We start from the raw sequence: 72,089 nt of genomic DNA, 5'->3' as shown, positions 1-72,089 counted from the left end.
AGATTCCACCGCAGTCTTACTGAATCAGAAACTCTGAGGTCAGGCCCAGAATTCTGTGTTTTAACAATCCCTCTGCTTGAGTATGATGCTCACTCAAATTTAAGAACCACTGCTAATGCTCTCTGGGTACAGCAATGAACTCAGCAAAGAATTTATTTCCCAGTTTCCTTTGTTGCTGGCAGTGGCCATGGGGCTAAATTTTGACAAGATGTAAGTAGAGGTGTTGGGACTTCTAGGAAGTCTCCTTAAAAGGAAGAGGACCTTCTTTGGACTTGTCCTTCAACTGCTGGCCAAGAATGCAGTTGTAATGGCCAGAGCTCTGGCAGCCATTTTAAATCACGAGAATGAAGGCTAATATATAAGCCTGAGTCCCTGAGAGTTTGTGAAGCTGTCATACATAGAGAAATACACTTCTGTCTTATGTAAGCCACTTTTATTTTGTTTTCTGTTATACACAACTGTATCCTAACTGATACACCATCCCAGTTGCGTTCCCAAGCTCAAAGGTTGAATCAACACGAGCCCTGATTTTTGCTGTTCTGAATCCCAAAATCTGGGCCCATGCCTGCCTCCTCCTCTGTTCCTGCACTCTCCTCCCAGGCCTATGACTCTGCCCTTACCTTCCTGCTGGACAGTAGGCTAAAGAGGTGGTTACTATACTTTCCGTCCATGCCCCCAGCTCTGAGTCTGTCACATTCTAGCCTCTCCAACTTTGTTTGTTTTCCCCAGGCCTCCCTCTCCTTCCCCTGGTCACTGCCTCACCATGGGTGGCCTGGCCCCAGGTTATGCCTCAAAGTGCCAAAAGAGAAGTGAAAGTCACATGGTGGGGAAGAGGATAGGATGAGGAAGGTTTCCAGAGCTAGATCTCAGTGGGGGCAGAATTTCAGCAAACAGAGAAAGGAGGGGAAGAGTATGCCAGGCAGCAAGAACAGCGTAGACAAGGCACAAACTTGGCTAATTTGGGGTCATGAGGTGGGAAACAGGTACAGACAAGTGCCCAGGGATCAGCATGTAAGACAAAGGATCTGCCCTTCAGGGCCAGACAGGTTTCTAAAAATAAACTTTATAGATGTGTAATGTAAAATAAAATATAATCATTTAATGGACTACTATCACACCATATGACACAATAGAACTTTACTGTAATTATGAAAGGTTCCTTCTTGTTCCTTTGTGGATGTCAGGCAACCACTGATCTGCCTTTTGTCATTATAGATTAGTTTTATCTTTTCTAGAATTTCCTATAAGTGGAATCTGCCGCATCCTCTTTCTACCCTACTGCGTGACAAGGTCCGGAGATGGGGACAGAGGCTTCAAAGAATGCATCGTCAAGAATGAGGACGTGGCATGTGTTTAGGGATAATTGGTTTCTTAGGAACGATCCTATTAACAGGAGGAATTTGGGTAGCACAAATTCTAGTAAGTGTAAACGCTGTACAAATGGATTTCCTCAAAATTGGCTCTGAGGAAAACATAGTAAATTCCCTGCGTATGGAATCAGCTCTAGTCACCCTGACGTGTCCAGAATGCGTAAACCCTTTATTTGAACAATTATTAAGAGAAATTCCTTTTGACGCGTCTCTTAAAGATGTTATGAATAAATTATAACAAGCTGAATTACTAGAACCAGTTTATACTCCTGTTCCCACGCAGTTAGTAGAAAAATTAGTAAAGGATAAGAAATTTACTCATAAGCCTGTGCCTACTATGGAAGGGCCTCCTTTTATGGCCTACTGGATAAATGGAAAACTCTAGTATCCACCTAGGGGGGCTAATAGTATGAAAAGATTACCTGATCTTCCTTTGCCTTATACAGGAGCTTATAATAAAGATAGTATACGTATAGTGAATAAAGATGGAATTCATATGCCTTATAGTAGTTTAAGTTTCATAGAAAGGCTGGCTAGGTCAGGACCTCCTTGGTGCTTAAAAAACAAAGGAACAGAAACTTAGCTTATGAAAGCAGCTTTGTAAAACTGATTTTTATAAATATTTTCCTCATTACTGCACCAAAGAAACTTTTGAACAGCTATGAGAAAGGTTCGGCTTGAACTTTAGATATAGCATAAATCAAATAACATTTAAAAGATTTCTTCAGGCAGAAAGAAGAACAATGTCTGCCCACAAGCCAATGCTTGCTGTTATGAATACATCTATCTATCACCTTTACTTAAATCAAACTGTATCTTACGTAATAGATATAAGAATTAAAAGTTTAGATTGTTCCATCAGGTAGTTCTGTTCTAATGATTGAGAGAAAAATGTACTAGTTAATCATGAACATTAATAATAATATACTCTATAAGATTTTCTGCTTCGCCTAACCACAGAAATTTAACTCCCTGCTACCTTAACTACAAAGTATAATCGAATGCCAAAATAAAAAGTATAAAAGTTGTACTCAAATCACAATAAAATGGAACAGTGTCACACCGCCTCTGAGTTGTGTAGTCGACTGTCTCCTGCGCCGACGCCTTGCCCACCTTCGGGGTCCCCTGGATCCTGTCGTGGCTGGATCATGGCAGGAATCATACAGAAAGTAGTCTTTCTTGTCTGTCTCCTTTCACTCACATAATATTTTTGGCATTCATCCATGAGCAGTATTCTATCGTACCTATTCCTTGGCTGAAGGCATACGGGTTGTTTCCAGTTTGGGGAGACTATGTATAAAGCTGCTGTGCATATTCACTTACAAGGTTTTTTGATAGACTTTTTTTTCATTAGGAGTGGGATTGCTGGGTCTTATAATAGCTTAATGTTTAACTTTATAAGAATCTTCCAAACTAAGTGATTGTAGCATTTTAGATCCCTACCAGCAATATGTGAGTGTTTTAGTTCCTTGATATCCTCATCAACATTTGGCATTGTCAGTCTTAAACTTAGCCATTCATGCATATATACTGGTCTATCATTGAAGCTTTAATTTACATTTCTCTGAAGACTAATGATATTGAGCATTTTTCACATGCTTTTTTTTGCCACACATATAGCTTCTTTATTTAAGCATCTGTAAATCATTTGCTGGTTTTGCAAATTGGATTATTTGCCTTCTTCCTACAGATTTTTTGAGGTGAAATTCAAATAATGTATATTTAATTGTTACCCGCTTTAGAGTGTACAATTCAGTAACATTTAGTACTTTTATAATATTGTGCAACCAGCACCCTCTTTAGTTTCAAGATATTTTCATCACTCCGAAATGAAACTCCATAACCATTAGGCAGTTGTTTCCCATCCTCCTTTCTCCTAGCATCTAGCAACACCAATCTGCTTTCTGTCTCTATGGATTTACCTATCCTAAATATTTAATGTAAATAGAATCATATAATACATAGTCTTTTGTGTCTGGCTTCTTTCTCTTAGCATAATGTTTCTGAGGTCCATCCATGTTGTAGCATGTGTCATATTTCCTTTTTATGAATGAGTAATATTTTTTGCATGCATAGACCACACCTTGTTTATCTATTGGACATTTGGCTGTTTTCCACCTTTGGTGACTGAGAATAGTGCTGATGTTCACATTTGCATCTGAATATTTGTTTAGATATCTGTTTTCAATTCTTTTGGGTAGATACCACCTAGGAGCGGGGAGCGGAAATGATGAGTCATATGGTAACTCTATGTTTAACTTTTTGAGGAACTGCCAAACTGTTTTTTAGAGTGACTGCTCCATTTTACATTCCCACCAGCAATATATGAGAGTTCTGATTTCTCCACATCTTCACCAATACTTGTTATTTTCTGTTGTTTTTTTTTTTAATTACTTTTATTATGGCTAACCTAGTTGGTGTGAAATGAACCTTACAAGAGTGCTTTATATATTCTAGATATAAGTCCTTTATTAGATATACATATTGTGAATTTTTTTTCAGTCTGTGTCTTTGATAATAAGCAGGTTTTTAAAATTTTAATGTATTTCATACTTACAAAGACTCTGCACTATTTTAGGAGAATGAGAGTACTTCATTCGGTTACATACCAGATTTGAAGTTCCCAGCTTTATGTAAGATGTATGTGTGTGCCTGAAAAAAGTAACATATAAATTAAATCTGAATGAGTTAACCCTCCGAAGGTGGGTATTTGCATGACTGTAATATCTAAGTGGGAAAGATCTGAGTGTGTGTGAGACATCTGTGTGAATATTGAGTCACATCTGTGTAAGGAGGGTGTGCAATGTGTGATTGCACATATAATGCATGAATGTGTGTGCCATCCACATGGGAGATCTTTGAGTTTGTATGATGTCTGCATGTACATGTGAGATCTGAGGGCACGTGTGATGTCTGTGTGACATTAGAGTCCTTCATCAGAGATTGAGAAGGAATCTGGACCAGCCAGGACCTTGTACTTACTGACTCCACAAGCATGAAGTTTTATATGAGCCCGCAAGTCTGGCAGCCCTGTTGCTCCTACATGGGTATAGCTTGTCTGAGAATAAAAACTATTGAAGAAGAAAGCAGAGGGATCCTCAAGATAGAGAAAGACAAAACCACAAAACCATGGGGATAGTTGAGCACAGGATCCAGCTCTACCAGAAACTTTACCTTGGACTTTTAGTTATGCAAACCAATCAGTACCCACTCCTTTATTTTTAGCAGGTTTGACCATACAGACACTTCTGATAGAACGTGAATGGGGGAAAAAAGTTCTTTCTGTTTGTTACCATCTCAACTAAATACAAAATATGAATGAGTGACCAGAGTCTCAGCACTACCATGTGGTGCTTCCCTGGGAAGGGCTTCTACTGAAGGGGAAGAAGTTTCTGGCAAAGCGGCTTTCCAGCTGGGGCAGTGGCAGTGCAGGTGAGGAAGGGAGTCAGTGGACCCCAACACTCCAGCTCAAGATGCTTCATCCTAGAGTTACAGGGAGGGATTTAGAGAGGTGAGCCAGGGAAATATGGTTTGGGGAGTATTTCTTGTGACTCTAAGCTGAAGGCCTGGGAGATGCATTTCGTTAACTGTGAGAGGCCTAGTAGAGTTGAGTTGATGGTTAGCTTATAGGGGGATCATCAGCCCTCAATTCCAAAGTTTCCAATAATGGAAACGAAAAAAAGGTCATGGTGAATGCTCTAGTGATTCAGCCCAGTGTCAGCCAACAGTGCTGAGGGGAACAGCTCCAGAGAATAGAATGTCAGCAAAAGGCTCAAGGTCCCAGATCTTGGCTGGATGCTGTCAGCAGGAGGAGGCTGCCATGGGGGCCTGTGTGGGGGCTGTCTTGACCTCACTGGGGCTTCTATTACACCCGGGCACCATAAGTACGTCGTTTCATTCTGTCCTTTTGACAGTGCCATGAGGTAGGCGGCATTAGCCCATTTATGGATGAGAAAACTGAGGGTCAGAGAGAAATGATCTCTAAGTTCTTATAGCTAAAAATGTTCACAATAATATGGAATATTATCATCATATGTAAAATGATAATAAATGTCATATATAGTAATAATATCATTTCTATATTTATAAAATGTATATTTTATATTTATTTATAAAGATCTCACGTACACAGGATAGTTTGTTGGGTACTAAAGCAGGCACTTTGCTAACTGCTTAGCATGCAGTGGCTCATCTGTCCCTTAGTCATCTCATGAGGTAGGTACTTTGTCACCCTGTGATGTAGTCCAGCTCTCTAACTGGGCCTGGTATGCGCTGAGTACTCAATCGATATTTGTTGAGTTAATGAATAGAGATGAAGAAAGTCAGCCAGCAAGGTGGCTAGAGTAGTTACAGGCCGCTTGATGTGGACAGATAATTTTAAAAGCCTAGGAGTAAAGGGATTAAGGTGCACAAATTGCTAGTTATAAAAATAATCACAGGGATGTAACATACATCATAGGGAATATAGTCAATAATATTGTAATAACCATGTGGTGTCAGAGGGGTACTAGACTTATCAGGGTGATCGCTTTGTAAGTTATATAAATGTCTAATCACTATGTTGTACACCTGAAACTAATATAATATTGTATGTCAACTGCAATTGAAAAATAAATTTTTTAAAACAAGAATAATTTTGTCATGGAGGGAAAAATAAGATTTTAAATATTCTTCAAATAAGCAGTATTCAATTATATATTTAAAACTTTCAAATTTCATCTTTAATTATTTTCCTGAAACTAGTTTAACCACATAAATATGAAGCAGGCTTTTTAGGTTTTCGTCTTTTAAAAAAATGTTGAATTCATTATACAAAATCAAGTTTTTCTTAAGGCCCATTATTAGAACCTAAAGAATTTTACTGTACATTGTAATTCTCAGAGGAAAATATGAAGAATGCAAAAGGTAATAAATCATTTTATAGACCCATTTGATTAATATATATAAAATATAGAAAACATATATCAATATGAGAATATAATAGGAATATATCAATATGAACATAAGAATGGTGTAGTCAAACTAATCAATTTCACTGAAGTGCATGGGAAATTGCTCTAACAGGACAGTGAACATTTAAGTGAATGTGTAATAAATCAGAGTTGTCTGAAGGCAAAATGAAAAAATAACCATTGTTTTCTATTAGACTTTATTGAGGAAAGAGTTCTGTCTAATGAGCGGTAAGAGACAAAACACAAAGACAATGAGACAAAGATCATTTTCTATATTTGTATGTTTAAACAATCTAAGTTGTAAACACTCTTAGTGAAGATATTCCTAAAAGCAATGTACTTTAAGTTTCAAAATTTATTTCAAGATATTTAATAGGATTGCATTTAATTCGTGCTCTTTTAAAACTAATAGGAAAAAGAAAATCTATTAACTTCTATTTGGCCAACTGCAAATTTCACTGTTTCCTAAGATTAAAGCAAAATTTACATGGTGAAAAAGAAAAAGCCCAAGAAACATTAACTGTCCACCTGGCCGTGTTAAAAAATGGATAGTGCCTGGTGTTGGTGAGGATGAGGAGAAATGGGCACTCTTCACTTACCTGGTGAGAATGTAAATTGGTACAAAATATCTGGGGGACACAATTTTAAAAGGCATACCATTTGACCAAATAAATTTACTTCTAGAAATTTAATGTGAGAAAATACTTATCAAAGGTGCAAAGACAGGTTGTATAGATTAGTACAAAGCGCCCAGAATTAGAGATTGGTTAAAAATGTCATGGTCCAAAACTTGGAGTAACACAAATGCTACACATCAAAGCATAAACCTGAGACACTTTGGATGAGCAGGTATTAGTAAGTGAGGTTGCTAACATCACAAAACAAGAGACAACCAGACACTGCATGCTTTCTGGTAGAAGTTCTCAACACCATCTATAAAATATTCTTGTCCTAATGCTGAATCTGAATTGGATCAAACCTCAAGGTTTAACTACCAGCTCGCAAGCAATGTAGGAGACAGAGGACCATGTTTATGACATCAGGAGGATGAATTCAGCAAATTCAATATATGGAGGATCCTCAGGACACACGATTTGGTTTCCTCAACAAATAAACTACAAGGGAAAAAAAGAAGGGAAGCCTCTAAAGAAACTTGGTGTGCATACTGACTTGAACCAACTGATAAAAGGAAACCAACTATAACAACAAAACAACTTTACAAGTCAATCAGTAAAGTTCCTATATTTATTAGATATTTGATATTAAGGAATTATGTGATATTAATGATATTGTGGTTATGTCTTTTTAAGAATCTTAAAATTTAGATCACCCTGTCTGATCTCGGAAGCTAAGCAGGGTCAGGCCTGGTTAGTATTTGGATGGGAGATCACCTAGGAAGACCAGGTGTTGTAGGCATTTAAAAAAAAAAAAAAAGGATCTTAAAATTTAGAAATGCATTCTGAAACATCCATAGATAAATAATATGAGGTCTGGGTGAAGCGATAATGCTTAAGCCGAATCATGGTTACCTGGAGGTTCATTATACTATTTCCTATATATTTAATTTATTTTTCACATGTAAAACAAAAAAGTCATGGTCCATTCATATAAAAACAGTTCATAATAAGTATAGCTAACAGAAAGTGGTTGGCAGCTGTGTGACTGGTAATAACTCACTCTGTCATCATGACAGCCTTACAAGTAGATGCTGTGGTCATTTCCATCTTATAGTTGTGGAAGTAGCAGTGGAGAGGAAAAGGAACTTGCTCAAAGTCACATGGCTGGTCAGGAGAGGAGAAGAAATTTGGATGCAGGCCGTCTGGTTCCCAAGTCTGTACTCTTTAGTTCATGGTACTGACCTAAGTTCATTAATATGAAACTATGTTGCAAAAAATTAAAAAGGGAGGTTAAAAAATGGCAAGAGTGGTTATCTCTCCATGGTGAGATAATGGCAAATATCTCTTAATTTTTTCTTTGTTTAATTTTTTACAACATGTAAATATTAATAATGGCAAAGGACAATCTGGCTCTTTTCTTTTCAGGGGGAAATAGAAAAAGGAGAAAATCCAGAGGATGAGAGAAAGGATTCAATGATGGAAACGTCAAAGTTCCCCTTGAGTAGTAACCGGGCCCCTGGCCTCTGCAGCCTCCCACGGCCAGACAAGCTGCTATTCTCCTCCACCTAGGAGAAAACCAAAGTCTTGTTTATTCATTCCTGATGGCCAGATATGTGAGGGTGAAGATGCAGCTGCAAAACAGCTTCCTTAGTTGGCCTCTTACTCATGAACTCCACAAAAAACACATTCCCCATCCCAAATCCCCATAGGGCTGCTAATCTTAGTGCTCAATTTTTAGGTGAAGGGATCTATCTCAGGTCATTTCTTCAATGAGGAGGCAGGATGCAGACCCTGTTTTTAACGACTGACAGTCAAGTCCCTGCATTTTTATTTCAACAATCGTATGAAGGAGAAGTCTGTATTTTCTGTCATACCCTGCTGAAAACTATAATCTTTACTATAAAACTATAGGAAAGATTCTTCTCCTTCCTTTAAAGAAAATATTGAAGGGAAATGTCTTTAGCTTGGGCATCATAATTCATATTCTAAGTGCAGCGGTTTGGCCCTTGAATATGGTCAATGATGCAGTGCAGGCAAGCTGAACACTTCCATATTATGCAAAGAGTTTGAAAACTGAAAATAGGCAAGGGATTATCGAGCGTAGCAACAGACTAACCAAAAACTGCATTGGAATGGAACTGACCACAGGCTTTAAATCCTGGTCTGCTTCTTTCTTGCTCATTACTCATACCTATGTAACAAAACATCTTCAAACTCAGTGCCCTATAACAAAATTTTATTATCATCTCTCAATTTTCTGTGGTTTGACTGGGCTCAGTTGGGCGGTTCTCATTTGGGATCTCAAATACAGTTGCAGGTGGGTGGTGGCTGGGGCTGCAGTCACTGCTGCGTTGTCTGGACTGGATGTCCACCATGGCTTACTTCCATGGCCTTAATCGTATGGATAAGGAGAATGGGAAATGAGACATCAGATTAAGACAGATTTCAAAAGAATCTTTGGAGAATGGAAGGTGGGTGGAAAAGTGGTATCTGATATAAGAAAACAAAGGAAATTACAAGCTAACCGTCTGCAGAGAGGAGAAACTGATGAAGAACCAGCCATTTTTCCGCAAAACCCTGGAAGCAGTGATATGCAGGAGCTAGCTCATACTGGATCACTAGAACCAATTTATAAAATTTTAGAAATATTGTCTCTGTGTGGTGTAAATACTATACAGGCATACCTTGGAGATATTGTGGCTTGGGTCCCAGACCACCGCAATAAAGTGAATATCACAATAAAGTGAGTCACACAAATTTTTTGGTGTCCCAGGGCATATAAAAGTTATGGTCACATTATCTTGTAGACTATTAAGAGTGCAAGAGCATTATGTCTAAAAAACAATGTATATGTTGTAATTTAAAAATACTTTATTGCTGAAAAATACTAACCATCATCCGAGCCTTCAATGAGTCACAGTTTTTGTTCTTTTTTGCTGGTGGAGGGTCTTGCCTCCATGTTGATGGCTACTGACTGGTCAGGGAGGGTGGTGATTAATGAAGGTTGAGGTAGCTGTGGTAACATCTTAAAATAAGATGACTATGAAGTTTGATGCGTTGATTGACTCTTCCTTACACAAATTCTTTCTCTGTAGCAGGTGATGCTATTTGATAGCATTTTACCCACAGTAGAACTTCTTTGAAAATTGGAGTTAGTCTTCTCAAACCCTGCTGTTGTTATATCAACCATGTTTATGTAATAGTCTAAATCCTTTAAACAATCTTCACCAGGAGTATATTCCATCTCAAGAAACCACTTTCCTCATCCATAGGAAATAACTCCTCATTTGTTAAAGTTTTATTATGAGATTGCAGCAATTCAGTTATATTTTCAGATTCTACTTCTAATTCTAGTTCTCTTGGCATTTCCACCACGTCTGCAGTTACTCCTTCCACTGGAGTCTTGAATCCCCCAAAGTCATTCATCAGAGTTGGAATCAATTTCTTTTAAACTCCTATTAGTGTTGATATTTCAACTTCTTCCCACGCATTATGAATGTTCTTAATGGCATCAAGAATGGTGAATCCTTTCTAGAATGTTTTCGATTTACTTTGCTCAGATCCATGAGAGGAATCACTATGTATGGTAGCTATAGTCTTATGAAATGTATTTTTTTCAATAATAAGACTTAAAAGTCAAAATTACTCCTCAATCCATGGACTGCGGAGTGGATGATGTGTTAGAAGGCATGAAAACATTGATCTTGTTGTACATACCCATCAGAGCTCTTGGTGACCAGGTGCATTGTCAGTGAGTAATAATATTTTGAAAGAAACCTTTCTGAGTAGTAGATCTCAACAATGAGCTTAATATATTCAGAAAACCATGTTTTAAATAGTCGTACTGTCATCCAGGCTTTGTTCCATTTACAGAGTACAAGCAGAACAGATTTAGCATAATTCTTAAGGGCTCTAAGATTTTTGAAATGATAAATGAGCACTGGCTTCAACTTAAAGTCACAAGCTATATTAACCCCTAACAAGAGAGTTAGCCTTTCATTTGGAGCTTTGAAGCCAGGCATTGACTTCTTCTCTCTAGCTATGAAAATCCTAGATAGCATCTTGTTCCAATATAAGGCTGTTCTGTCTACATTGAAAATATGTTGTTTAGTGTAGCCACCTTCATCTTAGCTAGATCTTCTGGATAACTTGCTGCAGCTTCTACATCAGCATTTACTGCTTCACCTTGCACTTTTATGTTATGGAGACGCCGACTTTCCTTAAACCTTATGAACCAAACTCTGCTAGCTTCCAACTTTTCTTCTGCAGCTTCTTCACCTCTCTCAGCCTTCACAAAATTGAAGAGAGTTAGGGCTTTGCTCTGGATTAGGTTTTGGCTTAAGAGGATGTTGTGGCTGGTGATCATCTATCTCGACCACTAAAACTTTCTCCACATCAGCAATGAGGCTGTTTCACTTTCTTATTATTTTTACGTTCACTGGAGTAGCACTTTTAATTTACTTCAAGAACTTTTCCTTTGCAGTCACAACTTGACTAACTGCTTTGTGCAAAAGGCCAAACTTCTGGCCTGTCTTGGCTTTCAACATGCTTTCCTCCCTAAGCAAATATTTAAGCTTTTGATTTAAAGTGAGAGATGTACGACTCTTCTTTTACTTGAACACCTAGAAGCCATCGTAAGGCCTAATTTCAATGTTGTTGTGTCTCAGGGAATAGGGAGGCTCAAGATGAGAGAGAAAATGGCTGGATGGTGAAGCAGTCAGAACACACACAATGTTTATCAACTAAATTTGCCATCTTATATGGGCATGGATCCTGGTGCCACAAAACAATATAATAGTAATATCAAAGGTCATTGATCACAGATGACCATAACAAATATAATAATAATGAAAAAGTTAGAATTTGTGAGAATTAATAAAATATGGCACAGAGACACAAAATGAGCAAATGGTGTTGGGAAAATGGCACAGATTGATTTGCTCTATGCAGCGTTGCCACCAACCTTCAATTTGTAAAAAAAGAAAAGCAATATCTTTAAAGCACAATAAAGTGAAGCACAGTAAAACGAGGTATGCCTGAATAATTCTGTGCTTGGAGGGGGTAATTCCGAGATCCTTAATTTTACAGACATTTCTTGAGTATCATACTCGTGCCAGGCAAGGTGCTGGGTATTGGGAAACAGTGATCAGCAGAATAGACAAAGGGCCTGCTTGCATGGGGCTTGTAGTCAATGAAGATATTTATAAAACAATCATCCAAATAAATACATAAATAGCAATAATTAGCAACCATAATAAGCTTAATGAAGGAAAAGTATGGGAAATAGGTTTCTTGGGGGAGGGTGGGAGTGATTTAAGGAAGACTTGAAAATGACGATTCAGCTGAGAGTAGTTTAAGTAGGAGTTAATGGAGGAGAGGACTGCAGGAGGGAGTGCATTTCTAGAGGTAGGCACGGTATGTGCCAGGGCCCTACAGTTCAGGAATGGAGGACCAAGCTGGTGAGAAAGAACAATGAGAAGTAAGGGAGAGAACTGGCCAATGATAGAAACCCAATTCACAGTGGCTTCAGAGAGTTGAGGGGAGGACTTTACTGGCTCCCGTAATTGAAAACTCCAGGGACCTACTGACTTCAAGCTTAAATTCAACTGGGCCCATCTATATCTTTCCCTCTCCCTGTCTCAGCATCTCTCTGCGGTTCCCCTCCTGGTATGCTGACAGGCGCTGCAGAAGAGCAAGCCTCTAAGGCACAGCTCTATACTCTGCGGGAGACTGTGTCTTGTATGCTTTGATTGGCTCCTTGGAGGGAATCAGCGAGCTGAAAAGGATGAGTTCCTCTGATTGGTCAGATACAATCACATGCCTACATATGTGCATTGTGGAGCCAAAGCCAGCAAACCGGGTAGGTGGGGTGGGTCCGGAGTTAGATCAGAGCGTAGAAGTGAAGTAAACCCAACAAAATTCCGCTGGGAGGGATTCAGTTTTGTCACGCGAATTTATCAGTGGGCTCGGAGGCCTATTTCTTTGCAGAGGTGTGTTCCTATATAGTTATTAGGCAAAGGAAATATCTTAAATGACTTCATTTCTTGACGTATCACCTAAACTATAATTCATGAATTGAGATGCTTGTATTCCTCAACTGTAAAATAAGGAAGCACAAGGTTGGACTTTGAGGACTAGCTGCTTCTAGCTAGCTGCACAACCACAGATGAATTACGTCATACCTCACTCTTGTGAAAAATCAAAAACAGAATCGGAGTTGCAGTGCAGTATAGGGGTTAGCCTAGTACAGACGTTGGTGCAGGCAGTCTGGATTGAAATTCTTGTCCACTTTGTCATTGGGCAAGTTATTTAACGTCGGTGTCTCAATTCTCACAACTATTAAAATGGAAATAACAATAATACCTGCCTCATACTCTTGTTACGCTTAACAGATGGTAAGCACTTAAGAGAACCTGGCCTGACACAGGGTAAGTGCTACATATGTGTTTGCTATTATTATGTTACAAATATAATAAAGAGTAAACATACTTAAATTATAAAGAATTCATGCAATAGATATCAAAAGCACAATTCCTTTATAATAAAAGAAGAAAGGGCAATAAAGCAAACAATAATAATAACTGAGCGTTTATTATATGCCAGGAACTGCTGAAAGCTCTGCAGGTGTTACCTCATTTAATCGGCACAACCACCCTATGAGATGGGTGGTACTATCATATCTATTTTTCAAGTGAGGAAATAGAGTCCCAGAGAGAAGTGACTGTGCCCAAGGTTACAGGCCACTGAAAACTTGAACCCAGACATTTGTAATTCCAAACATCATACTCAGTGCACACTCAAATTCCTTGAAACCTGCCTTTCGCTTTCACAGCTGTCGTGGGGTTAGCAGCATCGCGGGCAATGAGGCACGGCCCCGCCCATCTCCCCACCCCTTGCGCTAGCCTGTGCCCCTTCTCAGGCCAGACCAGAAAGCGCCTTTCCTTTCTCTCGGCGGGCCACGCCCACAGCCCGGAGCCAGGTGCCTCAGCCGTTCCAGCTCCTGGCCCCGCCCCCTGCCTCGCTTGCGGCCCCGCCCACAGGCCTCGCAGTCTCTGCAGACGTCCTACTTGCGCATGGAGTCGCCATTTTGCTCTTAAGAGACGTCGCCTGGAGACCCGGTCCTTTCTTCTTTCAACAGCCGAGGCTGCGACGGGGCCAGGGCTGGGGTCGGGGCCAGGTAGGCGGGCGGGGGCCAGCAACGAGTGGCGGCGTGGACCAGCGGGCTCCGCATTGGGGACGCAGGTGCAAGGGGCGGGGAGTCCCTCGGCGCCGGCTGGCGGACGGGTCGCGGTCTCAGGGCGGCGGCTAGGGAATGCAGCCCGGAGACCCTCGGCCTCGCCACCGCCGCTGCTTCCTCCCTCCCTCCTCTCCTGTCCGGGTCCGCGGGGCCTGGGCCTGGCGCGAGGCCTGGGGGCTACCCCTCTTCTGGCGCCGATGTTAAGCCCTGATTATGGGACCTACGGCTGGGCAGCTAAACAAGCCTCAAACTCTGTCATCACCGATTCCCAATCCGACAGGGCCTCTAATTTTAATTTGACTGGCCTTGCTAATCGCGGACATTTCTATACCACCCCCAAACGATGTTTTTATGCCACTCAAGAGTTCACCCAGCAGAGGTTGAGGGAAGACTTCGATGTAATTTTTAGATATTCTGCTTTAAAACGTTTTTCCCCAATATATTACATTAATGACAGATTTTCCTTCATTTTAATGTTGAAGCAGTTTGGGTGTTTAGCTTTTTGTAAGAAACAAAAGAAATGCGGTATGGGAATTTGGGACATGAGGAAGCGTGATTTCTAAAGTTAAAAAAATTTAGATGCACAAATAAAAATTAATCCCACATTATGAAACCCACTGAGTCATACATACCCTTGTCTGTATTCTTGCCCTGTCCTGGGCTGTACCATTATTACACAGTTTTGATTAGAGACTCTATGCTGCTCTTATTCACTAACAGCACTTTTACATAGTTCCGAATATTTACAGTTTTTAAAATATTGATTATATATTTAGAGTTTTACTTAACTACTCCATTATGGAACCTTTCCATGTATCCAGTGTTCCTCCTCTTAAATCGTGCAGTGAGTGACTATTATTGAGTGAGTATACAGCCTTTTCTTTCCTTGGAATAAATTCCCAAATGGGAAATACTGAATCAAAGTTATGTGTTCTCTCTCTGGCACTTGATAGAAACTGTTTTCCAAACAAGATATGTTTACAATCAGTGTTTTTCAAAATCCGGATATTTGACCAATTCCACTAACTAATGCAGAATTCAGTGGGGTGTCAAGCTATTTATCATGGTGTTGGGAAAGAGGCTGTGCAGCCTGCTGTTGCATACAACTGTCTGTATGAGAAATCAGACTGAAACTGGAATAATGTCTGCTGCTTAGAGACCCATGCAGCCTCCAATAAGTTTCTTCATCTCCAAGCTTCACTTCCCTCATGTTTAAAATGGGTCTCCTTCTAGTACCTGCTTTATTGAGTTGTCCTAAGAATTCAGAGCGTTCAGAAAATGGTGTTAGCCATAAGAAAACGTACTGATGGAGAGAAGAGCAAAGTGCCTGGGATCATAGAGGCATAGAAGATTAATTCCATTTAGGTTTTGCTGTTCTAATTCTCTTTAATGCTGACATTAAAAACAGCTTTTCTTTGAGGTACATCACTAATAAAAATAATAATTCTTTATTCTGTGATTCCTTTTAGTTTGGAAACTACTTTCAATTCTATTTATTAATCATTGCAACTCTGTGAGGTCAGGCTTTATTAATAGACATTTAACAAACATTTGCTGAGCTTCTACCATGTCCTAGGTGCTGTTCTAGGTATACAGTAGAGAATATAATAGTAGAAAGAAAACAAAACACCTCTGTTGTTTTGGACTTTAAGTTCTGGTTGGGGAAGCTGTTTCTACCAAATGTCTATCTCTTGTCAGGAAGGGAAAAGCTGAGGTCTGCAAGGCCAAGTGACCTGCCCAAGGCCTGGTAACTAGTAGCTATTGAAGGCTAACTCATCACATTCCTACTCTAGCCATATTTAGATAGAAGGTGTTTTACACAGTAAATACTTAAGAGGGAAAGCAAGACTTGAATTTAATACAAGCCTTCCTCATCTGAAATATGGATGGGTGGTTTTGAAATGATTACTAGCCTGTCCAAAGCAAGTGGTTTTTCAATGTGGTTTCATTTATGAAACTTAACAGTTGTTAAATCTCATTCAAAGAGGAGTACGATTTGCTTTTTTAAAGATGCTGAGATTCTCTGAAAAGAATCTTTTTATATATGTGTGTTATAAATAATTCTCACATTCTCAATAAATTTAGGAAAATGTAAAAGCAACTATAGTTTATGGGGAGAGAAATGGAAATGTTCTCTTATGTGTGTGTATGTATGTGTATATGTGTGTGTGATTCTTAAATTTATTTTTCATTTACAGGTGACAGTCATATTAGTTTCAGATGTACAACATAGTGATTGGACTTTTATATACCTTATGAATTAATCTATTACCCATCTGACTCCATACATAGTTATTCCAATATTATTGTCTATATTCCCTTTGATGTACTTTATATCCCTGTGACTATTTTAGTAACTGTCAATTTGTACATCTTAATCCATTTTACCTTTTTCACCCATGATTTCACTTATTTGTGGAATCTAAGAGTATTTGTCTTACTCTGATTTATTTCATTTAGCGTAAAACAAATGGCAAGATTTCAGTCTTTTTGCTGAATAATAGTTATTGTATATATGTACCACATCTTTATTCTTTCATCTTAGGTTGCTTCCATATCTTGGCTATTGTAATAATTCTGTAATAAACATTGTGCTGCATATACATTTCCTAATTAGTGTTTATTATTCTTTGGATAAAAATCCACAAATGGAATTGCTGGGTCCTATGGTAGGTCTGTTTTTAATTTTATGAGGAAACTCCATACTGTTTTCCATAGTGGCTGCACCAATTTACAGTCTCACCAACAGTGCCTGAGGGTACCAATTTGCAGTCCCACCAGCAGTGTATGAGGGCTTTTTTTTCTCTGCATCTTCTCCAACATTTGTTAATACTTGTCTTGTTGATAACAGCTATTCTAACAGGTGTGAGATGGTATCTCATTGTGGTTTCGATTTGCATTTCCGTAATAGCTAGCAATGTTGAACATCTTTTCATATGTTGGCCATTTGTATATCTTCTTGAGAGAACTGTCTGTTGAGATCCTCTGCCCATTTTTTGATTGGATCATTTTTTTTGTTGTTATTGAGTTGTATGAGTTCTTTGTATATTTTGGATATTAGGCCCTTATCAGAGGCATTTCTTGCAAATATATTTTTCCATTCAGATGGTCATCTCTTTACCTGTTGATAGTTTCTTTTGCTGTGCAGAGCTTTTTAGTTTGATATAGTCTCATTCATTTATTTTTGCTTTTATTTCCCTTGCCTTTGAGGTCAAACTCATAAAATCTTCTTTAAGTCCAAGGACCATGAGTTTAGTTCTTCTGTTTTCTTCTATGCACTTTATTGTTTCAGGTCTTATATTCAGGTCCTTAATCCATTTTGAGTTAATTTTGGTGTGTGGTGATAGACAACAGTCTAGTTTCATTCTTTTGCTGATTGCTTCTCAGTTTTCCCAGCACCATTTATTGAAGAGGCTTTCTTTTCTTTTTGGCTCTTTTGTCGCAAATTATTTGCCCACATAAACATGGGTTTCTTTCTGGACTGTCGATTCTTTCCACTGGTCTGTGTGTTTTTTTCTGCCAATACCATGCCATTTTGATTATTGTCACTTCATAGCATAATTTGAAGTTGGGCAGAGTTATGCCTCCAGCCTCGTTCTTTTTTCTGAGGATAGCTTTGGCAGTTAGGGGTCTTTTGTGCTTACATACAAATCTGATGATTTTTTGTTCTATTTCTTTACAAAATGATGATGGGATTTTGATGGGGTTTGCATGAAATCTGTATAATGCTTTAGATAGTAAGGTGATTTTAACTATGTTGATTCTTCCAATCCAAGAACACGGAATTACTTTCCATTTCTTTGTATATTCTTCTTCTTTGATTTCTTTTAATAGGGTCTTATAGTTTTCATTATATAGGTCCTTCACATGTTTCATTAAATTTATTCCTAGGAATTTATTTTATTCTTTTTGTTGCAATTGCAAAATAAATTATTTCTTCCATTTCTTTTTCTGACACTTCATTATTAGAGTATAGGAACACTGTGGATTTTTGAACATCATTTTATATCCAGAATCTTTACTGTATTTGCTTACTGTTTTTAGTAGTTCTTTAGAAGTCTTTAGGGTTTTCTATATAGAGAATCATGTCATCCACAAATAGTGACAGTTTGACTTCTTCATTTCCTATTTGGATGCCTTTTATATCTTTCTCTTGCCTGATTACACTAACGAGGACCTCCAACGTTATACTGAGCAAGAGTGGCGATAGTGGACAGCATTGCCTTGTTCCTGATCTTAGAGGGAAGGTTTTTAGTTTTTCAGCATTAGATATAATGTTGGCTGAGGGTTTGTCATATATGGCCTTTCTTATGTTAAGGCACTTTCCTTCTGTACCGATTTTGTTAAGTGTTTTGATCACAAACGGATGCTGTATCTTGTTGAAGGCTTTTCTCCATCTATTAATACAATCATATAATTCTTATTTTTTAATTTGTTTATGTGGTGTATCACATTAATCAATTTGCATATGTCGAACCATCCCTATGCCTCTGAGTTGAAGCCCACTTGATCATGGTGTATAATCTTTTTAATGTGTTGCTGTATTTGGTTTGCTAGTATCTTATTTAGGATATTTGCATCTGTGTTCATGAGAGATACTGGTCTGTAGTTTTCTTTTTGTGTGTTATCGTCACCATATTTTGGTATCAGGGTAATATACTGGCCTCAACAGGTGTTGGGAAGTATTGCCTCCTCTTCGATTTTTTGGAAGAGTTTGAGGAGAATAGTTATTAAATCTTTGAATATTTGGTAGAATTGACTGGTGAAGCCATCTGGTCCTGGACTTTTACTTTTTGGTGGATTTTTGATGATTGTTTCAATTTCTATGCTGCTGATAGGTCTATTTAGATTTTCTAGTTCTTGATTCAGTCTAGGATGATTGTATCTTTCTAAGTACTTGTCCATTATTTCTAGGTTATTAAATTTGGTGTCGTATACTTTTTTATAGTATTCTTGTATGATCCTTTGTATTTCTGTGGTGTCTGTCATAATTTGTCCTCTTTCATCCCTGATTTTATTTGTGTCTTTTCTCTTTTTTCTTTAGTGAGTCTAGCCAGGGGTTTGTCAATTTTATTAAACTTCTCAAAGAACCAGCTCTTTGTTACGTTTTTCTACTTATTGTTCGTTTTCAATTTCATTTAATTCTGCTCTAATTTTGATTTATTTTTTTTCCTTCCGCTGATTTTAGGCTTGACTTGTTCTTCCTTTTCTAGTTTTTTAAGATGAAGTATTAGGTTGTTTATTTGGGCTTGTTCTTGTTTTTTGAGATAGGCTTGTAATAATATGGACTTTCCTCTTATTACAGCTTTTGGTGTGTCCCGATAGTTTTGATATGTTGTACTATCATTATCAATCGTTTCTATATATCTCTGGATCTCTCTTTTTATTTCTTCTTTGACCTAGGTATTCTTCAGTAGCATATTGTTTAATTTCCATATATTTGTGGTTCTTCCTGCTTTCTTTTTATAGTCTATCTCTAGCTTTAAAGCATGATCTGAGAATATAGTTGGTATGATTTCAATCCTCATATTTGTTGAGGCTATCTCTGTGTACCAGTATGTGGTCAGTCCTTGAGAATGTTCTGTGTACACTAGAGAAGAATGTATAAGCAGCTGTTTTGGGATGAAAGACTCTGTAAATGTCAGTTATGTCCAGTTGGTCTAATGTGATTTTCTGTTTGGATGATCTGTCCATATCCCACAGTGGGATATTTTAGGTCTGCTACTATGATAGTGTTTTGGTCTGTGTCTCCCTTTAGTTCTGTTAGTAGTAGTTTATTCTTTTGATACAATTGTAAATTGGATTGTTTTCTTAATTTCTCTTTCTGATAGTTAATTATTGGTGTATAAAAATGCAACTGGTTTCTGAATACTAATTTTTTTATCCTGCTACTTTACTGAAGTCAATTATGAGTTCTAATAGTTTTTTGGGGTGGAATCTTTATGGTTTTCTCATATAGTGTCATGTCAACTGCAAATGACAGTTTTACTTCTTTATTTCCAGTATAAGAATGTATATTATGTTACCTTTTATTTCTTTTTCTTGTCTGATTGTCGTGGCTAGGATTTCCAATACTATGTTGAACAAAAGTGGTAAAAGTAGATATTGCTGTCTTGTTCCAGATCTTAAAAAAAAGGCTTTTAGCTTTTCACCGTTGAGTATGATTTTAGCTGTGGGTTTGTCATCTGTAGCCTTTACTATGTTGAGGTATGTTCCTTCTGTCCCCACTGTGCTGAGAGTTTTGGTCATAAATGGATATTAGATTTTGTCAAATTCTTTTTCTGCATCTTTTGATATGATCATATAGTTTTTATCCATTACTTTATGTGATGTATCAAGTTAATTGATTTGTAGATATTGAACCAAAGTTGCATCCTCGGAATAAATCCCACTTGATCATGGTGTATAATCTTTTTAATGTATTGCTGAATTTGGTTTGCTAATATTTTGTTGAAGATTTTTGCATCTATGTTCTTTGGGGGTATTGGTGTATAATTTTCTTTTTTTGTAATGTCTTTGTCTGGTTTTGGTATCAAGGTATTGCTGGCATTTTAAAATGAGTTTGGGAGTCTCCCTTCTCTTCAAATTTTGGAATAGTTTGAAAGGAATAGGTATTAATTCTTACCTGAATGTTTGGTAAAATTCACTTATGAAGATACCTAGTCCAGGGCTTTTGTTTGTTGGGAGTGTTTTGATTACTGATTCAATTTTATTAGTAGTTATTGGTCTGTTCAGATTTTCTTTTTCTTCCTGAACCAGTCTTCAAAGATTGTATAGCTCTAGGAATTTGTCCATTTCTTCTAGATTGTTCAATTTGTTGGGACATAATTTTTTGTAGTATTTTCTTATAATCCTTTGTATTTCTGTGGTGTTGGTTATCACTTCTCTCTCTTTTATTTCTTATTTATTTGGGATCTCTCTTTTTTCCTTGATGAGTCTGGCTAAAAGTTATCAATTTTGTTTATCCTTTCGAAGAAACAGCTGTTGATTTCATTGATCTTTTCTTGGTTTTTTAGACTCCATTTCATTTATTTTCACTCTGATCTTTATTATTTCTTTTCTTCTACTCACTTTGGTCTTTATTCTTTTCTAGTTCCTTTAGGTGTAAGGTTAGGTTGTTTATTTGGAATGTTTGTTTCATGAGGTAAGCCTATATTGCTATGAATTTTCCTCTTAGAACTGCTTTGGCTCTGTCCCATTTTTTGGCGGGGGGAGTTGTATTTTCCTTTTTATTTGTCTCAAGATATCTTTTGATTTCTTCCTTGATCTTATTAATCTATTTATTATTTAGTAGCATATTACTTAGCCTCCATGTGCTTGTGTGTTTTCCAGTTTTCTTATAATTGATTTCTAGTTTTGTACCATTGTGATCAGAGAAGATGCTTGATATGATTTCAGTCTTAAATTTATTGAGACTTGTTTTGTGACCTAATATGTGGTCTATCCTGGAAAATGTTCCCTGTGCTCTTGAAAAGAATGTATATTTTGCTGCTTTTCAGTAAAATCCTAAAAATATCAATTAAGTTCATCTAGTCTAATGTATTATTTAAGGCCACTGTTTTCTTGTTGATTTTCTATCTGGATGATCTATTCATTGATGTCAATGGAGTGTTAAAGTCTTATAGTATTTAGTCTTACTGTCTATCTTTCCCTTATGTGTGTCACTATTTGCCTTTTATATTTGGGTGCTCCTGTCTTGGATGTATAAATATTTATAAGAGATATTCCTTTGTTGGATTGATCCCTTTATCATTATGAAATGCCCTTGTCTCTTGTTATAGCCTTTTTTAAAAGTCTCTTTTGTCTGATATAAGTATTGCTACCAGGCTTTTTTGTTGTTTTCATTTGCACAAATGTCTTTTTCCATCCTTTTACTTTCAATCTGTGTGTCTCCATCTTGTTTATTTCTTTTTCTGGAGTTTTCTCCTCATCTCTTATTTGGTACACGTTTGTCTCCTCATTTCAGCTGACTCTCTGTGTTTGTTTCTATGTGTTAGATAGATCTGCTATGTTTCCCGGCCTTGACAGAGTGGCCTTATGTAGAAGGTGTCCTGTGGGGCCCAGTGGCACAATTTCCCTGGTTACCTGAGTTGGTGCTCCAGAGGTGTCCCCTGTGTGGGTTGTACATGCCTTCCTTTTGTAGTTGAGACTTGATTGCTGTTCACACATCAGTGGATGGGGTTAACCCTCAAGTTAACTGGCCGTGAGGGCTGACTGTGACTACAGCAGACAAGCTGTTGTGCAAGGGGCTGACCCCATGGGACAGGAGTCACTTTAGTGGTGCTCTGGTGTCAGCCAAATCTGCTCTTTGGGTGTATCATTTGTGGAGCTGGTTGTATGTTGCTCTGGTGTGGTATGAAGACAGCCAATGGATGATATATTGGTTCTGGAGCCTCTTGAGAGGGGCTCTGGTACAGCTAAGTTCAGCTGCTGCGCGTGCTGGGCTTGGGGCTTCTTGATAGGAGCTACAAAATGATCTGTGGTCGGTTGCCACTTGTGTTGGCTTAGAGGTACTTAGGAGAGTTTATGCTATGATTCGAGGCCAGCTGCCACTTGTGCTGGGCTTGTGGTTGCTTATTTGAAGCTACAGTCCAAGGCACGACTGGCTGCTGCTTATGCCAGACTTGGGGCCACTTCATGGAAATTACAACACAAGTGACCAGTCGCTGCTTTTGCTGGGCTTACAGCTGCTTAGCAAGAGCTACAAGGCATGCCAAGGCTGGCTGCTGCTTGTTTTGGGGATTTGTTGACCTTTCAGAGATTTGGGGAAAGTCTGCAATGTGAGCTGAGGCAGGCCACTTGAGTAGAGGAGCCACTGGAAGAAACTCTGGCCTTGCTCACAGTTGGATGGAGACCCAGGGAATCACCAGAGCAGGGTGCGTGGTGTTAGCCAGGTTAATGAAGAAACAGATTTGGTGCCCACCTGCTCCTGCTGGCTGGGTAGAAGGAAAATTCATAAAAGGAACAGTTGTGCCTGCCCACACTTCCATCCTCAGAGACAGTTGCCTTGATCCCTGCTTCTCCAGCCTTCATCCTGAAGTTAGTCAGTTTAGTTCCTCCACGTATGTCCCTGGTGCTTTTTGAGCTGCTGGCCCTGCTCTGGAGCTCAGAGCAAGTGGATTTGTGAGTGAGTTAATCTGTGCACGGTCCCTTTAAGAGAAGCACCTTGATCTCTAGTAGACCTTTGTCTTTCTCAGACACAATCCCTGCTGGTTTTCACAGTCAGATGTTATGGGGCTCCTTTTCTTGGCACTGATACCCTGGGTTGGGAAGCCTGGTGTGGGGCTGGGACCCCTCGCTCCTCAGGGAGGACCTCTGCATCGGAGATATCCCTCCTGATTCTTGATTACTACCTCTAAGATCTGATTATCACCTCTAAGATCTTAGATACTTTTGTTCTAAGTGTTTGTCGGATCTGCCTGGTCTACATTCCCACCCCCCAGTCCCGCAACCAGTCTAGATGTGGCTTGTCTTTTATATCCTTAGTTATAGGAATTCTGTTCAGCTAGTCTTCAGGTGTTCTCTATAATAGTTATTCTATAATTTAGTTGTAATTTTGATGTGGTCGTGGGAGTAGGCAAGCACAGAGTCTTGGGAAGTCTGAGAGTGTTCTCTTTATTCTTCATTTTTACATTAAAGCTTATGCTAATGAACCTTCTGCCAGCCCTATCCTGGTGCTTATCATGTTTCTGAGGATAATCTTTAAAGCTCACTTTTCTTGAAGCTTGGTAGAGAGCACAACCTGAATTTCCAACAGGAGAAAGAAGAACTAAAACTAGCTACAGTCCTTATGTTTGAACTTTTTGTGAAATGAATAGTCACAGAACATCACTATTGATAACCATTTCCAGTTGAACTCCCTGCCTGTGCCATTTTGAGGATAGGTTAAGTTTTGATTATAGAAACCTACTATCTGAAGATTGGAACTTCAGAGATCACAGCCAGAGTGATGAAGAGCATTTAAACCATGATAGATAAAGACAGGCTCAGATAAGGAAATAGCCTGGAGAAGAGAATACAGAGAAGAGAGCCATCTTGAGATAGGTTGAGAACTGTCCTATGGCAAAGCAATTTGATATTTCCTATAAATCTTCAAGGAAATGACAAGGACCAGTGGGGGAGGCTCCAGGGAGCGGAATCTTAGTGTGTTCTAAGGAAGAATTTGGAATGCATGGGTTCTCAGGATGTGGGCATCAGGCTCTTGTGGCTGTTTAAGCATCTGTGGAGTGGTTTTTTTGGCAGGAGTCCTGTAGTTGGGCTGAATTACCTCTAAGTTCTCTTCCTACCCCTCAGATACTTTTGTTCTAAGTGTTCGAAGTCCTCTTAAAAATGCTTATACTTCGTATTGGAATTTGGTGGTGGGGGGGGGATGTGAAAAGATTGCCGCCTCATACATATTACTGTACTTGTTCGGTAGATAACCAAACTACTGTAAGTTGATACATATGTAGCTTGTAATTACCAAGCATATCCTATATGTGCGGCACAATGTTAGGTGCTATACAGAAATTAGTTTTACAGTAACCCAATTTCACAGTTGTGTGAAAGAGGGAACTGAAGCCAGTAAAAGTTAGGTAACTTATGTATGCCAGGACTTGAAGTGAGTTAAGGGGAAGTGGGAGCCAAGATGCAAACGTGAGTTTAACTCCAAAGCCTATATTTATAACTACAGAATGAGTTTTGTTTTTATTTCCTTTTCCAAACCCGTACTCTGTTCTTAAATATAGACATATATTGTTTGATAGATGGTGTTAGAGCACACCTAAGATCTCTTCTAACTCTTGAGTATTGATGGTTAAATATGTTATTTCTTTAATTTATAATGGCCATTCTGGCCCACACTATGTTGTAAAGTAGGGGTCAACAAACTTTCTGTAGAGGGCCAGATAATAAATATTTTAAGCTTTGCAGCATATACTCAGCTCTACCATTGTATCAATAGATAGTTTGTAAACAATGCGTGTGGCTGTGTTCCATCACAGTTTTTTTAACAGAAATAACTTTTGAAGGGACCTGATTTGGCCTATGGGCCGTGGTTTGCTGATCCTGCTCCAAAGCTATTTTCCATGGTAGACACCAGTGGTCCTCCTTGGTCTCTTTAGGTCTTTGGTCAGTTGCACACACGTTTCTGTTTCTAATTTATAGGTTTTAGGTACATCCATTGTAGTGATCCATATTCCCCTTTGTGAATGCCTCTTAAGAGGTGCACTCTGTATGGATGGTGGGACCATAATTTTCACTATCCCCGTGACCCGGTGTTCTCTCCTTGCAGTAACTGCAGAGACACGCACACGGGCACAAGGAGGCCTGTTAAAGATAGTAACCTGCTAAATTTAGCATATTTGTGCCATGGAATACTGGCAGCAGTTAAAAAGGACACAATGGATCTCATTTTCTAACCTGGGTTGTCAAAATTTATTGTATAATGAAAAAGTAAATTAGAGATAGATTTGTACAATACCTTTTTGGTTAGAAATGTATTTTTTATACATATATTTTATGGGGTTCAAGTGTGTGAATGCATAAAAGGCCTGATGGTGTTCATACCAAACAAATAAGAACCGGCGAGGTAAGGGGAGGAGCCTGGGGATTGGGGCTGGTGACTGTAGCCTTAACTGTCATGGTTCTGTTTTTGTTTGTTTGTTTGTTTTTTTACAAGGAGAATGTGTTTAATTGCTTGTGTAATTGCAGTTTAAGAATAACAATGAAGATCTGCTTAGCTTCAGCCCTCTCATAATCTCCACAAGCCTTCCTAGAGCCTAAGTAAACATACAACTGCAGAAATGCAGTGGGTTTGCAGGGAAGGTGCCTCCCTTCCCCATGGCCTATTAGATTGCTGCCGTTGCATCCCCTCAGCCCAGAGAGTGGAAGATGGAAAGTTATATAGTCAATCTTGTGTTCCAGTTGAGGAAAAACAGATGACAAGATCAGTTTTAGACATGGCTCAGGGCATTTGAGAGACGGCTGCAAGGCTAGGGGGAGGTTTTATGATAACCAAATATTACAGGAAAAGCTGGGCATAGGCGGGTCACTTATTTATTGTTTAAGGATCAATCAGTCCATGTCCTTGCTAATGGCTCTGCCATTTTTCTGTGTGTTAATCCAGGAGGAATTTTGTTGTCAGAGAATAAAAGGAGGTTGTCCATAATTGACTTTAAGCAGCAAACAGTAAAACACTGAGCTCTTCAGCTCCGCCTTTCTTGTAAGTTTGTTATTTATTCCCAGTGGTCATAAAAACTAATTAAATCATATGATAACATATTTCCATACATTTGGAACCCTAAATCTAAGTGGACTTCTTATTTGTCCATGTATATTTAATATAAAAGATTCCATTATAATGAAAACTAATTTTTCAGCTAATGTTATTTGCTATTTTAAAAAGTCCATTTAGGTGTATTTAATATTATAGGGCAGTTTTTGATATGTTTTATATTCTTCCAGGCTCTGAGAATTGGAAAACCAAGAAGGTTTTGATGTTTTGTGTGGCGCCACCTGAATTAGAAACCAAGATGAACATAACCAAAGGAGGCCTGGTGTTGTTTTCAGCAAATTCTAATTCATCATGTATGGAGCTTTCAAAGAAAATTGCTGAGTGAGTTATAATTATACCATTAAAATCTGTATTCATTATGTGTTATTTTAAATTTGATAATCAGATTAGCACTGATTGTTCAACTTGAAATCAGCAAATGTTTTATAGTTAATATGCATATCGCCTGTATATATTTAGGGCTAGCTTTTTTGTAAACTATCTTAACACCCTACACATTCATTCAGCAGATGTTTATTGAGTTCCTCATGAGTGCCAGGGATTGTGTTAGGTGCTACATATGCATAGAATTATTTGAGCATAAAAAACAGTGAAGTGGATACTATATGGAAATAATTTATAGATTATAGTTCAGCATAATTTTAGTTATTTATTAAATAAATATTGAACCCTTACTATGTACTAGGCCTTGATCTAGTTATTAGGAATTAACAGTGAACAGCTAGGGAAGATCCTTCTTACATTTAGTAGGGGTCCAGACAAGAAGTAAGTCAGCAAAATAAACAAGATAATTTCAGATGGTGATAATGCTTTGAAAAAACTAGTGAATTGATGGGCGGGTGGGTTGTTCTGTTTTAGCTTGAATGCTCAGGTGCCTTTTAAACTGAAGGGATGAATGTGAATTAAGAAACCTGAATGAATCACTGAGTGAAGGTTTGGGGCCAGAGCCCTCCAGGCAGAGGGAACAGCAGGTTCAAAGTCCCTATGGTGTGCAGCGGGAGGTGTTGGTGTATCTCAAGAACATGGTTGGGGTGGTGAGAGTATAAGGAGATGGTCAGTGAGGCCTGCAGCAGAACTATGTAGACCTTCTTGGGTAGGCATAGGGTAGGGGGGAGCGGTTAGGTAATGGCGTGACAGTACAATTTAATATTAACTTTAAATTTTATAATAAGACTCTCTCTCATTTCATTTTGTTTTATTTCATTTTTATCAATTTATGAATCATCCTTAAACAGTAAAGATATAGAGTCTATTCAATTACATTTTCAGCTTTTCCCCCTCTCTCTTCTCTAGGCGGCTGGGGGTGGAGATGGGCAAAGTGCAGGTTTACCAGGAACCTAACAGAGGTGAGCTATCTGTGACATGCATAACATTGATCTTTTTGTGGAATATGACATTCTGGCTCAGTCCTTCATCTTCTCTATTGAAACAGTTAGTCTCAGTGTCCAGTTAGTTCCATTAGCAGAAAGCCAGGCAGGCAAGGTTGGTGAAAGTGATGTTTTACCACCACTAATACCAGCCAGATATAGAACCTTGAGGCAGATCACATCTGTGGGCTTGAATGCCAGCACTTAGACCTCATTTAATAAAAACTGCATAGATACGTGAACCAGCTGGTCGACTGAATGGAAGCATTAGCTCAGCTGTTGGTTGAATTTATGTCACCTTAGGCGGGATGAGTAAATCCTGTGAGGCCACAACATTAGTTAGTTGTTATTCTTTACCTTTATGTTAACTGCTATAGGTTAGACATCATGAAATCTTGTTTGGAAATATTTTTTGCTAATTGATTTATGTCATTGCATAAGCATCTCAAATTGTAAAAAACATATTATTTAACCTTTATAATTTTTGTAGTAATGGTGAAATTATTCTAGCAGGGGTGATAGGCAGCTTGCATGGGCTTGGGAGTCAGACAGCTTATCCTTAGCAAGTTATTTAACCTTTCTAAACTGCAAATAATTAGGGCTGGTTGAGCATTAAAAGCAATAATTTGTATGCCTAACACAGTTCTTGGCACATAGTAGGTAACACAATAAATATTAGTTCCCTTTCCTTTTCCACTGTCGGATTATGTTTAGTACTTAAGTATTATGGAACTTAAAAGGGACTTTGATGAAAAGGCACAAATTTGCTCTTCCCTATTTATTTCTGTATTACTGCCTCCTCTTTCCTGTCTTCCAAATTGCCCCTTGTGGCTTCAGTAGGAAAAAAATATAATTGAAGAAAATATGCAGGGAGACTTTGAAGAAGATTCTGCTACTAAAAGGAATTGGATGATGTCCTTTGTCTAGTCTGGAAGGGAGGGCTAAAGGAAGAGCTTGTGGTGGAAGACTTGGGAGGAGGTAGGTTCGCACTCCAGGTTCTTGAATGAGGGCAGAGGAAGTACTTAATGTGTGTTGGGAAGGAAAGAGGGAACTACCATTTGTGGATTCTTTCCTGTTATCAGATTCTGAAGAACTGAGTTCAAGGATGATGGTAGGTAGGATGTCCCAGAAGTAGCAGGGTCAATATTTGAATCTAGTTCTCTTACTCTAAAGCTCATTTTCTTTTCATGATGTCACATTGTTTTGTAAACACATACTCTGTTTTTTTCCAACATCTTAAATGAAAATGTTGAAACGTTTAAAATAGTTGAAAGAATAGTACAGTGAACACCCATGTGTATATCTACTACTTAGATTTGACAGTTAACATTTCGCTATATGATTATGTATGTTTACAATTAAGTTGTAGACATCAAGATACTTAACTACTGAATACTTGATCATGCATCTCCTAAGAATAATGACTTTATCTTACATGAATACACTACCAATGTCACATTTAAAGATGTTAATGATACCTCTAATCACCTAATGTCTAGTCTGTATTCACATTTTCTACTTGTCCTAAAGAGCCTTTTATAGCTGGGTTTTTTTTTTTCAAACCAGGATTCTTGGTTCAGGCAATGTATTTGTAATATCTCTTTAGTTTCTTCTAATGTAGAGCAATCCCTCATTTTTCTTTTTTCTTCTCATGACATTGACTCTTCGAAGAGGTTGTCTTATTCCATTCTGGATTTGTCTAATTGTTTCCTTGTGGCTGATCACAAATATTTTGAGAGTAGGGATATCAGACCTTATTTATCTTTGTTATAACATTTTGTTCTTAATAAGTTTTTAATTTTTGCTGTTTGAATGAGTATATAATTTCCTATAAAGATACTATGCTCAGAGTGGTACAGTGTTTACTGCTTACATACAGGAAGTGAGAAGGATAGATTTACTGGGTTCAAGTCGGAAGTGAAATTCTGTCCTAAAGATATCATGTAACTAACCATGTTTAAAAGTGTGATTAATGGCAGTATGTCTATTATCCTTTTGTAGCATCTAAAGCTTAATCTGTTTTGTAACAGGTCCACTTTCCATATTTTATAACATTGGAGAATGATGCAAATTATGTATTTTTAAAAATGTAAATTATATGTCTTCTTTACTTCTCCTTCTTTTTTCCTTTCCTACCAGAAACAAGAGTACAAATTCAAGAGTCTGTGAGGGGAAAAGATGTTTTCATCATTCAAACTGTTTCAAAGTGAGTACTTATCCACAGAAGTTTTATTGCTTTCTAGGTTTCAATTTGGGCATGAGTGTTTAGAATAATAAGATTTGGCTAGACAGGAAGAATTAAGGTAGTTTTATAATTGGTATAGCATACTCTGCTAATTTTTCTGACCTAACTGCTAATGTTTATGTGTTCCTTCAGTATTCTTAAAGAGTGGAAATAACCAATTATAGTAGTCCCCCCTTATCCATGGGAGTATGTTCCAAGACTCCCAGTGGATGCCTAAAACTGTGCATAATACTGAACACTATATATACTATGTTTTTCCTCTAGATACATACCTATAATAAGGTTTAATTTATAAATTAGGCACAGTAATGGATTAACAACAATAACTAATAAAATAGAACAATTATAATGATATGCTGTAATAAAAGTTATGTGAATGTAGTGTCTCTCTCTCTCTCTCTCTCTCTCTGTCTCTGATAACTGATCTGATAACAAGATGGCTTACTAAGTGACTAACGAACAGGTGTCATATATAACCTGGATATCCTGGACAAAGGATGATTAATGTCCCAGGTGGAATGGAGTAGGATGGTGAGAGATTTCATCACGCTACTCAGAATGGCGTGCAATTTAAAACTTAAAACTTTAAAACCTTAAAATAAGGTATTTGTAATCCTTTTATCTCCCCAGAAACAGTGTGACTCCATTTGGAGAAATGTACAGAGGTTGTGTGTATTACCCAAGGGGATAAGTAGGCATTGAAGACCAAATTTGGATTTAGAATTCAGGACTTCAGAAGGGTGACTTTTGTAGTTCCCATTTTCAAGTCCTTTTATTTCTCTCTTTTTATTTATTTTTATTTCAACACATCGATTTCTAACCCTGCCTTTTGTCAGTTTCCCATACCTCTAGCCAAAACCATATCCTTGATTTTCTCCACATGTCTTATTTTGCATTTTTCTGAACTTTGCAGTAGGCTTGTGTTAACTCAGTGATTCCTACTCTTGTCCTGGTTGCAGAAAGCCTGGACATCATAGTCTTCTTTCTGAAATACTGTGAAGTAGTTAACATTGAGATTTCGTATTGTCAGATACATCTTATACTTCATTTTAATACAGACTAGTGGTAGGCACTAAAAATATAAGAAAGTTTTTAAATAAAGAAAATACTGTCCATTAACTTTTCCTATAATTCAAATAAGTTTATTATTTGACTTTAGTGATGGAAAGCCTTATACCAGCTCATAGAAAAATGGTGCTCCTGGGAGCATAGTTTAGGAACTTCAGTGTAACTTAACACTCACTATTGGTTCCTCTACTCTTACCTTTTTACGTAGAACACTTTTCTGAAAGTCTACTTTAAATCTTCAGATTCAGAGTTATTAGAGATTAACAGATAACCTACTCATCCAATTGTTCTGTGTTTCTACATGCTCATTCATTTATTAACAGATATTTATTGAATATGCTAGTACAAGTGTGTGAGATGCATTAATGATTAAAACATAAAAATCCTTGTTCTTATGGAGTATATATTCTAAGACTTGCAAGTTACATACTAAATAAGTAGATTATCTCGTTTGTCAAAAGGTCAGATGAGTGCTATGGAAAAAAGAACCAAAATAGCATGGCAAGGAATTGGGAGTGATGGTGGTGAAAGCATGGAGAAGGGACAGGGTAGACCTCATTAGAAGTTGACATTTGACAAAAACTGAAAGGAGGTGAGGGAGTAAGCCAGATGACCAGCTGGGGAGGAGAGCATTCCAGGTGGTGTGAGCACCTAGAGTGAAGGCCCTTGGGTGGAAGTAAGCACTTAAAAATTATTGAGTGTGGCCAGACTGAGACGGGGGCTATGGAGTAGGAGTGGACAGCAGAGAAATGGTGGTGAGGGGCAGATCATGAAGGGGCTTTGGGAGCCATCATATGGCCATGGGCAAAATGGGAAATCATTGCTGGATCTTAAGCAGAGGGCTACATGATCTAACTTTCATTTTGATATCTAGATGGATGCTGTGTGGACAGTGGACTGCAGAGGGACTGTTGGAGGGCTGGGGAGGGAGACCTTTGGTAATAGGCTGTCACAGTCACCTGGTTGAGGGACAAGAGTGGCAAGGTCCTAGTGGTGTAGTGAGACACTGTCATTTTCTAGAAAGGAGAACAGTTAAGGATGCTGCTGAGATTTTTATTCTGAGGAAATTGGAAGACATTCAGGTGGAATCATCAAGTAGCAGTTGAATTTGTTAGACTGGAGTTGAGAAGCTTGGACTGAAACTATAAATTTGAGTCTTCAGCATTTATAGAGCTGTGAAATTGAATGAGAAGCCCAAGGGATGAGAGGAATTAGAAGGGGAAGAGGATAAATGAATGAGTGTTAGGGCAAGAAGTTGGGGAGAAGAGGAACCAGCAAAAGAAACCAAGTAGGGTAGGAGGAGAGGAGTTAGGGAATTCTAGAAGTCACGTGAGTCTAGTGTAGCAGGGGTGGAGGTGAGCAGCCATGTATTATGCTGCCAGGGGGTCAGCTGAGAGAAGTACTGGGATTGACCATGTGATTTAACCATGTGGAGGTCATTGATGACCTGGATTGAAATGTGTTCAGGAGAGAATGAATAGATGAATTGGAGATAGTGAGTGTAGACAACTCTCCTGAGATGTACTACACAGGGGAGCAAACAAATGGGGCAGTGGGAAAAGTGGTCATGAGTTGTTTTTAATGGAAGGAATAACAATGTTTATAGGCTGATGGGTATGAACCATGGGAGTATAGTTAGAAGTTGAAGGTGGAGGCAAGAGAGGGAGCATTGCTAGAGCAATATCTTCCAGTAAGCAAGAGGGCATAGGGATGAGTATAATTTGGAGGGATGATTTTAGAGTAACTTTGGTGTGGAAAATTCATCTCTTATAGGGTACTTATAGGGTACAGATGTATGTTGCAGTGGGAGCCTGTGACACCTCTTTTCTGAGTTCTTTTCTCAGCGAAAAAGGAAGTAGGAGCACGTTCTGAGAAGGAATATGGCCTGAGAAGAGAGGAATTTGTTGTTTCTTTTTTGTGCTTTGAGCCTTAAGTCTTGGTAGTGGCATGAGTAGCACATTGCTGACACTTTGTTTGAACAGGGAGATATTATCAAATGTTTTACATTCCTTGCTGAGATTTTTGTCTCTTGGGTTACAGGGACGTGAATACCACCATCATGGAGCTCCTGATTATGGTGTATGCGTGTAAGACCTCTTGTGCCAAAAGCATTATTGGTGTGATTCCCTACTTTCCTTACAGCAAACAGTGCAAGATGAGAAAAAGAGGCTCAATTGTTTCTAAATTGCTGGCTTCAATGATGTGCAAAGCTGGTAAGAATGGCAGATATTTTATAATTATTTGGGTGCCTGAGGATTTTATTTTACCTTAGAAATTGTAATGCATTGTTTTAACTAAATTAGAATGCATGCTGAACAGAGTAAAAATAGTGATATAGCTTTTGAAGATAACAAATTTATAATGATAAAATAGTGTAGAGAACTCACTCCTGTTCCCAACTCCCCCAAACACAAAAAGTAATGAGAACAACTTATTTTTTCCTAAATCCTTTGTTTAAAAAATTATATTGAAATGACAAGTTATAATCATATTATGTCATTTTTAGAGGGGGAAAAAGCATTTGGGGCCAACTATTCTAACACAGCAACTACTTTTATTTTAGCCTCTTCTCTTTCCCAAGACAGATTGGTATATCGCGTAAACCATATGTATTATTTTGTGTTGTGTATTTTCAGGTGCCTCCCCCTTGTTTCTAAATAATCAGAATTGTTATTGTGTATGTGCATGTGCATGTGTGTATATGATTATAGAAAGCACATATCAGAGCATTTGCACAGAGAGAAAGGAATAAAAAGTCCTCATCGCTGTATTTTAACACTGACACTTAACTATAGAATACATTTTCTACTGTAGCGTCTAAAGAAGGTAGAAATAAAACAAAATTTAATGAAGCCCAAACCCCAGCAACCTCAAAAGTATACCCCGTTGAAAAGTGGTAGTAGGCTAAAGGGAGCAGGCAGGCTCATGGAGCCTTCCAGAAAGGTTCTGCTCTTATCTTCTAGCCTTGATCGTAGGTGGGCCATTAGGCTTCCTTTCCTGTTCTTTCGGGAAAGTTTTCTTTAAAAAATTTTTCCAATTATATTTTCCTAATATCTTTATACCAAATATCATATCAAATATCCTTTAATGAGCCAATGGATGAAGGTTGTTCATTTTCTTCAATTCAAGTGATCGTATCAAATATCCTTTAATGAGCCAATGGATGAAGGTTCTTCATTTTCTTCAATTCAAGCCTTAACCGTTGGTCTTAATATTTTAAGACAGTATTTGTCTTAGTATGATTTTGCCATGCCTTTTAAGAAAACTTCAAGGAGATATAATTTGCTGTAATATAATTATCAGAGACGTTCCTTCGGTACTATTATCTTTGCTATTTTAAGACTTAAAATTGATGTGAAAATTATGCATCTCTGCATAGGAAAAATCACCCAGTCTTTCCCTTCTGAGTAGGGAAAACCCCAGTTCTCTACCTCCTGAATATTTCATTTACTACTCAACACAGAACACTTCACTTCTGACACTTCTGATCACAAATGTTTTCTCTGTAACATCAGCTGGATGTCCTACAATTTAAGTTCTGACACTCTATCTTAGATAGATATCTATCTGGAGATCGTATTGGATCCCATAGGTTAAGGGCTCAGTCCCACAAAACTGCCCACCCCCCTTTCAGATGCTAGTCACAAGTCCAGGTTATCACTTGTGCTTCTGATCATTTGTCTGTAAATCTGAGGTTCCCACTATCCTCTCCTTGGATTTGATTAATTTGTTAAAGCAGCCCATAGAACTTAGGAAAATGGTTTATTTACTGTTTTTCAGTTTATTATAAAAAGATATAATAAAGGATACACATGAACATCCAGATGGAAGAGCTATATAGAACAAGGTATGTGGGAAAAAGGGCCATTAGGCTTCATTGCCCTCTCAGGACACACAATTCTTCCAGCACCTCCACCTGTTCAACCTGGAAGCTCTCTAAAACTCGTGTTATTGGGATTTTATGGAGGCTTCCTCTACTAGGCATGATTGATCATTCCATTTCCAGGCCCTTTCCTCTCTCTGGAGAAGAGAGAAGGGGATGAAAATTCTAAGCTTCTATTTATGATTTGGTCTTACAAATAACTAGCCCCCATCCAGGAGCCATCCAGGAGCCCACCCAGAGTCACCTCATTAGAATGAAAGACGTTTCTAGTGCTCTTATCACTTAGGAAATTATAAGGGTTTTAGGAGCTCTCTGCCAGGAACCAGGGGCAGAGACCAATGTATGTATTTTCTATTATCTCACAATCTTATACTAAAATATCTGAGAAATAAAGATGCTAAGTTTTTTCCGATGAGAGCAACTTTTTAATAGTAATTATATATAGTATTCTATTTTACATAGTGCTTATTTCATACAATGCAACCGGTTGTTAAACTATTTATGTGTTTGTGTCTGCTTTACTTTGAAAGGTTTAACTCATCTTATTACTATGGATTTACACCAGAAGGAAATTCAGGGCTTCTTCAATATTCCTGTTGATAATTTAAGAGCATCTCCCTTCTTATTACAATATATTCAAGAAGAGGTGAGCTAGCTCAAAGTTCTTTATTTTAACATTCTGTTTAAGGTTGAAAGACATTTCCATTTCCTTGGGCTGTCCGTAAAGGATTAAAACTTGATATATTCTGCTTAAAGTACTATTTACTTTGTAAATGTAACTCAATGTATTTTATAATTCTTAATCTGAAATTTATTTATTTTGCTGAGCTCTTAATTGCTTTTCCTTCTTTTGGACCTCAGGTACCTAGAATTGGACTAGTCATGATCATGATAACTCACTCATTGGTTCATGCAGGGCCCTCTTTTATGTGTCCATCTCTCCAATCTTTTCTCTCTGTTCATCCATCTATAGTAGTCAGCATCCATGATCCTACTACCCAGCAAGTAAACTAGAATCATCATAGTAACTTATATCCACTCATGTGGTCCTTCTGTGTTCTATCCCTCTGCCTCCTCCCATCAGAGGGAAGCATCATCCTGAATCTTGTTTCTCCCAATTTCCTTTTTATATAGTTTTATCTCATTCATGTATACACACCACACACACACACACACACACACACACTCTATGTATATATTACTCAAAGACAAAAACAAACAAAATATATATATATTTAAACTTTATAAAAAAGTATCAAACTATAATCTTTTGGGAATTTTTTACTTGATGTTACATTAATAAAAGTCATTCATGTTGTTGTGTGTCACAGTTAATCCATTTTGACTACTGAGAAATATTCATTGGGGGACTGTTATCACAGTTTATTCATAAGATTTTTGCTGTCGTGATAGTACTCCTGTGAACATTCCAATACGTGCCTCCACTTAAGCAAAAGTGTATCTTACTTATAAACCTAGAGTGGAATTGTTAAATTGCATTGTATGTAAATGTTTAATTTTTCCAAAGTTGTTATCCCACTTACATTCCCACCAGCAATGAATCAGATATCTTGTGGATGCAGCCTTGCTTCAATACTTATATTATCAGAATTAAAAATTTTTGCCAATTGAATGGCTATGCTGTTGTATCTTGTTGTCACTTTGATGGGTATATCACTGATGCCTTAAGAAGTTGAACATTTCTTAAATGTTTCCTCTTCTGTGAAAAGATGCTTAATATCTTTTGTCTTCAGTGGTTTTGTTTCTTTGTGAGCTATAGGGATTCTTTTTTTATTCTTGATTCTAGCCATATTATTTAGTATTTGTTTCACATATATCTCTCAGTTTATAACTTTTCTTTTAATTTTCTTTAGGGAGTCTTGATAAGCAGACATATTAAACTTTTTTTCATTGAAGTGAAATTCACATAACATAAAATTCACCATTTTAACACAACTTAGTGGTATTCAATACATGGACAGTGTTGTATACCCATCACCTCTATCTAGTTTTGAAACTCATCACTCCAAACACCCTGTACCCATTAAGTTAATCACTACCTATCCCTCCCTTCCTCCATCTCCTGGCAGTCACTAATCCACTTTCTGTCTCTGGATTTGCCTATTCTGGATATTTCATATAAACAGAATCATATATTATGTGAACTGTTGTGTTTGGCTTCTTTTACTTAATACAATGCTTTTGAGGTTCATCAACATTATAGCATGTATCAGATCTTCCTGGGTCTGTACCAGGGTTTTTAAAGAAAATTATGAAGAAGAAGGCTACAAGTATATTTTTATTGTGTAGGTAGAGATCCCTTCCTATCCTATCAGTTTTTAAAATAGGAACTTCTAGAGTTATCCTGTTTCTGATCGCCCCCCTTCCGTGTTCTTCTTAGTGTCTTTGTATCAAGCTACTCTCATTATCATAAAAAATGAGATGTAGCAGGAAATGGAAAACTAGGGACAGGGGTAGAGGTAGAGCAAAGCAGTTTGGGATGTAGGGCAATTTGAGTCTTTGTGGTTCCACAGGTGGCCCTAACGATGTTTTCCCTTAATTGTTCAAGGGAAAGTTACTGTTGAGTTTGGAAGTCAGACTTCCTTGACGTGTAGTGTGTTTCCCCCTCCACTTGATAATGAATAATAGTTTTCTAAAAAATCAAAAATGAAAATTTGTGTTTGCAATGGTAGTGTAGGGAAATACATGTTCGTATATAATAATTATGACAGTACTGATAAAAGCACCAGCTTCCCTGGACCACCAACCTGGTCCTGGGCCCCTCTGCAGAGGTAACAGCTCCTTGTTACCAGCTTCCTTTCTGTCCTGTATCCTCTCAGATCTTCGACATATTATATGCATTGTTTTGCAACTTGTTCTTTCCTTTCCCAGGCTGGTATCTGGAGGTCTTTCCATGCTAAGATACATAGGTATACTTCTTTCTTTATAATTGCTACATAGTACATATTCCTTCGTTTAGAACAAAAATGTCCAAATAGAACTTTCTGTAATAGTGACTATGGAGTCCTTGAAATGTGACTAGTGTAAGTGAAGAACTGAATTTTCATTTTATTTAAGTTTAACTTGAATGTTTAAAGCACAAGTTGGAACGAACCAGTTTTTCAACCATTTCCCTTGAATTTAAATTGAAATATTTTATTTTCAATATATATTTATTTTAAGTAATGCTGCATTAAAAATTCTTGTATTTACCTCTCTGAGTACTTATATGAGTTTTTTTCTGAGATACATTAATAAGTGGAATTGCTTGATTGAGAAGTATCTATGCTTAAAAATTTTTAAATAGATATTGCAAAAATTGCAATTCTCTGAAAATTTAGTATTTAATAGATATCACAAAAATTGCAATAATCTGAAGGAGCTGTATTAATTTATATTCCCAGCAGGAGTACATACGATAGTACCTGTTTCCTAGCACTCTTAAAAAAATCAAGGTGCAAAACTATTTAATGGAAAAAACAATACTACATTTATTTGAATTTTTTACTTCCCTGATTTCTAGTGTAATTGAGCATCTTGTTATATAGGACTTTTGCGGGGGGCAAGGGGGACGACCAGAATTTCCCTCATCTAAAACAGTGTTTATTGTTTTGCTGTGGTTTGGAATTTCAGCACAATGTGTCTGGGGTAGATCTTTTTTCTATTCATATTGATAGATATCTACTCAGTAGGTCCCTTTTATTCTCTGTTATTTTTTTTTCCCCTGTAATTTGAGTATTTCATGCCTTCTATTTTTTTCATTCTTTCCTTTGGGAACTGTTATATGTTGACAATTTTGGATGTAATCTCTGTATTGTTTAACTTTTTTTTTTTTTCCCCAAGTTTTTGGTTTTTATAAACTGCATTGTGGGATAATTCCTTGGCCTTATCTCCCAGGTTTGTTCTTCAGCGGTGTCTGTAGCCAGCCAGCTACTGAGTTTCTTATTTGGACCATAATCACTTCTACCTCCTAGATTTCTTTTTGATTCTTTTTTTTATAGCAACTTATTCTTTATGTATATGATTTCCTGTTTTAACTTTTGAGGAGAAAACAGACCTGTTTTTATTGGAGTCCTTTCTTTTAAAGTCTTCTTTTCTTTGCTTTATTAATTGTTCCCTGGGTCATTTCTTCTCCTGCCTGGGTTTGTTGCTGTGTTAGATGATGTTTGATGAGGCAAGGAAGTACATAAAACAGTTTAGAAAGACTTCCAGCAAAAATAAGGAAAGTGTCTAAAATGAAACTATTTTTGCTACCTTGCTCATTGGCAGTTTTGGATAAATTAGGCTTTCCTGTAAGGATATCTGATCCATATGGTTATGTTGGATATATCTATAATAGAGCCATCTTCAAATTAATCAGTTTTTAGTTTGTTTACTAAGTATTTATTTGCAGTTCCCATGTACTAGGCATTGCATAAGGTGCTGTTAAGTGCTTATATTAAAATTCATTGCTGTAGCATAATTGTGAGAAAAAAGCAATGGGAGTATAATTGAATGAAATAGAATGATTTAATGAAGTGATTAAAATTTAAGAACATAAAATATTGAAAATCTTGCCAAAATGAAGTCAGAAACAACAAACTACTACTCAAGCTTAAAAATAATTCTGTCTTCTAAACTCTTAGAAGTTGATAATGGATGTATCTTCAATTATAATTACCACTAACAGATCACTTCAATCATTCAAATTCATTTATTCCAGAGAAGACTGATATTTTAGTTATTTTCTTAAGGGCTCTTAATATCTTTATAAAACAGCACTGGACTGATTGTCCTTTGACAAATTAATTTCCTCAGTATATGACTGAGATACATTAAATAGTCATATTTTTTGACTGCACTAATTTGAAATTTGACAATTACCGTGGATTCAGATTGGATGGTTATCATCCTTGCACTGTGAAATGACAACTTCCTCTTCATTGTAAAACTGTGTTTATACCACATTATTCATATTTGCTGGTGCATAGATATGACCTAATCACCAGTTAGCCCAACTTTTTTCTTAAGTCTGTGAGGCTCATACCTTGATATTTTTTCCTAGTTATTCCTTCGTTTTCCATAGGAGAAATTTACTTTGAACTTTTCTCTTTCTGGAAAACTTTTAAGTGACCAGATGGATGACATTTTTGAGTCTGTGGAAATGTTCCTTTTTATTGATTGTTTGGTGTTGGTGTGAATTAATAGCCTTGTGGAGACATGGCAGTAATCCCTGACCTCTCGTCTGTCACAGATCCCAGATTACAGGAATGCTGTAATTGTGGCCAAATCTCCAGCCTCAGCCAAGAGGTAGGTGGGAGCTCACGATCGAACGCTCCTTGGATTTATATCCTGGGATCATATCTCCAATCATATCCCTGATCATATTCTGGGTGTTCTGGATTCTTACTCATTGGTGTCCCTTATTTTTATTTTGTGGACTGATAGTTTAAAAGATTGTCTGCTGACTCCATTTATTAAGTGATGATTGATTTTCCTCTTGTGTTTTTCAACCCCAATCCGTGACCACCAGTCATATTTCATAACTGAAGCCTTCCAGGTCTGGAGAATCCCAACCTAGTGCTTTCTTGCACTCGCAGGTTGGTGGCTGCTTGTTGTTAATCTTCAAATCTGGCATTTAAAATATTAGCACTTTCCTTTGTAGTTGTTTACTGCCTTTTATTTAGAGAACTCAATAATTTATTAACAGAATTGTATCCAGCCCAGAGGCCACTTATTGGTATGGATTAAAATGTGGTACTTCACAGAGCCAAAACACCCTGAGGCATACAAATGGGGCAGTGCTGTGAGAGTCACATATAACTTGGAGTAACTGATGAGTCATACAGAAGTTAGAGTTGTTTTTGGGCTGAGAGGATGTCATATATCAGTGTTTTCTGGAGAAGTCACTCCATTGAAGAGGGAAGGACAAAAGCAAATGTAGGAGTAAATCCTTTTTCCTAAAAAAGCTCTTTTAAAATTATTTCTCAAAATCGAATACCTTTGCTCACTGGTTCATTATTGAGTCCTATGGAATGAAAGCATAGGTACCTCCATCCTGGGCCTATGGACCGTTAATTTTGAAAGATGAAGGAGAGCTTGCACATAGTAAGCCATTGATTTAGAACATTACAGATAAATAATTTTCCATTATCAATTTAAGAATGACATTGAGTATATTAAATCAATTAGGTTGCCACTTGTGGTAAAACTATGAAGTTGACATGTTCTTAGAGATGACCTCGTAGTCCAGCTAGGGCTGTGCCCACACACACTTCCTTCAGGAAGGAAGTCTCATCAGAATCTCACATTGTCCATTTGATTAAATCACAGAAACTGTCACTCATGTTGGAATATAAACATTTCAAACAACTTTTCCAAACATTTGTGCAAAGGCTGAACTAATTTTAATTTAGTAATTTTTTTTGATACACAGGCTTTTTAAAAATTTAAAGTGAAAATCATGCAACATACAATTAACCATTTTAGAGTATACTATTCTCTGGCATTTAATATACTCACAATGTGCAATCACCACCTCTTTTAGTTTCAAAACCTCTTCATCACTCATTATGTAATCACTCTTCATTCCCTTCTTCACCCAGCAGTTGGCAACCATTAATCTGCTTTCTCTGTGGATTTCTTATTCTGGATATTTCATATAAATGAAATCATACAGTATATGGCCTTTGTGTCTTGTTTCTTTCACTTAGCATAATGTTTTCGAGGGCCATTCATGTCGTAGCATGTGTTGGTATTTGACTTTTTTCGTAGCTGAATAATGTTACATTGTATGGATATGCTATACTTTATCTGTTCATCCATGGATAGACATTTGTATTATTTCTACCTTTTGGCTATTTTGAATAGTACTTATATAAACGTTTGCTTATAAGTTTCTGCACTGAAATATGTTTTTATTTTTTGTGGATATATGCCTTGGATTGAAATTGCTGGGTCATTTGGTAATTCTATGTTTATAGTTTTAAGGGGCCACCAAAACTGTTTTCCAGAGCAACTGTTTTACATTTTACAGTCTCATCAGCAATGTGTAAGGGTTCTAATTTCTCCACATCATTACCAACACTTATTTTCTAGTTTTTTGATTATAGCCATCTGGTGGGTGTGAAGTGATATCTCATGGTGGTTGTGATTTTGATTTCCCTAATGATTAATGATGTCGAGCATCTTTTTTTTTATTAAACGCCTACAGCACCTGGTATTTCTAGGTGGTCTCCCATCCAAGTACTAACCAGGCCTGACGCTGCTAAGCCTCCAAGATCAGACAAGATCGGGCACGTTCAGGGTGGCATGGCCGTAGATGTTGAGCATCTTTTTGTGTGCTTCTTGGCCAATAGTATGTCTTTGGAGAAAACGTCTACTCAGATCCTTTGCTCATTTTTAATTGGATTGTTTGTCTTTTTGTTGTTGAATTGTGGGAGTTCTTTATATATTCTGGATACTATGATTTGCAGATGAGCAAATCAGATTTGCAAATGAGCAGATCAGATATATAATTTATAAATATTTTACTCCCATCCTGTGGGTTTTCTTTTCCCTTTCTTCATGATGTCCTTCGATGTACAAAACTTTTTAATTTTTATAAAGTCCAATTTAACTTTTTTATTGTTGTTGCTTGTGCTTCTGGTGTTATATCTAAGGGTGCATTGTTAAATCCAAGGTCATTAAGTTTATCCCTATGTTTTCTCTTAATAGTTTAGTTTTAGCTCTTATGTTTAGGTTGTAGATCTACTTTGAGTTGATTTTTATATATGAAGTGAGGAAGGGATCCTCACTTCATTCTTCATTCTTTTCCATGTGATTATCTGGTTTAGTTGTCCAGCACCTTTTGTTGAAAAGACTATTTCCCCCTGTAATGGCTTTGTCACCCTTGTCAAAAAACAATTGGCCGTAGATGTTTGCATTTATTTCTGAACTCTCAGTTTTATGCTATTGTCAGTATGCCAACACTACCCTGTTTTGATTACTGTAGCTTTATAGTAACAATTAGATCAAAACAATCAGAAGTAGGTGAAAGTGGGAGTATAGACTCCTTACTTGTTCTCCACTGACACCAGGAGGGGAGTGGCCTTGCTACCACTAGGTTGGTGAACGTCCTAACTCCACTAGGCCTCCTCTGATACCACCTCATTGGGGAGGGGGAAATGTACCTCTTTACTGCTGAGTTGGGGTGGATGTCCAGGTTTCACTCTCCACTGACACCAGTGGATGGGGGTTCATTACCACTGAGTAGGGATGAAAGTCCCACCTCTGTGCTTGGCCTTCTCTTAATCCACCCATTGCAGATTCGGGCTACATCATTTTGCTTGGCAAGGAAGAAGTGTAGACCCTCAACTTGGTCTTTGCTCATGCTGGGGAGAGGTACAGCTGCAGTTTTTTCTGTGGTGTTTGGCTAGACTAGGGCAGTTATTGTCTTACAGTTTTCTGACTTGCAAGGCTACTCCTTTCTTGGTTTTTTGGATAGAGAGAGTGGGCTCTTTTGAGGCTTTGTGCCTGTTGGCATGTTTGGGTTGCCTGTTTCTCAGCTGCAAGTCTGGCATAATGCAAACAGAAAGCTTAGAGGACTCATCACCATGTCATTTTTCTAGTCCTGAGGTCCCTAACCAGTCGTCTTTTTCCTCTCCACCATCAGAGTCTTGTATTTGTTTCATATATATAATATCAAGGTTTTTAGGTGTACTTAGTGGGAGGAGTACGCCATATTAGCGGAAGCAGAAGCTGCAGCAATGTATTTCGATAATTTTTTTTTCTCACTGAATGCAGAAGAATGATGAATTTTCTTTTGACTCATCCATCTGGGCAGGCTTCTGGTAACTTCTATAATCCTCATTTTACATCTGACATCCTGTGTTGATGAGATAGATGAATGAGTGGTAAAATTTTTATCATTGTGGTAGTCTTTTGCTCAGTTTATTTGGCACTTATTAGTACTACAGTGATGTTTGTCATTTATCCATACAGATGTTTATTAAAAACCTATTGAGGTGAGTCTGATGAGGCCTAGAAAGATGCCCTCTCAGGGAGCTTATGTTGCATGTCATGTGTTTTATCTACTCTTGTGGACTGGATGTTTGTTTCCCTCCCAAAGTTCCTATGTTGAAATCCTAACCTTGCCCAATGTGCTGCTATTAGGAGGTGAGGCCTTTGGGAGGTAATTAGGTTATGAAGGTGGAGCCCTCATGTATGGGATTAGGGCCCTTATAAGAAGAGACTAGGTAGAGAGTTTGCTTGGGCTCTCTGCTCTCTGTCTTGTGAAGATACAACGAGAAGATGGCCATCTGCAAACCAGAAGAGCACTGGATCTGCCGATGCCTTGGTCATGGACTTCTATGCTCTATAATTGTGAGAAATAAATTTCTGTTATTTAAGCTACCCAGACCATGGTATGCTGCTATAGTAGCTGGAACTAAGACATCTGTATTATCCAGTTTGATATTCTCTACTTAGGAGGTCAGGGTTTATGTTTCACAGGTGAGTAAATATACCCAAGGAGATGAAGAAACTTATCTAAGGTGATTCAGCTGTATGTTGTTTACTGGGAGGTAGTGGCACAACTGCTTACTTCTTAGAGTATTTTCTATACCAGTGATTATCAGATTTGGGTGTTGGCCAAATATGATTGAAATTGATTTGCCTATTTACTTGATTGCCTTTACTTAGTATATATGAGTGCCAGTCCATGCCTGGGGCTGTGCCAGGCTTTGTGGATAAAATTTACTATAACAGTTTTCTAAGGTGGTAAACAGTGTAGACATTGCTATTCTCCTCTGGAGCTTACAGACTGCCTCATGTGCTGTTTGGCTAGTAGGTCATTAGGTAGATTAGAATGAAGTATCCAACCTTTTTCCCCCTCAGCTTCTGCTATTTTGTCCATGTAGGTTATACTGCATTAAAGAAATGTGTTAGGATGGAGATGGTTGCTACAAAAGGCTAAGTTATGGCTGGTAGTTTGTTCTTCGCATTAAAGATATTATGAGAGCTCTTGTGGTCAGTTGCATCAAACATGGTAAAGTAGACTTTGTGGCTGTCTGTGTCTCCCACAGCTATGTTGTAGTGATTTTTTTTTTTTTTAATTCTAATGTTAGAGTTTGAGATGGCACTTTCTGACTTAGTGACATGCCATTTTTGATCTGATTGTTTCTAGCTTCTTCCTCCAAGTTTTCCGTTTGGCACCTAGCCTTAGAAAACTGTTGTAGTTAATTTAAAAGACACCCTAGAGCAGCAGGAAGATAGTTAAACTAGGATTTAGTAAACATGGGCTTCCAGTTGGGGCTTAGCTAATCTTTGTGAGAACGTTGAGAACCACAGTCAGGGCAGTCTTTCCAAACCTCAGTTTCCTTACCAGTTTGAAATGAGGATAATACCTGCACTCCTTATCTTGTCTTACAGAGTTGTAATAAGCATTAAAGAACTTTAAAGAATTTTACAAATTAAAATACCTCTATGTAGAATGGTGGTTGTTAGTGCCTTTAGAATTCTAGTTATTGATGAGTAGGTCTAAATGTGGAGCTATGGTTTTATAGCGTTCTTTGACAATAAGTAGTTGTTTTGAATAAAAGGGGTCATCTGAGAATATAACATTGCTTTAATAAGAAACAGAACTGCTTTAATGAGCTGTTTGGAATTGTTTTCTTAGAATAACTGAGTGAGTAGGAAAAAAAATGTGAGATTCTGTGTTGTATTCTGACCCAGGATTGTAAATTAACCTTCATCATTGTACCACCTGTAGCAAGATTGAGTTGCTTTGGAATTCATCTGTGACTGTTCGTGTATAAGGCAATATGACCTAGAGGAACCATCCTGATTCTTTTTGGAATCAGGTGAGAATTCAAGTTACATAACTAGGTTGTATAGAGTATCCAGAAACATCAGTGTACACGTAATCATTTTATTTATCTTGAAAGTACAGTTGATCGTTGAACAATGCAGGAATTAGGGTCTCCGACCCTCTGCATTGAAAATCTGCATATAACTTTCAATTCCCCCCAAACTTAACTGCTAGTAGCCTACTGTTGACCAGAGGGCTTACAAACACTATAAACAGTCACTTAACACCTATTCTGTATGTTAAATGTATTATATACTGTATTCTTGCAATAAAGTAAGCTAGAGAAAAGAAAATGTTATTAAGATAATCCATAAGGATGAGAAAAATACATTTACAGTATTTATTGAAAAAAAAATCCATGCGTAAGTGGATCCATGCACTTGGAACCTGGGTTGTTCAGGAGTCAACAGTATTGCCTTTTGGAGAGATTAATAGTATTGAAACAGCATTTTTCTAGGAATTGGCAGACTTCTATGGATCCCAAGTGGAAAAGACTCCCAGATGGGTGACTAGGAGTTCAGTTCTTTTGACAGTTATCTTGACTACAAAGCCTGTTGTGAATTTGAAGGAGGAACTAATCTCTATGGTGCCAGTCTCCATGAGGTTAGGATGGGGCATAAGCTAGTGAAGACTCTGCCTTATATTTGTCTGAACATTTTTTCTCTGAAAATTTTTTGAAAGTTATTTTGAAATTTTTAAAAAGATGAATTTAAAGTTATACAAATACTACATCTTATATAGCCATATTATTATCTTAATAAACCCAAAAAGCATTTGACAAAATTCAATTTCTGTTCCTGGTAAAAACTTTATGCACACTAGGAATATAAGAGAACTTCCTCATCTGATAAAGGGCATCTGTGAAAAACTCATAGCTAACATTGCACTTAATGGTCAAAGACTCAAGCCTTTCTCTTAAGATCAGGAACAAGATGAGGATGTCTGCTCTCCCTACATTTATTCAACATTGTACTAGAGATTCTGGATAGCACAATTAAAAAAAAAAAAAAGAAATCCAGTGTGAAAAAGAAATAAAACAGTCCTAATTTGCAGGTGGCATGATTATTTATGTGGAAAAATCTGATGAAATTTATAAAATTGTTGTTAGGACTAGTAAAGCAGTTTATCAAGTTTGCACAATATAAGATCAATAAACAAAAATCAATTGTATTTCTATATAATAGCAATGAACAGTTGGAAATTAAAATGAAAAATAAAACCAAACGACATCAAATTAATGAAACAGGAATAAATCTAAGACATTCAAGACATATACACTGAAAAATACAAATACACTGAAAAACATAGCTGAGAGAAAGACCTCAATGAGTGGAGAAAGATACTGTATTCATGGATCAAAAGGCTCAATATTGTTAAGATATCATTTCTTCCCAAATTGGTCTATAGAATTGATACATCTCAATCAAAATGTCAGCAGGCTTCTTTGTAGCAATTGACAAAATTACTGATTCCTATAATGCATAGAACCTAGAATAGCCAAAACAACTTAGAAACAGAACAAAATTGGAGATCTAGCACTGTCTTAATTCAGGACTTCATTAAAGCTAAAGCAATCATGAGTATGCGGTATTGGGATAAAATAGGAAAACAGATCAGTGGAACAGAATAGAGTCCAAAAATAGACCCATACGTATCTGTAATAATGATTTTCAACAAAGGCGCGTAGGCCATTCAGTGAAGAAAGAATAGTCTTGGAGATGGGAAAAAATGATAGAAGCTTTGTTCATCCCGCTTGTGAGTAAATCAAAATTGTATTAGAAACACAGAGCAAATAGCGAGGAAAGTTGCTGGGGATCTACACGAACAGAAGCACTACAACTAGGGAGAGAAATAATTGATCACCCTGCATCAGTAGAAGGTAGGAGCGGGCAGAGGCACAAGGCTGCCTGGTCCCCAGTGACTGAGTGGGACAGAGGCAGTACAGACACCTCTTAAAGAGGCTGTGTCTGCAACTAGACCTTTGTAGTGACGGACCCGCTTGGTCTGAGCACCAGTGCCTGGTTGACTGCAGGGGTGGGGCACGAGTGACTTGCAGGGGGCCACTGAGTTGTTGGAGTGAGGGCCAGAGGTGAGACTTTCTCCTGGGCAGAAGTGCCAGTGGTATCCATTGTTTCTCTGTTGAGTTCTCCCCTTCCGAGTCTGCGGACTCAGTGCTGCCATAGCTGAGACTTCACCAAACTGGATAACAGAAGTCCCTCTGCCCAGAGGGTTCTCTGAAATTCTGCCTCTCCAGCTCGTGGCCCCACCCAAGCCACATCCAGGTGTGTCCTCTGCCCGTCTGGTGCTCCTTGCTAAGTAGTGCCAAGATTCACACTGGTGGCAGCTGACCTCGGTTTCCGATGTGGTTTCTTGAGGCAACTGTAAGTACAGCATCTGTGGATTGCTTACTGAATGTTAACAGGTGGCCCTGGAGGGGCACAGGGTGCGGCTAAACTTGGCCTGCAGCTGAATCCCTCTCAGTACCGTGCCACTGGATACCAACTACACAAAGCCAGGCTAATAAGACCGGGAGACTTAGGAGGTTTGCTTAGTACATAGAAACAGACACAGAAAGGCAGATAAAATGAGAAGATAAAGAAGCAGAAATCATATGAGAGAACAGAACAGAGATCCAAGAATAATGGAGTCAAGCAATCTAACAGATGCAGAGTTCAAAACACTGATTATAAAGATGCTCAGTGAATTAGGGGAAATGTAGATGAATTCAGCAAGAACTTTAACAAAGAGAAAACATAAAAATGGAGATGGAAATTGTAAAAGAGAACCAGTCAGAATTGAGGAACACATTACCTGATGATGAAGAATATATTAGAGGGAATCAACAGAGTAGATAAAGAAGAGTATCGAACCACTGCTAAAAGGAAGGGGATGGAAAAAGATATTGCCTTGATGGATCTAGAGGTTATTGTCCTGAATGAAATGGGTCGGATAGAGAGAGACAGATATCACATGATTTTACATACATGTGGAATCTAAAGAACAAAATAAGAAAAGCAGGAATAAACTCATAGATACAGAGAATATTTTGAGGGCTACTAGATGAGAGGCAGGTTGAGGGGATGACGAAAAAAGACAAAGGAATTAAGAAGTACAAATGGATAGTTGCAGAATAGACATGGAAATGTAAAGTGTAACATGGGGGAGATGGTTAATAATGTAATAAATATGTAAGGGAGAAGAGGGGCACTGGATTTAGTGGGGTGATCACTTTGTGAGTTATGTGGATCTCTGATCACTATGCTGTACAACTGAAACCGGTATATTATTGTATGCCAACTATAATTGAAAAAAAAAAAAACGAATTGTACAATGTAAATACAAGCAACTAATTATCTGTTATATTTCAATTAAGCCCCCAAAAAGAAAAAGCTTTAAAGAGTAGTCTTTTAAACAAATGGTATTGGACTAATTGGATATTCATGTGCAAAATAAAATGAATTTTGAGCCATATCTCATATCACATAAAAAATCAACTAAAAATGAATCATATACCTAAATGTAAAACCTAAAACTATAAAATGTCTAGGAAAAAAACAGGAGAAATTTTTTATGACCATGGTTTAGGCAAAGAGTTCTTAAACATGATACCAAAATCACAGTTCATAAGGGAAAAATTGCTAAATTGGACATTGTTGAAATTAAAAATTACTCTTCAGAATATGTTAAGAGAATGACAGAAGAAGATACAGACTGGAAGAAAATAGTTGTAAAGCATATATGATAAAGGACTTAGAATATATAAAGAACTCTCAAAACTTGATAAGAGAGCTAACAACCCAATTAAGAAATTGGCAAAAGATAAAGAGACCCTTTACCAAAGAATATATATGGATGGCAAACAAACAACATGAAAAAATGTTCAGCACCATTTGTCTTGAGCGAAATCCAAATTGAAACCACATTGGAGTTATCACTAGACACCATTAGAATGGATACTATTAAAATGACCACACCAAGTGTTGGTGAGAACGTGGAGGAACTGGAACTCTAATGAGAATATAAGGTGGTATAACCATTTTGGAAAACAGTTTGGTTGTTTTTTAAAGGGTTAAATATATGCCTATCGTATGAGTCAGCCATTCTACTCTTAGGTATTTACCCAAGAGAAAAGAAAGTGTGAGTTCATACAGAGATTTGTACATCAATGTTCATAGCAGTTTTGTAGTATCTTAAAACTGGAAACAGTTCAAGAGCCCATCAATAACTAAACGGGCAAACTGTGAGGGACTCATAAAATAGACTGTTACTCAGCAACGTAAAGGGATGGCCTGTTGATGTACAGTATAATGTGGGTGGATCTCCAAAGCATTATGCTCAGTGAACAAAATGAGACAAAAGAAGACTACATACTCTAATTCCACTTACAAAATTCTAAAAGGTAGAACTATGGTGACAGAAAGCAGATCACTGGTTGCCAGATGCTGAAAGGAGAAATTACAGAGGGGCACAAGGAACCGTTTGATGATGATACATACTTTCATCGTTTCGGTTGTGCTAATGTTTAGATGGATATATACATACATCAGAGCTAATGAAATTGTATAGTTTAAATATATACAGTTTATTCTGTCTCAATTATACCTTAATAAAACTTAAAAAAATTGATAATACTTTGATGGGTATTTAATACACTTTGTCTTATGTGGTTGGTTCTCACTATTAAGTAGAGAATTAGCAACTGCAAGTGAGGAAACTGATACTTAAAGGGGGTTAACTAACTTATGCAGGCTCACCCAGCTGGCCGAGTGCAAAACGGCCAGCTGCTGCCTACCATTGGTACTTACTGCCAGATGGGATCACCACATCTCTCATCCTGGGTTCTAAGACTAAGATTATTTTATTGTTTTTTTTTTTTCATTAAACCTTTGGGAAACTACATTTTATTTATGTTCTTTTAATGTTTCTCCTGTAGATATTGGCAGAAAACAGGTGCTGTGTGATTTTTTAACTGTGTCTCATGTTCTCCCTCAGGGCACAGTCTTTTGCTGAGCGTCTGCGACTGGGAATTGCAGTGATTCATGGAGAAGCTCAGGATGCTGAGTCTGACTTGGTGGATGGACGGCATTCTCCACCCATGGTCAGGAGTGTAGCTGCCATCCACCCTAGCCTGGAGATCCCCAGTAAGTGTGCTGCCCCTCTTTTTTGCTTTCTTCTTTGATTTTAAGGCTGACAGTTTTTATTTTTTTCAAATATTCTTTACTTTTTTGTTTTTAAGTTGGCAAAAACTGATTAATACCTTTCCTGGCCTGGTTGTAGCAAGTGTACTTCTGATGGCCCTGTAGTCTGTAGAGCTTTTTACAAGCAGTCTATTTGATCATAGCCAAACCTATGAAAGTGCTCAAACTATTTAGACTCAGTTGTGGCACTTAAGGGAATTTCATTCATTCATTCAGTAATATATCCTATAGTTTAACATAAAGAAAAGGTTTTTTTATGCACAGGTTATTCACCATAGTGTTATTTTTATTGCAAAATATTAGAAAAGTCTAAATGGTTTATCAGAGGGTAGGGCTTAGTAAACTGTGTTAAATCACTACAACTAATTATGCAGCCCTTCGAAACAAGAGGTAATCTATGGAATATATGTGAACAAGACAGAATACAAAGTGTATACTTATCTTTGTGCAAGGACCAGGAGGGACTATGAAGAACGAAAATCCATTATGATGGGATGGTAAGAGTTACATGTGAATTTGTTTTTGTTTTTAAGAAACTTCCCTCATGCTTTAATAACATCTTTCCAATTAAAAAAATGGCTTTGTTTGAGTTTGTTGGGGAGGAAAAACTTTTCTTCCACCCTCTTTACATTCAGTGCTTAGGGGCCTGTAAATGAAACTGACAAAAGATAGATTAGCAAGAGAAAATACAGATTTTAGGAAGAGGTTAGAATTTGGGGCTTATGTCTCATTTTAATAGGGAAAGAAGATGGGGACAAGGGCACTTAGGGGAAAACTAATGACCTTTTGGAAAGATAAACGAGCCTTTAGGAAAATAGATGGGAGAGATGATCCTTGTGTGACGGTATCTATTTGGGTGTGGTGCTGATTTCTAGTGTAGGTGATTTGGGAGGCTGATAAAAGTTAAGCAAATTTATGGTGGGAGGGCTTTGATCTCGAAGACTGTGCTGGGCAGTGTTGCCATGTGTGGCATCTGCCCCCTGGAATGGGGTAAATGGGAGATGAGGAGTGCTAAGAGTGTGAAGGACATGCACTCTTGATGTGAAAACCATAAGGTGAAAGATCTTATTAGTCATTTTTTTATTGATTACATGTTAAATGATATTTTTAATACACTGGATTAAATAAAATATATTTAATTTCATCTGTTTCTTTGTGCTTTTGTAACGTGGCTACTAGAAAATTTAAAATTATATATGTCCTTGCATTTGTGGTTTAGTGTACATCACTGCTCTGCAGGGGGTGGGGAGTGGCAGTGGGTGTGAAGGAGAGCTGGGGATGGAGCCAGGGTTCAGAATTTGTTAATCAAACTTTCCACTCATTTGCGTGTGTGCTTGTGCTCCAAGGTTGCGGGCATCAGATCTGTGGCCAGCCCTCCCTCTCAGAGCCCTTGCCTGCTCAGTGAACGGCTTGTGTTAGGAAGCCCTACGAGGGCCCTACAAGGGCCCATTGGCCCACTGGTGGGATGAGCCATTTCCCTGAGCATAGAGGAAAGTACATTCCTATTTTGAGATTTTGCAGGCTGTGTTTAGGAACACGTCAGCAACCTTTAGATGAACCAGCTCCTTTGTAACTTCTGGGCGTTAGCTTTATATGTTGTCTTAGCTAGTCATTTCTGGACTATAGAAATGGAGCTGCTGTTTTCCCATCTGAAAATGAGGGGGAAAGACTGGATGATTGCTAAGTTCTAACATTCCTTTATCTACTTATTTGTGTTCATGATTTTAATTTTAATTATAATGTTTCTTTGTTTACATTTTGACTCAAATAGTAATCACTAAAGAACTTTTGGGGTGATATACTAGAATTTAATTTCACAGATCTTAAATATTGAACCGTTTTGTATATTTGATGGCTTGACATCCTATGTATGATGCTTAAGTTAATAGTAAATAGAAATATTAAAGGAAAAGAAAGCATTAGTCCTGTGGCATCTCAAATATATATTTTAACATTTTGATTATATCAAAAGATTTTGATATTTAGCATTAGATTTTTAAAATTTTGTATCATCTGGTTTCTTATAGATGAAAAATACCAACTAAAAAGGAAAATGAAAGTACTTTTTCAGAATATAAACACATTATATAATTATTCAAGACATTATAATGCATAAAAGTTAGAAGAAAATCAGTGCTTAGAGATTGAAGATGGCGTAGAAGGTAGAGGCTATACCTGCCTCTTCTAGCAACCACACCAAAATTATAACAAATCTGCAGAGCAACCAGTACACGAGTCACCAGAGGTCCTACAACTAGGTCACCTCAACTAACATGTCACCTCAAAACAGTAGGATGGGCGGAGACGCGAAAAGGCCCAGTCCCACAACCGCATGTGGCGATCGACAATTGTGAGGGTTATCTTGGCTGCAGAGCCACCCTACCTGAGGAGTGAGGAGTCCCAGCTACACACTGTACTCCCCAGCCCAGAGGTCCAGTGCTAGAAGAGAAGTCCCCACAACTTCTGGCTGTGAAAACCAGCAGAGGTTGCGGCTGAGACGGTGTGCTGCGAGAAGCAGAGACCTTCCTCTTAAAGAGTCTACACTTCGCCTTACTTGCTGATGGACTCACTAGCTCTGAGCTCCAGCGCTGGGGCAGCTGCTTGAGGGGAACCAGGGACATACGGGGAGGTGCTGAGTTGTCAGACTTCAGGGAGAGGGCTGGAGAGGCGCCTTTCTCTTGGACAGAGGTACAGGCAGAAGTCATTGCTCTTTTGTTGAGCCCTCCCCACTCCCAGACTTCAGACACAGGCATTGCCTTCAACCTGGATAACACAGGTTGCTCCGCCCAGGGGATTCCCTGAGACTCTGCCCATCCCAACTTGTGGGCCCACCTAAGCAGCTTCTAGTGATTTATTCCATACAAACGGGCTGTCTTGGCTCTCGTTGCGAACTTTCATAAGACCTCTCAAAGGCTCACAAAACTCAGCATCTGGCTTCAGCATGCTCTGTACCTCTTGCTAAGCAGCCCCAAGCCCTGCACCAATGGTAGCCAGCCTCAGTTTCTGACTTGGCCCTTCAAGGCACCTGTAAGCTCAGCACAGGTGGATTGCTTGGTGACTCTTTGGATTGGTAAGAGTCACCAAGCAATCCACAGATGGATTGCTTGGTGACTCTTACCAGGTGGTCCTGGAGGTGCACAGGCTGTGGCTGAACTTGACCTGCAGCTGTACCCCTCCCAAGTCTGTGCCAAGGGACCCCGCAGCACACCTACTATATAAAGCCACTCTACGAAGACCAGAGATTTAGGAACCCTACTTAATTCATAGAAACAGACACAGGGAAGCAGCCAAAATGGGGAGACAAGAATGACCCACATGAAAGAACAGAACAAAGCTCCAGAACAAGAATTCGCCAAAATAGAGACAATCAATATCCCAGATACAGAGTTTAAAACACTGCTTATAAGGATGCTCATGGAACTTAGGGGAAGAGTAGATGAACTCAGTGAGAACTTTAACAAAGAGATAAAAAACATAAAAATAGAGATGGAAAACTACAACATCTGAGATGAAGAATATATTAGAGGGAATCAACAGAGTGGATGAAATGAACGATCGAATCAGCGGCATAGAGGATGGGGTAGCAGACGACATGCAATCATAACAGCAACAAGAAAAAAGAATCTAAAAAAGCAAAGATAGTTTAAGAAGTCTCTGAGACAACATGAAGCATACCAACCTTTGCATCATAGGGTTACCAGAAGGAGACGAGAGAGCAAGGAATTGAAAACTTATTTGAAGAAATGATGTAAAACTTCCCTAACTTGATGAGGGAAATAGACATACAACCCCAGGAAGTTCAGAGTCCCAGATAAGATGAACCCAAAGAAACCCACATCGAGACACATCATTATTAGAATGCCAAAGGTTAAATTCAAAGAGAGAATCGTAAAAGCAGCAAGAGGAAATCAATTATTACATACAAAGGAACACACATAAGACTGTCAGCCAATTTCTCAATAGAAACTTTACAGGATAGAAGGGCATGGCACAAAATTTTCAAAGTGTTAAAAACCCAGGATCTACAACCCAGATTACCCAGCAAAGTTATTATTTAGAATCAAAGGACAGATAAAGAGCTTCCCAGACAAGACAAAGCTAAAGGAGTTCATCACCTACATACCAGTATTACAGGAAATGTTGTTGGGATTTCTTTAAAAAGAAGGAAAAAAATGTATCAAAAGTCTAAATAAAGAATGGCAATAACTACATATCTATCAATGAGTACTTCAAATGAAAAAGAATTAAATGCTCCAGTCAAACAATAGGGTTACCGAATGGATAAGAAAACAAGATCCTTACATATGCTGCCTGCAAGAGACTCACTTCAGATTAAAAGAAAGATACAGACTAAAAGTAAAGGGATGGAGAAAGATATTTCATGATAGACCTAGAGCGTAGTGTGCTGAGTGGAGTAAATCAGATAAGATAGAGGAAGACAGTGCCATATAATTGCATGTACATGTGGAATCTAAAGAACAAAATAAACAGAAACAAACTCATAGATACAGAGAACATATTGAGGGTTACCAGATGGGAGGGTGTTGAAGGAGGTCAGTGAAAAAGGAGGAAGGGATTAAAGTACAAATTGGCAGTTATAAAATAGTCATGGAGATAGAAAATATAGCATCAAGAGTATAGCCAATAATATTGTAATAACTATGAATGGTGTCTGATGGGTACTAGGTTTATTGGGGTGATCACTTTGTGAATTATATAGATGTTTAATCACTGTGTTGTATACCTGAAACTAATATAGTATTGTCTGCCAACTATAACTGAAAAATAAAAAATTGTTAATTAAAAACAAAAAGTAAGTTTCACACAAACAAAAACTCATAGACACAGACAACAGTATGGTGGTTACCAGAAATGGGGGTGGTGGGAGGTAGAAGAGGGGTTAAGGGGGTCAAATATATGGTGACAGAAGACTTGACTTTGAGTGGTGAATATACAATGCAATATACAGATAATGTATTATAGAATTGTACACTTGAAACCTATGTAATCTTAACCCATGTCACCCCCAAAATATAATAAAATTAAAAAAAGAAATCAGTGCTTAATCCATTGAATCAGTGCTTAATTCGGAGACACTACTTTTATATTTTAATGGGCCTCATTTCATTTTTTTTCCTTTCTTGTTTTCATTAGAGCTGTGATCCATACTGATTACCTAATTGTGCATAGCTGTCTTCTCTCAGCTTTATAACATATCTTTTCCCAAATCATTAAAAACTTTTGTAAATGACATTTTTTAGTTTTAGTTGGTATACGATATTATATTAGTTTCAGGTATACAACATAGCGATTAGACATTTATGTTAGATACAGGTGTTCACCCTGATAAATCTAGTACCCGTCTAACACATACATAGTTATTACAGTATTATTAAATATATTTCTTATGCTATACTTTACATTCTCATAACTATTTTGTAACTACCAATTTATAGTTCTTAATCCCTTCCCTTTTTTCACCCTCCCACCCTTTCTGGCAACCATCAAATCGTTCTCTGTATCTATGAATTTGTTTCTGTGTAAACAACATTTTTAATGGCTGTCTAAAATCCCATCTTATGGGTGTGGCTTAGATTGCCCAACAGGGGTATGACTGGATATCTGTGTTTTCTCCTGATCTTTGCCAATATAATGTTGCAATAAACATATGTGGTGCAAAACTTTTTCCATACTTGGGCTTATTTCATTATAAATATCTGAAGATGAGATTAATGAATCAAAGGTATGACTTTTTATATGGCTCTTTGTCAAATTGATTTCCTAAAGAACTGTACCATTATACTCTTTCACCAATATTGGGGTCAAATGTCTGGGAAAAGGAGTGTTGAAAATGTAAAAAATTACTTCAGTTTTGAGATTTATCTTGCTTTGTTTGGCTTTACATTTCTGTCCCCTCCCCCCACACACCAGCCTAGGTTCACAGATTGTATTTAATTGTCAATCGTTTTTAGTCTCTTTTAATCTAGAGCAGTGGTTCTCAACTAGGGGAAGGGGTGATATGGATTTTGTCCCCTTGAAGACATTTGGAAATGTCTGGAGACATTTTCGATTGTCACAAGTGAGGGGATTGCTACTGGCATTGAGTGAGTGGAGGCCAAAGATGCTGCTAAACATCCTATAACACATAGTACATCTCCCACAACAAAGAATTACTGGTCCAAGATGTCAGTGGTGCCAAGGTTGAGAAGGCCTGATCTAGAGCAGTTTTACTTTTTTCTTTAGTGACATTGACTTTTTTAAAAAATTGAAGTGAAAGTCACATAACATAAAATTAACCATTTCAGAATGTATAGTTCACTGGCATTTAGTACATTCACAGTGTCATGCAACTACCATTTCTTTCTAGTTTCAAATGTTTCATCCCCCGAAGAACACCCCTACCCGTTAAGTAATCACTCCCCATACCCCCTTCTCCCATCTGCTGGTAACCACTAATCTGCTTTCTGTCCCTATAAATTTGCCTTTTCTGGACATTTCATATAAATGGAAGCATACAGTATGTGACCTTTTATGTTAGTTTCTTTCACTTAGCATAATGTCTTTGAAGTACATCCAAGTTATTGCATGTCCAGTGCTTTATTCCTTTTGATGGCTAAATAATATTCCATTGTATGGATATGCCAAAACTTGTTTATGCAGTCATCCTTTGATGGATACTTGAGTTTTTCTACCTTTTGGCTATAATACTGCTATGTGCATTCATGTACAAGTTTTGTGCAGACATATTTTATTTCTCCTGGGTTTATACTTAGGATTGGAATTGCTGGATCATATGGTAACTTTATGTTAAACTTTTTGAGGAACCACCAAACTTTTCATAGCAGTTATACCATTTTACATTTCTACCAGCAATGTACAAAGGTTCCAGTTTATCCACATCCTTACCTACACTTATTTTCTTATTTTTTGATTGTAGTCATTGTCGACTGAAAAATAATATAGACTAGGTGTTTTGTCAACAAAAAGGATTTATTCAGGAAAAAAGGTTGCAACCCAGTGCATGCAGACGTGGCAAGCCACACGCACACTCTGGCCTATGTGCCGAGATGGAGGGGTATTTATATAAGGGAAAATGGGAGTTAAGGGAAGGGGAAGTTAGAACCATAGAGCTTTATTATAAACATGGAGCTCTTTCTGTAGGGTTCTCGTGATTACATAGAGTACAAGAACTGCCATAAGCCCTAGCTCCTCTCATAGACCCTCCTGACGGATTGTTTGAGTTCCAGTTAGTTTTTATCATCATCCAAGTGGGTTTGAAGTGGTACTTCTTAGTAATTTTGATTAGCATTTCCCTAATTGCTGATGACATTGAGCATCTTTTCATGTGCTTATTGTCCATTTGTTTATCTTCTTTGGAGGAATATTCAGATCTTTTGCCCATTTTTAAATTGGGTTGTTTGTTTTTTCATTGTTGAGTTGTAAGAGTTCTTTATATATTCTGGACACTAAACTCTTATCAAACATATGAAAAACAAGTATTTTCTCTCATTCTATAGATTGTCTTTTTACTTTCTTGATAGTGTCCTTCGATGCATAAAAGTTTTTAATTTTGATGAAGTTCAGTTTATTTTTATATATTTGCACTTGTCTTTTGGTGCCAAATTCGAGGTCATGAAGATTTACTCCCAGGTTTTCTCCTTAGAGTTTTATAGTATTAGCTCTTATTTTTAGATCTTTGGCATATTTCGAGTTAATTTTTATATATGGTGTAAGTAGGAGTCCAGCTTCATTCTTTTGCATGTGGATATTGTTTTCTCACCACCATTTTGGAAAAGACTATTTTCTCCACTTAATGGTCTTGACACCCTTGTGAAAAATCAGTTCTAGGTTGTCCATCATTGGATGAATGGATAAATAAAATGTGTGTGTGTGGGCATCCTTGTCTTGTTCGTGGTCTTAGGGGAAAGTTTTTCATAGTTGCCCTTTATCAGGTTGAGGAAGTTCCCTTATATTTCTAGTTTCTTGGGTCTTTTTATCATGAGACATTGACTTTCTGAAGGCTTTGACTTACTTTTTAATATAGAAATTTGTGTGTGTGTATGTGTGTGTTTTATTCTGACCAGTGCTGATTCCTAAAGAAAAGCCTCCAATCACAGTTGTTGGCGATGTGGGAGGAAGGATCGCCATCATCGTGGTATGCAAACCTCTTTTCTTATTAATTGTTATATTTATAATTGTTATTCTGTTGACTTACTTGTTAATTATGTGGGAATAGTGGTATGGCCAGGTAAGTCTCAGTTAAGTTGGTGCCTTGTGCTAAATATTTACTTTGGTCCCAAAATTGTTATCATCAGTTTATTAAGACATTGTTAACTGCTTAGCTAAATATTGTACAGTTGTTTATCATAACATGAAAAATTGTTTTGTGATGAAAATAGGGTACAAAATTGATGATAACTGTTTAAAACACGTCCTCTCACACTTCACAAAAGGAGTACATTTAATGCCTGTATAGTTTAAATTAGAATAAAATGAACACATAGGTACTCACGACTCAACTTGGAAACAGGACATTGTCAGGTACCTTTGCAGCGCTTCTGGGCTTTTCTCTGGTCTCTCTCTTCTCCCCCACCCCCACCCCCTCCAAAAGGTTGTCACTTGGCCTGAGAGTTGTCATTCATGCCCTTATTTATCCTTACAGTCTACAGTGAGTACATGTGTTCTAAACACTATATCGTTTTGTTTTGCATGTTTTTGATGTGTATATAATGAAGTCTTTGTGTACTTTGTGACTTTTTTGTTCTCACTGTTTTGAGATTTCTCTGTATTAGTAACATGTAGTTGTACATTATTCTTTTTCACTGTATGGTGTTCCATGGTATAACTATTACACAACTTATTTTCTGTTCTCTGGGCATTGAACATACAGTTTTTCCTATTTCCAAATAATACTGCTTTGAACATTTTTGTACCTATTTTCTGGTGCATACATGCAAGACTTTCTAGGTGCCTGTGAGTGGAGTTATTGAGCCTGAAAGTACACACATTTCCAACTTTACTGGGTGGTGCCTGATTGTTACCGAAGTGGTTGCACCAGTTTACCAAGCCTCCATGGTCAGTCCCACATTATTCTCAGTGCTCATAATTTTGTTAGAAAATCTCTGATGTCACCATATAGGGGATAGCTGTCCATTAATTTATTTTTTAGTTACCGAAGTCTGTAGAAACAAAATGCTACGAATTCAATATAACTTTTTTTCCCTTTCTACTATAACTGCATTAAAGAAAAAAGTTTTATTTTGAAGTAATTATAGATTCATAGGAAGCAGCAAAAAAAAAAAAAATGTACAGGGAGGTCTTGTATAGTCTTTACCTAGCTTCCTCCTGCTTGCTCAACTGTAGTATAGTAACAGTCTGGAAATTCAGATCGCCACTATCTATAGCGCTCAAGATAGCACCAGGCTTACGCGTGTGTATAGATGTATGCAATCTTATCACATGTGCAGCTTCGTGCAACCACCACTGCAGTCAAGATACAGAACTGTTCCTTCACAAAGCTCCCTCCCGCTAGCCTTTATAGCCACATCCACCTCTTCTCCACCTGATCCTAACTTGTGGCAGTCACTAATCTGTCCTCTGTCTTTATAATCATGATTTTAAGAAAGTCTCAATAATGGAATATATAGTATGTAGTCTTTTGAGATTGATTTTTTTCACTTAGCATGATTCCCTGAAGATCCAGGTGGTTTTGTATATTAATAAAGTTCATCCTGTTATTGTTGGGTAGTATTCCATGTATGTAGGTACAGCAATTTGTTTAACCACTCATTTGTTGAAGGAAATTTGGATTATTTCCATTTTTCTGCTATTAGAAATAAAACTGCTATGTACATATGTTTATGGGTTTTTCTGCCAACAGAGTTTTAATTTTTCTGGGATAAATAATCAAAAGTGCAGTTGTTGGCTTGCATGGTAATTGCAAGTATAGTTTTATAAGAACCTGTCAAACTATTTTTCAGAGTGGCTATACCATTTTACCAGTAGTACTTTTAAAGTAATATATATATATATATATATATTATATATATGTTTTTTTCCTTTGGTCATAGTAATATCAGTATACATTTGAAAAGAGTTACATATGTATTTGTGTGTGTGTATATAAAACCTGAATATTTATTCAACTGTAGACAATACTTGATACGCTAATGGGCTTAAAAAATAACTTTGGTAGCCTGATTGTAATAGGAAAGACTCAGTTATCCACCTCTTGTGTTTCTCTCATGTGTCTTCTTTACTACTCACACAAAACACTTTTGGTGACCAAATGTGTAGAGATTTTTTTTCCCCACACTAGCTGGCTGTCCTACAATTTAACTCAATTCTGACACTGTCTACCTGGAGATAGTGTCACATCCCACAGATTAAGGGCTCAGTCCCACGAGACTGCTCCTACCACCCTTCACATGCCTTTCGCAAGTAGCAGGTCCCCAGGTTACTCACAACTTCTGTACAATTTGGTTTCATATCTGAGGTTGCCGTGACCTCCTCCTCAGTTGGATGAACTTGCTAGAGTGGCTCACAGAACTCAGAGCAACACTTAACTTACATTTACCAGTTTATTAAAGGATGTGATAAAGGATACAGATGAACAGCCGGATGAAGAAATGCATAGGGTGAGGTCTTGGAGGGTCCCAAGCAGAGGAGCTTATGTCCCTATGGAGTTCGAGTACATCACCTTCGTGGTTCATAGTTTTGTTCACTGACCTAGAAGCTCTATGAACCCCTTGCTATTGGGATTTTATGGAGACTTCCTCACATAGGCGTGATCAATTATTAACTCCATTTCCAGCCCCTGTACTCTCTCTGGAGAAGTAGGGGTGAGGCTGAAAATTCCAAAGCTTCTGATCATGACTTGGTCTTCCCAGTGACCAGCCCCCATTCTCAAGCCATCCAGGACCGCACTCAGAACCTTCTCATTAGAACAAAACACAGTTCTGTCATCCAAGAAATAACAAGGGTTTCAGGAACTCTGTGTCAGGGACAGGGTCAAAGACCAAATATCAGAACAAAAGATGTTCCTAGTGCTCTTATCACTTAGGAATATACCATGGTTTCAGAAGCCCTGTCCCTGGAACCAGGGGCAGAGACCAGTATATGTATTTTTTATTATCTCACACTGGGAATCTGTGGCCCATAGATTGGAAACCACTGGACTGGGTATACTGTTAAAAATAATAATTATTGTTTTTCCTATTATAAAAACATGTAAAAAGCATATTTCCCGTATGCCCAGGGAGAAAATTTGGAAAATAAGGAAAAGTAGCAAGAAGAGAGGAAATAACCACCCAGAGTCAAAGCATTTTCTAACAGTTCTACTATGTATTTTTAAAAAGCATTCATTTCTGGAGCACGTCATGGTGAGGGCACAGTTTGGACCATAGGTTTATAGAGATGGAAACCCTGGGGAGCATCAAGTATGGTGGAGAGACAAGACAGAACCTTGCAGGAGAGATGCTGTAAAAGGCTTGGAGGGAATGCAATGGGAGCAGTGACAGAGCCACGTGACTGTGCCATCTGGACATGTTTAAACGGAACAGCAAATCTGTCATTGTAAAATTAGACCCTTTCTTTTTCCTGGTTGTCTAAACCCACTTTTGCAAAAGTGTTCATGTACCTTTCACTCAATCTGTAATTTGACAGGATGACATTATCGATGATGTCGACAGCTTTCTTGCTGCAGCAGAGACCCTGAAGGAGAGAGGTGCATACAAGATCTTTGTGATGGCGACTCATGGCTTGTTATCCTCAGATGCTCCTCGACTGATTGAAGAATCTGCCATCGATGAGGTAACAGCCAGGCCACGTGTGGGTGCCCCTGTCCTTCCACTCTGGCATCTCCTGATCTGTAGCTACAGAGAGTAGGTGAAGAAGGAGTTATTTTGTAGTTATGAATGGCTTCTAAAAATGGGTTATGTTTGTATTTCATTGACTATAAGCCTCTGTCTTTTGTTCATGATAATAGTTAATAGTTTTAATAATCTCATAAATGGAGCACATAGTCTGTGCTGACACTACCCAGTGCTGTGCACACACCCTCCCTGAGCTTCATCACAGCCCTGCAGTGTCCACGTCACCACCCATTTTAGAGAGAAGAGAAATTGTGCATCAGAAGAGTTAAGTGACTTAAGGTCAGACAGCTAGTAGGCTGAACATTTGGGTTTAGACCTTAGTTTGCTTGATGCCAAAGCCCATCTCTGTCCCTGGTACAACCACCCGTGGAATGAAAGTGAGAGAGGAAGGCCAACAGGGCAGTTTTTCTATGCTGTCTCTGGCTCTCAGTGTGGCTGATGCAAGGCTGGCCGGGTTTATTTGCCTTGCTTTGTGCACCTCCCTCATTCCACAGGCCAGCCAGGCAGCCTGGGGGTTGATTGTACAAATCACATTATTATTATCTCTTAAGTAGAAGCGCCATCCTCTCTAGATTTCTGGGTATTGAATCTTAAATTAGTCAAACTCCTTTTACTTTTCTGAGTCTCACATTTTTACTCTTCACATAGATCTCCTTAAGCCTGGCCCTGTGTTTATCACCTCTGATGGGCTCAAGATGCGCTAACACAGTCAGAAGGCCAGACATGGCTCTGATCAATCCAGCCTCCTCACTCAGCTGGACAAAACTGACTCAGAGCCCAGAATGGCATTATAGGCATTCAAGGAGGCAAAATCAACAATTCAGAATTCACATATCAAGTAAAGTGAGAATACTTCAGGCCCAGGGCAGCTCTCACCAGTCTGTCCATGTGGCACTAGGAAGGGTTCTCATGGGAGCTGTGTTCAGGCAGATTAGAAAGAGCAGACCAGAGAAAGGTGGAGAGGGGACTGCTGGAGCCAGGCCTCTTAGAACAGAGTGGATTTTGGAGAGGAGGCATAAAAACCAGCAGAGGCAGATGTGAGTCTAGCAGCAGCAGCTCTTCAGTGGAGAGGCCGCCCCTGTAGAAGCCTTCACATCCCTGAGAGTGCTCCATCACCGATATGCTTAAGAGTTGGGGCAGTAACCAATGTCTAGACTAGATTCCTATGCTCACTCTGGTTAGGAATGAAGGTTTTTCATATAGACCTACACATGAAACATAGTTGCACAGTAGATTATAAAGTTTTGAACAATGCAAAAGTAATGGAAGAATCGACAAGTTAGGAGGTGGGAGAAGTGGAGAGAGACTAAATTTCCGCTTCTTTCAGAATAGGAGCCAGTAGATAGTGCCTTGGGTTGATAAATTAAGATTTGAAGTGTTTTTCTTTCTTTCTTTTTTAAAATTAAAAGTAGTCAAATACTCATAATAGGCACCTATATAAATAGTAGATTAGTGGTTGCCAGGGGTTTGGGGAAGGGTGAAACTAGGAGTGACAGCTAAAGGGTATAGGGCTTCTTTTAGGGGAGATATTAAACACAGCTTTGAATGTTCTAAAAACCGTTGAATTGTACACTTTAAATGGGTGAATTGGGCTGTTCACAGAATAGAGCATCATGATTTTCACTGTTTGAGAGAAAGTTGATGGAAAATGTTTGCAGTACTTGACATGTATTTGCATGCACAAAATAATTTTTTTCACCTTAAAAAACAGATAAATCGAATGATGTCTGAATTATATCTCAATAAATCTGTTATTTTTAAAAAGTGCTTAGAATAATTTTTGGAAAGTTCATTTCCCAAAAACAGAGTAGTTATTTAGTGAGAAAAACTGAGCCCACAAGGTCACCACGTGGTGCACTCCAGGGGGCACTGTGCACATTGATTCTGTGTGAATGGTGCAAAAAATTCTGTTTGATACCAGTGAGGGGATATTTCTTTCCTTTGGGAACTGTTTTCCCTTTTACAGGTCATGATACTTACATAACCCTTTATGTTTCCAGTTTTGCCTTAGTTACCAGGAAGGTCAAATACCAAATGATGAGTCACAATAATTACATTAGACTAAGTTTTTGTGTTCCTGGTGCTGATTTTGAATAATTCCTGATTGTCTGTTTCAGCAGTCTCATTGTGTATGTACTTCTTTATTATAAGCTGTCCTGAGGCTTATTTTGAAAGTAGGGAGTATATATTATAAATAATAATTATTCCCATTCTGTCTTTTAAGAAGGCTGAAGATTTTTATTGTTTCCATTTGAGGCTGTTGAAAAGTGCTTGTTTTCTCCCTTTTTTGATTTTAATCAAATCTTAACTTTTTAAAATAATAGCTTTATTGAGATATAGTTCACATACCATAAATTCACCCATTTAAAGTATATAGTTCAGTGGTTTTTAGTATATTTAAAGAGTTGTGCAACCATTACCACAATCAATTGTAGAACATTTTCATCCTCCACAGAAAGAAACCTCATACCTATTAGCAGTCACTCTCATTTTTTTCTCTTTCTTATGTATGTATGTATGTATGTATGTATGTATGTATGTATGTATGTATGTATTTATTTATTTGCAGTTTGTTTATTTTTATTATGATGACACTGGTTATTGAAATCCAGTAAGTTTCAGGTGTACAGTTCAACAGTAAAGACATATATATATTTCATTGTGTATTATTCACTGCCTGTAGTTATCATTTTCTCTCAATCCATTCGGCCCCAGGCAACCACTAATTTACTTTCTGTGTCTGTAGATTTACCTAATCTGGATATTTCATATAAACAGAATCATATAATATTGGTCTTTTATGTCTTGCTTCTTTTACTCAGCATAATGCTTTCAAGGTTCATGTTGTAAAATGTATCAATACTTCATTTCTTTTTATTGCTGAATATTTTATTGTACGGATAGGATACATTTTTATCTCTTCATAAGTTGATAGAAATTTGGGTTATTTCTGCTTTGTGACTATTGTGAATAATGCTATTAGGAACATTCAAGCTTTCATATGACAAATGTTTTCATTTCTTTTGAGTATATACCTAGGAGTAGAATTGCTGGGTCGTATGGTAACTCCGTGTTTAAACTCTTAAGGAATTGTCAGACTGTTTTCCAAAGCAGCTGAACCATTTTACATTCCTACCAGCAGTGTATTAGGGTTCCAGTTTCTCCACATCCTTGCTAACACATTTCATTGTCTTTCTTTTTGCCTGTAGCTGTCCTAGTGGGTGTAGGATTATCAAATCTTAATCTCTAAGAAACACAGGTAGTATTCACATTGACTGAAAACATTGTTGAAGGTATGGTAGACCCACTGTCCTCCTTAGGAATTTGAGAATATATAAGATTTTCAGATCAAGCCAGGAAACTACTTGGTTTTATGATGCTTGATGCTCTTGTTTTTTGTTTTTCTCTTGTTTTGAAGGTGGTGGTTACTAATACAATTCCACATGAAATTCAGAAGCTCCAGTGCCCCAAGATTAAAACCGTGGATATCAGCATGATTCTTTCAGAAGCTATCCGTCGTATTCACAATGGGGAGTCTATGTCCTACCTTTTCAGAAACATAGGTTTAGATGACTGAACAGATTTTCTTTCTTACAACTCCCAAGGGCCAAACTGGAAATGTGAGAATGAGTACTGTGAAGGATCATGCCTGTTTTGATGTATTTCCCTGGGTCCATTTGTGTTTTGTTCTTTTCTTGTTAATTCCTCTGAAGATAGACCAACTTTTTATGTCGGTTTGGGTGTTTGTGAGTTTTCTGGGCAATTTTTATAAAAAAACTATATTCTCCTCTTAAATAAAATAAGGCTTCATTATACTATTTAAAATATAACTTGGAATAAGATTTTTAAGCTCACAAACAGTCTTTTTCCAAAATTGTTGGAGCCCAAGTGCTTAAAAAATTTAATAAAACAATCTACTGTATGATACTTGCAATTGAAAACCAAAATGTTAGATTGTTGAATCCAATAAATGACATTTTTAGAAATGCTTTTATAGACAAGCATATGAAATATGTGACCATTATTTATTTTCTGCAACAAAAGAAGGAATAAAAACTTACTGTGTTTGTGTGTGTGTGTTTAAATTTTGTGTTTTGGCAATTTTATAACTAAAACGAAAGCTGAATATGCATGCCGTGGATATTGAAATGTTCATCGGCTTGATTAAGTTTTCTCTTCTACAACTTTTTGGGGGATACAGTAGCCTCTTGGAGATGTAATGTTCACTTTTCTACTTGTCCAGGGCCCTGCACATTCTCGATATGTCGTCATTTGTGGCAAGAGAGGAATTTGAATTCCAGGCCCATGGGAGGTGGGGCGGGTGCTCCTTGTTTGATGGCACAGCCATTCGCTAAACAAAATGTGCCACTGCATGTCCTTGGGGATGAGATGCTGGGGGAGGGAGGTCACAAAGGACAAGTGACTTGACCCTCATCAGTGTCAAGCACCTACGTATTGTCTGTCCTAGAGTTTAGAACTCGAAACTTATACGTTAGAGTTTATCAGCCTATGTATGGGACACTGGGGTCCCATGAGTTATGCCAGTGTGTTCTCTCACTAAGGTCACATATGGGCAGTTTCATCCGACTCATAGAGGGAAAATTAAGACTTTCTTACCAAGAAAAAGATTACCTTTTCTTCAAAAAAACCTTAAACCTTTGCTTTCTGCCTGTCTTTGTTAGAATGGAATAAAATAGTTGACTTAGCACAAAGTTAAGATTAGTCACTTACTGTTTGCTATATTGGGGTTTCTTGGCTCTCCCCAGAGGACAGGACGACTCCTGGGAGCTTGCCCTAGAGCAGGCCTGGGGCCCTGTGTGTACATTGCATCTCCCACAAGAAATGTAGTCCAGCAACTCAGCCATTGAGCAACTGTGGTCATCACCTTGAACTTCTGCTTTTCTCTGATGAACTTTCATTCAAAATAACCCCTCCCAATTTCCTCCATTTTCCCTACAAAATAATGTTTCTCTCCTTTGTTTAACTTGCCTGTCTATGGCTTTGGCTATAGCTTACTTGTCATGAATTGCATTTTTTTGCTGTTTCTAAAAAATAAAATTTTTTTCTGCTGATAACTTTTATTTTTAAGGTAAACATGACCAAATTTTCCTTTTACTCCAGAAAGAATAAGCTGGCAGATGTCAGAATAATGGAGTGGAGACCTCCAAAAGTCTGTCCCTCCATAAAGCAGAGAATAAATTGGCAAAAACTGTTACAATCAACTTTATTGGAATAGTGGAAATAGATCAAAAGTTTACAGCAACCAAGTAAATGGCCATACACACGCGCCCACACACAAAGCTGAATCCCCATTAAGAGAGCTTTTACCCTAGTCCCATTACCTGCCCCCCAGCTTAGTGGCAGCATTGAAGATACCAGCCTGCATTCCTGGTATAGGTTCCTAGTTCCATTGGGAGCAGAATAGACCTTGTTCTCGAAGAATTATAGTTGTTTGTTTAGACCTGTCTGGTGGCTCCTTGAAGGAATGGCTCAAAGAATTATCTTTATTTTACTTAATAAACTCTCCCAGAGCAGAGAGGAACAATTGTTGAAAAGTTTAAAGGCAAATGTATTAGCCATTGCCTCTTGGAGCAAACAATAAAACCAAACAGCTTGGGAAGAAAGGGTGGGGAATGAGATGCTGTAACGCAGGAGCCCTAGGCTTGGGACTTGCACCTGAGTTTGGATATTCCAGAAGAATCACCAGGAGAAACGGGTGAGAAATGTTTATTACTCCCAAGGCAGGGAAGTTTCAGCAGTGGTTGGTCTGAACTGTAGGAATAAAGCTGCTGACTAAGAACAAACAGAGTTTTTTATGCCCACAAGCAGAGGAGGGGTTATCTCATTGGGGAGCAGCCACCTTCTCTAACAGATGGGAGCAAGACGTGCTGCTTGGTTAGAGTAGCAGATAATGTCCATGGGAGCAGCAGAAAATGTCGTTAGGAGTAGGCACTGCTGAAAGTTCTTTGTGTATTGCATTCCTTGGCTGCTGGCGTCAGCTATCAGTCTTCTGAGTATGTGGAGGGGCTACGTTCAGAGTTAACCCTACAGATGCTCTGAAGGAAAAGGGCTTTGTAAAGTTCCCACACATTCTTTGGGAATCTAGAAAGCCACATGATTGCAGAAGGTGAGTGTATACTCAGAAAAAGCCACGAGATCTCATTTCTTGCTGACCATCATACTCTGCACGAGCAGGAAGTGGGAGCTAAGGCAGAGTTGTGAACTGCCTGACTGTTGAAGGCATGACCCATGGCACATAACAGAGCCCATGTGGGAGACTTTTTTTCTTTTTTGGGTTTCAGGCTTTTTAGGAACGCTGTGATGACTCACTAGCTGACAGCTAACTGAACAGGGATTTCAGTTGCCACAAACAACAAAAAATACAGACTTTACAAAATCAGTTCAGAAAAGCCACTAAACAAATGTAAAAAACCACAAGCAGCAATAAATACTGGGGAGGGAGGAGAATCTGATTTCCAGACTACCCACATTATAATATGCAAAATGTCCAGTTTTCTTTTTTTTTTTTTAATTACTTTTAATAGCATTTATTTTACACTAAATTTACTTTCAGGGCATAAGTTTTTGTTTCTTAAGTTTCTGGAATACCTTTTTCTTCTGGGCAACCTCCTCTGGTATAAGAACAATCTGCCTTTTTTCAGTGAGGATCGTCTCAATGTGGCAGGGAGAGCTCATGTAGGGGTTAATCCGCCCACAAGCTCTCTAAGTTCTGCTCTGTATCTTGGGAACTTTATTCACTTGAATGTGCTCAATGACCAGAGAAACTTCATCGAAACCCTTAAGTTCATCATTACTATCTGCATTTTTAAGTACGTGCAGCAAAAATTCAGCACTCTTTCTGGGCCACCGACTCTTCATCCAGCCCCACTGTTTGGCCTGGGCATCCTATCAACTCTACCATTGTAACGATGGGATGGCACACATTGCTTCTGTAAAGTGACATTCTTCAGATACTTAGTGGCTTTTGGGATATGCATACCTTTGATGGCCTGGGCAGTTTCACAAGTTGATGAGTGGTTGCTAGAGGGTGAGGTCAGAGGATTGGGGAGTGGCTGGTTAATAGATAAAAGTTTCTATTTGAGAGGATGAAAAACTCCTAGAACTAGATACTGGTGATGATTGCAGAACATTATGAATGTACTAGAAGCTAATGGATTGTATACTTTACAATGGTTGAAATGATAAATTTTACATATTTTATGTTATGTATTTTATAAAAATATTGAAAGAAATTAAAGTAGACCTAAATAAATAAAAATGCATCCTATGATCATGGATTGGAGGATGACAATATACCTAAAATGATTTACATATTGTCTAATCCCTAAATCCAAATCTCTACAGAATAATATATCCTAAAATTCACATGGTGGAATCTCCAGGGACTTCAAATAGCCAAAACAATCTTGAAAAAGAAGAACAAAGTTGGAAACTTACACTTCTCCATTTTAAAGCCTACTACAAAGCAATAGTAATCAAAGCAGTGTGGTACTAGCATGAGGAGACAAGTAGACCAATAGAATATAATTAAGGGTTCAGAAATAAACCTTTATATCTATGGTCTATTCGCTTTTGACAAGGGTGCCAAGACCTTTCAATGCTAAAAGAATGTTGGGCTTTAAAATAATTTTTTAAAAATTTAAATGGTGTTTTTAACAAATGGTGCTGAGATAACTAGATATACCCATGTATGAGTGAAGCTAGCCCCTTACCTCACACCATTATACAAAAATTAACTCAAAATGGATAAAGACCTATATATAAGAGCTAAAATTATAAAACTTGGAATAAAATGTAAGGGTAAATCTTCATGAACTTAGATTTGGCAATGGTTTCTTAGATCTACACCAACAGAAATAATGGATCCATTGGATTTAATCAAGTCAAAACTTTACTGTGTTAAAGCACACTAACTGATAATAGTCTAGTACACACACACACACACACACACACACACACACGAGTTTTCTTCTCTTCCCATCTGTGGTTTCATGTTGTACAGTTTACCCATAGTCAACTTCAGTTCAAAAATATTAAGTGCGGGTGTGGCTCCATAGTGTAGTGGTTAGCACGTCTGCTTTGCATGCAGAAGGTCTTGGGTTCGCGCCTCAGGTGGAGCCATGGACCATACCTGGGTACACCAGGCCCCAAATGCACCTGGCCCCGGGTGCACTCCACAAGCATATGTGAGGGGATGCCCTGCCTTCAGAGATCCAGTTCTTAAGGGGAAACCACAACGTCCATGGGTCAGGGGTGGAAGGGGGTGGTGGTATTAAAGAGGGGAAAAAAATATTAAATGGAAAATTCGAGAAATAAACAAGTCATAAGTTTTAAATTACTTGCTGTTCTAAGTCACTTAGTAGCCATCTCTGTTATCAAATTGACTACCATGGTATCATAGTGTTTATGTTCAAGTAAATTATATTTTACTTAATAATAACCTCAAAGCCATTCACATAACTTTTATTACAGTATACTGTTATAATTAATCTATTTTATTATTAGTTGTTATTCTCCTACTCTGACTGAATTATAAATTAAACTTTATCGCAGGTATGTATGTATAGGGAAAAACATAGTATATATAGGGTTTGGTATTATCCTTAGCTTCAGGCATCCACTGGGAGTCTTGGCATATATCTCCTACGAGTAAGGAGAGACTACTGTACATATAATATATAATTAATAAATATGTAAAACTTTGCAATTCAACAAAAAGACAATCCAATTAAAAAATGGGCAAAGGACTTGAACAGACATTTCTCCAAAGATACACAAATGGCAAAAATTACATGAAAAGATGTTCAGCATCATTAGCCATTAGGTAATGCAAATCAAAAACCACAGTGAGGTACCACTTCATACCCAACTGGATGGTTGTGCTGAAAAATCAAAACAAAACAAAATAAAACAGAAGCCAACTGACCAAAAACAAACCAGAAAATAACTAGTGTTGGCAACAATGTGGAGAAATTGGAACCCTAATACACTGATGGTAGGAATGTAAAATGATGCCATCACTGTTGAAAACAGTCTGGTAGTTCCTTAAAAAATTAAACATAGAATTACCATATGACCCAGAAATTCTATTCCTAGGTATAGGCCCCAAAGAACTGAAAACAGGTACTCAAATAGGCAGGTGTACATACATATTCA

At 37.8% G+C, this 72,089-nt stretch overlaps 1 protein-coding gene and 1 pseudogene across 6 annotated transcripts; one reads left to right on the top strand and one right to left on the bottom strand.

Moving 5' to 3' along the window:
• Positions 1 to 13,912: 13,912 nt before the first annotated feature.
• Positions 13,913 to 66,997, top strand: PRPSAP2 (phosphoribosyl pyrophosphate synthetase associated protein 2). Of its 6 annotated transcripts, none has more exons than XM_039847523.1 (12): positions 13,981 to 14,116; positions 26,283 to 26,378; positions 26,621 to 26,771; positions 27,744 to 27,796; positions 29,957 to 30,023; positions 33,171 to 33,343; positions 35,544 to 35,659; positions 40,247 to 40,302; positions 50,834 to 50,982; positions 59,124 to 59,194; positions 62,704 to 62,850; positions 66,331 to 66,997. In XM_039847523.1, the coding sequence occupies exons 3-12, from the start codon at positions 26,653 to 26,655 to the stop codon at positions 66,487 to 66,489; spliced, it is 1,110 nt and encodes a 369-aa protein (XP_039703457.1). In that variant the 5' UTR covers positions 13,981 to 14,116; positions 26,283 to 26,378; positions 26,621 to 26,652; the 3' UTR covers positions 66,490 to 66,997. The 6 variants fall into 6 exon arrangements, with proteins under 6 accessions (XP_039703461.1, XP_039703457.1, XP_039703456.1 ...); XM_039847524.1 differs by lacking the exon at positions 13,981 to 14,116 and adding an exon at positions 14,163 to 14,181; XM_039847525.1 differs by lacking the exon at positions 13,981 to 14,116 and adding an exon at positions 15,017 to 15,038.
• On the bottom strand, positions 42,197 to 42,315 carry LOC120589949 (uncharacterized; annotated as a pseudogene).
• Positions 66,998 to 72,089: the final 5,092 nt, after the last annotated feature.

The sequence above is a fragment of the Pteropus medius genome, unplaced genomic scaffold, assembly GCF_902729225.1.
Source record: "Pteropus medius unplaced genomic scaffold, Ma_sr-lr_union100, whole genome shotgun sequence".
Lineage (NCBI taxonomy): Eukaryota > Metazoa > Chordata > Mammalia > Chiroptera > Pteropodidae > Pteropus > Pteropus medius.
This window is presented reverse-complemented; position numbering and strand designations above follow the sequence as displayed.

Bases quoted from the DNA above. Each gene is read 5' to 3' on its own strand.
- PRPSAP2 (XM_039847522.1), top strand. From the start codon at position 26,653: ATGTTTTGTGTGGCGCCACCTGAATTAGAAACCAAGATGAACATAACC. The intron at 26,772-27,743 runs GTGAGTTATAAT...TCTCTTCTCTAG, and splicing joins CTTTCAAAGAAAATTGCTGA to GCGGCTGGGGGTGGAGATGG. The intron at 33,344-35,543 runs GTAAGAATGGCA...TTACTTTGAAAG, and splicing joins TTCAATGATGTGCAAAGCTG to GTTTAACTCATCTTATTACT.